Raw genomic sequence first — 72,089 nt, forward strand, 5'->3', positions numbered from 1 at the left:
TCTATGGAATTTAAAGCCTATACCTATGCCTAGAGCTTTGTTTCCAAAATTAATAGAATTATTAAAGAAAAAAATGAAGATAGGTATTTTGGAACCTCTAATTTTTCTCTATTCCAATAAATGGTTCACAATACCTAAGAAATTAGGAACATTAAGGTTTATTCAAGATATGCAACCTACAAACAAAGTAATTATGAGATCAGGTCCTGTAGTAGATGAAGTGGTTGAATAATTTGTAAGTCATGCCATCTATTCTATTAGAAACTTATATTTTGGATATGACTAATTTCAATTGGCTAAAGAGAATAGAGGTTTAACTACTATGAAGACTCTTTTAGGTTTAATGAAGATGTGTATCTTACCTCAAGGTGCAACTAACTCAATGGCTCATATGCAAAATCCTATGAACCAAATATTGAAAGAATTTGTACTTGAAAAAACCATTCCATTTTTGGATAATATACCTATAAATAAAAATAAAAAAGAAGACAAAGATAAGACTATAGAAGTTGAAGGTTGTAGAAAGTTTGTCAAGAGGCATATTGAAGATGTGGCTTGGATATTGAAGAGATTGGAGTCAGTTAATGTCATGTTATCTTTAGAAAAATCAAGCTTTGGAGTTAATGAGATTCTAGTGGTAGAATACATGTATGGCAGGTATGATAGAAATCAAACCTTGATAAAATTGATGCTATATCTAGAATAAAGGCTTGTAAAAATCTTACAAAAGCCAAAAGGTTTTTAGGAGCATGTATATTCTATTATATTTAGGTGCCTCACTTTGCCTATATCTCAAAACTATTATATAAGTTATTGAAAAAAGATAAAAGATTTATTTGAAAAGAAGAACAAGTGGTAATTATGGAAAATCTAAAAAAGATGTTAAGTTCACCACTTGTACTTAAAAAAGTAGATTATCAATGTGGAAGATCAATGGTTGTAACAATGGATACAAGCCCTATAGCAATTGGATGGACTATTGGATAAGATGATGTAGAAAGAAGAAGATTTGCTATAAGGTTTGGGACTAAGGTTCTTACAAAGAGGCAAAAGACTTATCCACAAGTTAAAAAGGAGCTTTGAAGAGCACTCATCACTCTAAAGGCTGAAATGAATTATTTGATTGAAGCAAGTATGGTTTTGAAAACAAATTATTTGCCATTACTTAGAATGATAATTAATTGTACTACTCTAGATATTGCCATATTAAGATGGATAGCTTATATAAAAACATTGAACCATATTTTAATACATATTATTGGTAAAGAAAATTTGGTAGTAGGTATATTATTTAGAGCTAGATATACCTTTGAAGAGGAGATGATGGCACATGAAAGTAGTGAAGATCAAGAAGAGAAGAATTATGGAAATTCATTTGCTACTGATAGAATGGATTTTGGTAATAAGATTCAAAATTTTCTATGAAGGTTTGTATGAAGGAAAATTAAAGAATATTAGAATTTATTTAAACACGAAGAAGAAATAAAAAAGGTGGATAGATAAAACCTTTAAAGATATTAGATATCAATTCTATGGTTATCTTTTTAGGAATAGATTTCTATGAAAGAGGCCAAAAAGAGGTGACAAAATCCTATTGAAGATAGTAGGAGATTTTGAAACTAAATTTAAGATTTTAAGAAAATATCATGATACACTTTGGACATGACACATAGGAATTTGGACTACATATATCAAGATCAAAGAAAGGTATTGGTGGAAGGGCTTATACAAAGATGTAAAAGACTTTGTGAACTCATGCATAGAGTACCAACTACAATCTAAAGTTAAATAGAGAGATGGATTATATCCTACTTATCTACCTTCAATACATTTTCAATGGATAATTGATTTGGTAGCTATGCCATTAGGACTTTGGAGTATAAAATATTTGGTTTTGGCAAGAAAAGAGCTATCAAATTATATTGAAGGGAGGGCTTTGAGAACGAAGACCACAAAAGTAGTATACAAATTTATATTGGAAGACATCTTTAGTAGATATGGTAGCATTTAGAAGATGAGAGCTGATAGAAGAGAATTAGATGTTGTTGAAGCAAGAGAATTTTTTAATAAGTATGAAATTTAGTTGAAGTTAACTACTTCTTATAATCTTAAAGCCAATGGAAAGAGTAAGAGGGGTCATCTTCCTATCATTTATGCATTGATTAAGGCATGTAAAGGTAAGTCAATTCAATGGCCTAAATTACTTCTATTTGCTTTATAGGCTAATAGAACACGATATTGTCATTGATTATATGCTCATTTAGTTAATATTAGGACAAAATCCTATGATTCTAGCTGAAAAAACCTATCCTATATGGATGTTTTTATCTTGAAAAGATGACATTAATAGAAAAAGGTTATTGGAGCTTTAAATCTAATAGTTGGGAAGGTTACTTGAAGACCTACAAATTATAGCTGATAAGTTAAAAGAAGCAAGATTGAAAAATAAAGAAAGATTTGATAAGATTCATAAGTTGAGGCCTAAGCCTATAGAGATTGGGTTTTAGTTTATAATAGCAGCCTTGAACATTAGCATAATACTTTAAAAAAATTTACAAAAAAATAGTTTTGACCATATGTGGTGGTTACATTTCATGATAATGCCACATATATCTTATATAAGTTAGATGGAGCTATCATTAGAATTACAATAGTAGAGAAGAGGGTGAAGGCTTTCAAAAGAAGGGATGGGTGGTTTCAAATAAAAGACCTTGAAGAATTCTTACCTCAATATTTAGACTTGAAACATAAAGAAGAAGAATCTATGAGTAATTTAAAGAAATTCTAAGAAGATGAGGAGGAATAACAAGTGGTACATACCAAAGGATGTATAAATTTGAAAGAGGTGGATGTTATACCATAGTTGCTTATAGTATGTAAAAATTAATTAAAACATATATTATATTTGTAAGTCTTGATGTGGATTAAAGTAATTAGTGAGTAAATTTAAAGAAAATTGATATAAGAAAATTTATTTAGAAATTTATCTATTTTGATTATAATATTTATATTATATAAGATTTAGATATTTAGTATAAAACTTAAAAGAAAGTTGGAGTCTAAAGATGAAAGTTTAAGCTATTAGGAGGCTTATTGGAAAGGATGAAAGCAAAGTTTGGTTGGATGAAGGCAAGGGGTGAAGATTTTCATCCCTATTGATCAAATATCATGTCCAATGGACTTCAAGGAGGTTGCCTAACACCTTATTAGAGATTAGGATTTCTCTTTCAAAATCATTTGAGCTTTTTGAGCCTAAATTTAGGAATTTTTTATTTTTTGGATTTCATTTGGATCAAATTTTATGTGATTTGGACTTTTTATGAATTACTTATAGGCTTCCATAGTTAAGGTGTTAATTTTGTACCTTTTTTTTTCACTATTTGGAGCATAACATACGCTTGTAGAGAGCAGCAACTGATTGGTGACTTTGCTTGGAGAGAGCACTTTCTTTGTTACTTTTTTTATAAAGTACTTGATGATTTTTAAGTCTAAATGAAGGAGTTATAAGGTATTGATGACAATACATGTAATTTAAAGACATTTAGTGAGTTTTTTTGTTGATAGTAATGGTTGGAGCCATATCTTAAGTTTTCGAATGACTTATAAACTCTATAATTTTCATAAGAGTATATTTTTAGATTAAGAAGCTTTGGATCAAATTTTCATGGTACTTGAGTACTTAGTTTTTAAGTTATGAAGAAAATTGTACACAAGTGTATGTAAACAAGGATTTGAAGCTACTTTAGGATTTTAGTGATATCTAAGGTCTGAAAGAATTTACAGTTGAAATATTTTTTAGTAGTTTTTGAAAGTATATTTGTACTTCATGTGAAAGTTTAATTTGTTTGAACAGTCCAATTGTGAGATATGAATTATTGAAATTTAAGAAAAAAAATTCATAAAGATATTGTAGAATAGGTAAATAAACTTTGTGCTAAGTTACTAATTGATTATTGACAACCTTGAGAATTAGACTTATGATTAGGCAGTTTAATTGGTAATAATAGATTATTAGTGGAATAAATGGTTAAGAATTCAAAAGGTCATAACCTTTAGAATCCACTAGCAGACTGATCATCTTTTTGGTAGGATAAATAGATTGAGGAAAGAAAGATCGAAGCCAAAGTGTGAGAGTTGTAAGCTGAGAGCCAAACTATGAGAGTCGTAAGCCGAGAGTCAAATTATGACTGTCGTAAGTTGAGGGCCAGACTGTGAGAGTTGTAAGCTGAGGTAAGTTTGATGCTACCTCTTTGTTTTCTTTGCTTTTATTATTTGTTTATGAAGAATTATGATTGAGACAAGTATTATTGAATTGATAATCGTAGAATGGATTATGGGTTGAATTAAGATGAAAGTAGTAAGCCTTGGTGTTTTGTAGTTTGATACTTGATTTCAGATAGCTAGAATATAGTCTATTGTGACACTAACAAATCCAATTTATATAACCAATCTTTCCCCATGTTCGATCCCACCTCTATTAGTTCAATTGCTTTGGTCTACTGAAGCTTGAACACAATGAGAACAATATTTTGGCACCGCTGCTAGAGAAATGATAACAATATGAAATGTTAGAAATTGATTGTATAAAAAGAATCAAAGATTATGAGTGATAATTATGAAGGAGAGGATTATCAAAGAATTAATGGACAAGCAAAAAAAAGACAGGAGCGATTACGCATAAAAAATCTCCTACGGGAACAACAAAAAGAAATTGTAGGTCCAAGAAAAATCAAAGGAAGAAAAATTTAGATTCAAATAGTAAGGAGACCAATAATAACACCAATAGCCGTAGGAGTGCCAGAAGTATCAATTGCAGTATAAATGGAAGCAGTAGGAGACCAAACTACAAGTGTGGCACCATTATCTACTTTTAGTGGTTGGCCGTGCTCTGATCCCAATCACCATATATCTCAATTCTTGATAGCCTGCGTGGCTAGTAATCAAAGAACTGAAGACATTTGGTTGAGATGGTTGCCAACAACTTTAAAAGATACAACTTTTGAATGGTATATTTGGCAACCAATAGATAGATTTTCCAATTAGGAGGCCTTGAGGAATGCCTTCCTAACCCATTTTAGATCAATTAGATTTGAAGATCGACTTCAAGAAAGTTTTATGAATAGCAGGATGTTTGCGGGGGAATCCGTAGAGTCCAATTATAGCTGGATCATGGATATACTTTATAAATGGTCAAATAATCAAATGCCAGATGCGTTTATATTGTCGATATTAATTAATGGTTTGCATCCAACAAAATTGAAAATGTTTGTAAAAGAGGCTCGACTAGCTATGGTAGAGGCATCGTTGGCATGAACAAAGGTCTGGAAAGAATGTCATTAGGACCAATTGTTAACAGTGGAGGCCACAATGATTCCAAGTTCAGAAAGCCAACAAATACAACCGGAAAATGTGTCGATGGATAATTATCCACAAATGGTTGCCTCCAATGTGAAGAATATTAGGTTACAACAACCAATTAATACTACACCACTCTAAGCAATAGCGCTAATAAAGATGACACCTTATTTTACATCGCCAATCTATCAACAACTGGAGTTGTTCACAAATGCAACTGTTAAAGATCCAAATGAAGCCTTGTTATTAAATCTAACAAAGAAGATGGAAGAATTGGCCATGAATTTGGCTAAAGATAAGGAGAAACAACATAAGCCTTCTAATACGAGACCTAATGTATGGTGTAATAATTATAAGGGAGAAGGTCATTTTGATATAGAATGTCCATCACCTAGACAAATGAGTGTTCAATGTATATTTTACAGAGGAAAGTATCCTACCCAAAACTGCACACATTTACAAAGGCAACAACAATTCAATAATCAGACCATGATCCCATCGATTCAATGGAAAGTCAATCAAGTTCAAATGGAAAATATGTATGGATGGAATGGAAATCGATCTAATCGACAAAATCAAACATTCAATAACTTTCGAAGTTCTAATTTTAATCAGGGATCTGCATCAAACCTCCTAAACTATGGGAAGGAGCAGTAGAGGTATCAGCAATATGTCCCACCGGCGTCATCGAACCAAGTATCCTCTGTATCAGCGAGACAACCAGGATCATTTTCTAATCCTACATGAAACAAGCGTAGTAGGTATATACCAATGGAGACACCCAACATGCCAGATGGAAGTGCAAGAAGACCACTTCATTGTTTCCATTGCAAAAAAATTAGTCATTATACTAGTGAATGTCCCAATCCCAGAGCTAGTAATGATTATGCGTCAGTATGTGTGAATTGCAAGCAGTCGAGACATACTTATTAGGAATGTAATGCTCCGTTCAATTTCAATAATCGAAATCAATATATCTAAAACTAAGGATTAATGGAAGAGATAAATCAAGGTCCTCAAGATTCACCAATTCATCGAATAGAAGTAGTCCAAGCTGTCTTTACAAAAACTTAGCAAAAAGAGAAAGGACCAATTCAACATTTTGGTGATCTTGAAGCGAAGGGCCAATTGGACCCAATCACGCGGCCATCCAATCCAGGTCCTAACATGGGCTCCCTGCTCAATATAAGACCTGAATCAGTTGTGCACCCTAATGAGGTAGTGATTACGAAGGCTTTGGTTTCGTGTCAAGGTGCTCCATTCTCTACACAGTTTTAAAAAACGTCCTTTTTCTTGAAAGATCCTCTCAGAGGCGTGAATTCTAAGGAACCAATATCAGTTCAATTGGGAGAACAATCTTACCCGTTGAAAGAACCAATTTTACAAGCTCCGTCAAATTCAGTTCCAGTAGCTTTACCAATTTCTAATATAGAGAAAACCAATTTACCTGCATCGGTGTTTAGGACTGGGAAGAAGAAACAGACATTAGAAATTATCACTAACATAGAACCATATGATATTCTAAAAGATTTAGACACCATACAGTCCACAAACTATATGAAGCAACTATTGGCAGTAGTACCTGACTGCCGAACTATCTTGAATTTCTCATTAATTTGTTGCAGATCTCGAAATAAAGAAATCCAAGAAGTAAGTTTGAATTACGATCCGGATGCACCAACAATTGATGTCTCAATTGATGGAGTATTATTATCGGAAGTGCAAGTAGACAAAGGATCTAGTATAAATCTTATGAATGCCATTACAATGGAGGAGTTGGGTTTGGAACACTTATTGCCTACTACAGTAATTTTAAGAATGGTTGATTCCAATCTAGTTAAACCTATGGATATTTTATGAAGTATTGATAAAGTAATTGCGAGAACTACCTACAAAATTGATTATATTATTTTTCGATTACAAAGCTCTATATTGTTATATCTAATTTTATTGGGACGACCATGGTTGTATCAAGCTAAAGCTCGAAATGATTGAGGCCGTGGTACATTAATAATTAGAAAAGGTAATGATAAAATTGTGCTTTAAATGTACCATGTCTAATATCATTGAAAAACTCAAGTTGCCAGTTTAGAATTCATATTGGATTGTGAAGATGAGTCCACAAAAGAAGAAATTGGTACACGCGACCCAATTTATGCTGATACAAGGCAAGTTGTCGAGCACACTAGAATAAACTACCTGTGCATGGGACTGGGAGAGTACTTAGTTCCTCCAGATGTTATTGACAATTCTAATCATATGGTTGCATATTGGATGAATAGACAAGATGTTAATCACGTTAGTGCTAAAGAATTGGAGTTGGAAAGTTCTAATTTATCGAATTTTATGAAAGATTTTAGAATTGAACAAAACATTATTCTAGAGACTCCTAAAATTCCACGATGTCAACTAATTAATTTAGGTATAGGGGAGGCTCTTCAAATCATTCAAATTTACAATGGTATAAAAAGCAAGGAAAAAGAAATTTAGGTTGATTATTTTTTAACGCATAAAATTGCTCTCGTATAGTCATATGCGGATTTGAAAGAAATTCCACCTAAAGTTTATTAGTATTGAATTATATTGGAGAAGCATGCTACACCAGTACGCCAAAGATAGCATCGACTTAATCCAAAATACTCACTTATGGTAAAAGAAAAGCTAGATAAACTCTTGGAGGTTGGATTTATCTATCCACTTCTTTTAAGTGAATAGGTTTCACCAATTGTTATAGTATCGAAAAAGAATAGAAAAGTTTACATCTATCAAGATTTTTACAAATTAAATGTGGCTACCGAGAAGGATTATTTTTCTTTATCATTCACGGATAGTATATTGGATGTTGTCGCTGGACATGAATGTTATTCATTTTTTGATGGATTCTTCGATTATAATCAAGTTAAAATTGTAAAAGAAGACCAATTAAAAACTACTTTTACTACAGATTGAGAGACCTTTACCTATAATGTTATGCCATTTGAGCTTTGTAATGCACCAGCTACATTTCAAAGAGTAATGACTCAAGCATTTCAGGATTATCTACGAATTTCAATGGAAATATTTCTAGATGATTTCTGTACATTTAGTATGAGAGCTAGGCATTTAGAATATGTAGGTCAATGTTTGAATCAATGTGCCAAATATGGAATTTCTTTAAATTAGAAAAAATATCAATTTGGTGTGCCTTCTGGTAAACTGTTGGGTCATATAGTTTTGATGGCAAGCATTGCTACAGATCTAGACAAAATAAAGGTTATAGTAGAATTAAAGTAACCAGACACTGTTATGGGTGTTCGAGCATTTGTCAGCCATGTCAGTTATTATCGGCAATTTATCTATCTATTAACAGTTATATACCTTTCTTTGATAAATCACTTGAAGAAACCACCAATTGATTGGACCAGTCCATTTTGGACAAACAAATGTATAATTGCATTCAAAACATTGAAACAAAAATTGAGTTCAGCACCAATATTGGTGGCACCTTGTTGGACAAAACCATTCCAAGTTTATGTGGATGCATCTAATGTCGCGAAAGATGACCGGGGTTTTGATCACCCTATTTATTATACAAGTTGGCAATTGGTAGCAACTGAAAGAAATTATACAACAACCAAAAGAGAAGCATTGGGGATGATTTATTCCATACAAAAGTTTTGACATTATCTTCTTGGTTATAAATTTTTTTTTCCATGTCGACCATAATGCTTTAAAATATATGATTAATAAGCCTCAATTGAGTGGTCGTATTGCACAATGTATTTTACTCTTGTAAAAATTTGACTTTACTATTCACGTAAGACCAAGGAAATCATATTCCAATGTGGACCATTTATCTCGGTTATCCAATATATTGGGTAATGAATCCATTAACGATGCACTACCCAATGCGAAACTGTTTGTGGTAGATGTAATTACTCTAAAGTATAGTGAAATAATTCAATACTTGACATTTCAAACCTTCCCACCTAATTTTAATGATAAGCTTAAATGACGCTTAATGTTAAAATGTGCACTTTATACGATGATTGGTGAAGCTTTATATAAACAAGGTAAAGATGGAGTTTTGTAATGCTGTATTTATCAGATTGAAGTGAGTACTATATTGGAAGGTTGCTACTTGGACAGTTGTGGTGGACATTTTACGAAGGACAGTACGACTTGTAAAGCTTTACAAGCTAATTATTGGTGGCCAACACTGTTTACAGATGCCCACCAATTCGTCCATCATTGTGATCCATGTCAGAGAACGAGTCGACCTAGTGGAACTTCAGCAATATTATTGGTACCAATTCTAGCTCATACGCCTTTTGAAAAATAGAGAATTGATTTTATGGAACCAATTGTACAAGCTTCAAGAAATGGACAAAAATGGTATATACTGGTAGCAATGGATTATGTAACAAAATGGACTGAAGCAGTAGCTACAAAAATCGATAGGACAAGTACAGTAGCAACCTTTTTATATAAAAATATTATTATATGGTTCGGTTGTCCACGAAAATTGATTAGTGATCGAGGAATTTATTTTATAAATAGTACAATCGAAGCTTTCATGACTAAATACGAGATAAAATATCAGAAGTCTACACCATATCATCCCAGAGCCAATAGACAAATGGAATTTTATATAAAATCTTAACAAAAATAATTTTTGGAGCAGGAATAGATTGGGACACTAAGTTGTTCGCACCTTTATGGGCATACCGTACTGCATATAAAGTTACTATCAATGCTACTCCTTGCCAATTAGTTTATGGCTAGGAAGCAATATTACCTATTGAATTAGAAGTCCAAAGTTTATGAATTGCTATAGATACTAGATTAGAAGATCCAAATTCATTACAACACTATTTAGATGAATTGGAAAAATTAGATGAAATTAGAGCCAATACATTAATGATATTGGAAACTACATAAAAATGAAGGAAGACTTATTATGATAGTAAGCTTAGACCAAAGGCTTTTATGCCAAATGATTTGGTACTTCTTTATGATAGTTGATTTAAAAAAATTTCAAAAAAATTTCAAGTTTGATGGCATGGGCCATATCGAGTTATTGACGGATTTCCAAATGGTTCAGTACAATTGAAAGATTTTATGGATAATAAATTTATGACATGGATAATGGCAATCGGCTTAAACTTTACTATACATAAATCCAGGACGGATTTTTTGATAGAAAAGGGAGAGTCGACCCAATTGATTGGACCATAGTAAGAAGTAAGAGGGGGCTCTTGACAAGCATTGTATTTTCTTTTGTGATTAAAGACAAGATGGCGAACATGGTGTCTGAGAAAGTAAGGATGGAGACCGATTGGAAGGAATAGCAAGAACGACTGCAGGTAGAGGTTGCGATGTTGCAGACTAAACTAGCCGCATTAGAGAAGGAGGCCAATAATTTAGTGTAGACCAATATGCCAGTTTCAACGATAATACCTTTGGAAATACTTTTGAAACTGATAGAAGAATGGCAGAAGATGTTGGAAGAGTGTAACAACCAGATTGCTCGACTTGAGTCTCAGGTACGAGAATTAGATTTGTTGAATAAAGATTTGATGGCACATTTGGATGGAGAACCTTCGAATATCGAGGCAGACGACAAAGATGTAGCAGAGGAGAAGGTCAAGAATTCAAAGGGTGGTAAGCCAATGCCATTGACTGAACAAGCCAACGCTATTACATGTTTAAAAGTTGAGGCTAAATAATATTTGCGAGGATGCTGCACAATTAGAAGAGGGGCTATGTAGAATAGGTAAATAAAATTTGTGGTAAGTTAGTGGTTAGTTATTGACAACTTTGATAATTAGACTTATAATTAGGTAGTTTAATTGGTAACAGTAGGTTGTTAGTGGAATAAATGGTTAAGAATTCAAAGAGTCATAACTTTTCAAATCCGCTGGCCAATCGATCATCTTTTTGGTAGAATAAATACGTTGAGGAAAGAGAGATCAAAGCCAAACTGTGAGAGTCATAAGCTGAGGGCCAGATTGTGAGAGTCGTAAGCCGAGAGTCAAACTATGAGAGTCGTAAGCCGAGGGCCAGACTGTGAGAGTCGTAAGCCTGGATAAGCATGGTGCTATCTCTTTGTTTTCTTTGCTTTTATTATTTGCTTATGAAGAATTGTGATTGAGAGAAGTATTGTTGAATTGATAATCATAGAATAGATTATGGATTTAATTAAGACAAAAGTAGTAAGCTTTGGTATTTTGTAGTTTGATACTTGATTTCAGATAGCCAGAATATAGTCAATTGTGACACTAATAGATCCTATTCATATAACCAGTCTTTCTCCGTATTCGAATCCACCTCTATTTATTCAATTACTTTGGTCTATTGATGCTTGAACACAACAAGAGCAACAAATATGTAAGGTTTTATGATACTTTATCATATATTTGGATATCTTTTTTTATACTTAGGCTTATGTATTGGTGTAATTACCCTAAAAAGAATAATATTATATATATAAACTTGGAATTTTAATATCTTAGACTTAATTGAGCATTTAGTGGCAATCTAAAGTCCAATGCTTTCTTGAAGCAAACTCCTTCTACTCTGACAACATATTTCTTTTTGAACCATATAAAATAGTGAATATCTTAGAAAGAAGACCAATGCCACTTCTTTCTGTAGAAATAGATAATTATCAAGAATTTAAAATTGGAGAAATTTTAGATTTGGAGTTGTGCCAAAATAGGTTGAAATATTTTATTAATTGGTATGAATATGTTATTAGTGAATGTACATAAGATCTAGCAAAGAACCTTGCTAATATAGCAAAAAAAGTTGAGGCTTTTCATTGACTACATCTATCAAATCTAAGATAAAAAATAACAAATCTTTATTATATAAAAAAATAAGATCCAAAGAAGATAGCATTCTACCTTCTATTCTTTTTTGTAGCTTCTGTGTATTTGTGACATTAAAGAAATGAAGAACCAACAACCAATAGATTCAACTCGAAAACTTTTATTTGCTGACTTATTAGACAAGATATTAGAATTTTTAAAACCCTCAAGATAATGTAATCAAGATGAGAATCATCAAAAAGGACATGTCTTTCCTTGAATAGATGGCAAAATATAACATATTTGATATCACAATTTTAGAAGAGACTCTCAATGTTTGGTGATTTTATTAGAGGTAGAAACAATTCTTCATGATATTCTAGATGTTTTATTTGAAAGAAGTTATGAAGGCCTCAATAATGACCAAATAATAAGATAGTCTTTCTATCTTAGTATAAAATATTATCAAAGATTGAGAGGACCTATCAACTATCTTCAAATAGAACAAAGATCACAATATGTGGCAAACACAATTTTCCACCTCTTAGATTTTTTTAATACATGAAGAGTGATCCTCATGGAACTCTTTTTTAGAAAAGAAAGTAATATCATAGATATACATATTTATTCTAATATTTACTTATATGATTAAATAGAAATAAGTAAAATAAATTTATTTCATAATATTTTCTACAGAAGCTTTTTAGAAGCTTAAGACATTATTTTGACTTTATATGTATTTGTAGTTGATTGATAGATTAGAAACTTGGTCAACAAATTAACCACATGTTATTAGCTTATGAAAAAAGCCAATTATGTGATTTTTTTATATATTTTAAGACTTTCTAGTTTTCTTATCTTTATCAATAGCCATTCTACTTTAATACTATATCATCTTTGAGTGACTTTCTAGTTCTTTTGAAATGACATAAGAATGTATTAAGGATTTCTTTTCTTGAGATTCGTGTCCTTGACAACTAATCTTTTTTATGTTAATTTTTAATATTTTTAGATAAATTTTATTAGATTCTACTTTGAACTTCTTTTTAAATATGTCTATATTATTTTTTTTAATTTTCATCTATTTTTTTATTTATTTATAATCTTGCAAAATAAATAGAATTTTTTTCTATAAAATATAATATTAATATTGAAATATTTATTATCTTCTTATATTTTATTCATAACTTTTTAGACTATAATTTAATTTTTTTATTTCATCATATAATTTTGTTATAATATATCAAAGTATGCTCATTGCTTTGATTTATTTGTTATTTGCAATCTTCAACATGTTATGGATATATACATTTATCCCAATAGTTACTTATATGATTAGGTAGAAATAGATAAATATAGATTAATTTTTTAAAGTCTTCTAGAAAAGCTTTCTAGAAGCTTCATAGATGCAGTTTTGACTTTAGATATATTTATAGGATAGAAACTTGGTCAATAAGTTAACCACATATTGGTAGCTTGTAGAACAAGTTAATTCCGTATAATAGCTTGTGGAATAAGCTAACTATGTGGCACATACATAGATAACTTGTCTTGCAAGTTAAGATATGTAGCTAATAAAATCAACATATATTTGAGGTCTCATAGAATATTGCCATATAGCTCTTGACTAGAGAATATATATGGAGGCAAGAATGAAGCCTTCTTTACTTTTGTCAAATTTTTTCTACTCTTTAGTCTTATTTCAAGACTTTCTAGTTTTTTTGTTTTTGGCAATAGCCATTTCAGTTTAAAATTATATCATCTTTTGACTGACTTTCTAGTTCTCTTCAATAATACAAGAATGTATTGAGAATATTTTCATATCTTTGAAAATTTGACAAGAGTACTAACATACTATTTTTATCTTATTTTAGAAGTGAATAGATTACTTCACTTCTATTTTTGTATTTTAAAGGTTGCAGACTACTTAACTTTAAATAAAAAAAAATCTTATTTTGTAACATTGATCTTTTTCTTAAAGAAAGAAGATTATCTCTCTTTGTAGAAAATTTTATTTGAGGTTGCAGATTACCCTCTTCTAATTTAATTTTTTAGATTTTTTTGAGTTGTCTATAGAAGGAAAGATTATGGATGCTACTCCTAATAGAAGTGAAAATAGATTTGTAACTATTGCAGATCTTCAGAAGCTTATCAATACTCTTAAGGCAAAAATTTCATACATAACTAATGTCAACCATAAGAGTACTATTTCTATACCTATAAAAGAAGTCTAGAATCTACATCAAGAAGTTGTAAAATTGAAGAAAATAAGTCGATTAGCCTCACAACCAAATTCAAGAGATCTAACTTTTATAAGCTCAACAGAGGAAAGAATTAGTATGCTAAAGCAGTTTGATGGAATAAGATCAAAATTTTGAAGATTATTACAACAAATTAAGCTCTACTTAAGCTTAAACCCTTTCCAATACATAGATGGATTTACTCAAGTCGGCGTCATAGGCACACTTCTATCTGAAAGTACTCTTTTTTAATTTGCACCTTTGATGGAAAATGATTCATGAATTCTTTATGATTTAAATTTATTCTTAGAAGTATTTAGGGCCACATTTGGAGAAAGTGATTGAAAATGAGTAGTAGAGACCAAACTCTTATCTTTACAATAAAGATCACAATCAGCCATTATATATGTTGCTGAATTCTAAAATCTTGCTTGTGACATGGACTAGAATAATAAGGCACTTATTAATCAATTTTGATATGGATTAAAGGATAGCGTCAAAGATTTATTATTAATAATGCCAAAAGTAAAATCTTTAGAATAATTTATTGCTCAAGCCATTACATGCAAAAATTAATTATTTGAAAGGCATCAAGAACAAAGACTTGGCTAGAGAGGAATAAGTCAAGTAATGGCAGCAACTCTTAAGTTTTTTGAAACATATTCATCAAGGCTGAAACCAATGTAAATTGATACAATATGTTTTAAATGCCTCACAAAGCAAAAAAAGATTTGACATCGCCAAAACAATTTGTATTTATATTGTGGAGAAGCTAAGCACATTATTCAACATTATCTAAGTAAGCAATAGAATTACAAAATAAAGAGCAAAATTACCAAAGAAGATAATGTGTTGGAAAGCGAGTTTCTTTAGTTACAACAAGAATCTTGTTGCTGGAATCATGTACAATATCTAATAAAGGTCCTATTCTCTTTTTAGATCCTTCATCTTATTTTACAATAGATGTGTATTTAGGACCTAAAAATTACAAAATCTTTGTCTTATTAGATTCAAGAGCCTCACCCTATTTTATAGACAAAGATTTTATCAAAAATCAAAAAAATATCTTTAGTTAAGAAAACTAAATCCATATATATAGAAGTCTTAGATGGTCGTTTGTTGTCTTCTAAAAATATTATTTATAAGACTATTTATTTAGATATAGTAATTAAAGATTTTAACAATGTAATAATATTTAATATAATAAGATCCTCTTTTAATCTGATTATTTTAGGATTATTGTGGCTAAAAAAATATAATCTTCAAATAAATTGGATTTTTTGTAACCTTAATTTTTTTGATAGTATAATTCAAGATTGGGTTAGTGAAATAAAAGTACATAAGTCTAATACATCCAAACCTTTACTAATAGATGCGAGAGCTTTCATACATGCTGCAAAAGAAGAATCATCTTTTGTTATATATATTATGTTCATTTCTAATGGTGAAAAAATGTCATGTAGTATTCTGAGCCAATATCAAGGATTCCAAGATATTTTTAAAAAATAAAATATACATATTCTTGTAGAACATCTACCTTATGATTGTTTAATTGATCTACAAGAAAGAACTCAATTATCATTCAGATCAATCTATAGCTTATCGTAAAATGAGTTGGCTACATTAAAAAAGTACATTGATGAAAAATTAGCAAAAAATTTCATACGCCATTCTAAATATCCAGTCAAAGCTCTTATCTTAGTTGTAAAGAAGAAAGATGGATCTCTATAAATGTGTGTGATTATCGAGGATTCAATAAGATCACCATAAAAAATAAGTATCTTTTGTCTTTGATTTCAAGATTTCTTGACAAACTCAATTAAGCAAAGATCTATATCAAAATAGATCTACAAAGAGCATACAACTTAGTTCGTATCAAAAAAAGAGATGAATAGAAGACTGCTTCTTAAACTAGGTATAGACATTTTGAATATAATATCATGCTTTGTGGACTCATGAATGTATCGGCCGCTTTCCAACATCTTATGAATGATGTTTTTTGTGAATTTTGGAATGATTTTGTTATTTTTTATTAAGACGACATTCTAATCTACTATAAGAATATAAAAGAATATAAACCTTATGTTTGATATATATTATAAAAACTTAAAGATGTATGAATATATACTAAATTAAAAAAGTGTGAATTCCACACTACTCAAGTTGACTTTTTAGAGTACATCATTTCCAAAGAAAGCCTTATGATGGATACCACAAAGATTCAAACTATCATAGATTGGAAGATTCTAAAAACAGCAAAAGATGTGTAATAATTCTTGAGCTTTGCTAATTACTACCAAATCTTCATCAAGAACTTTTTTCAAGTTCCAGATTTACTTATACATTTGACTTATAAAGACAAATTTGAGTGGAATAAAGAAATACGAGCATCATTTGATGCTTTAAAAAAAGAGTTTATTTTTCCACCAATCTTATATAATATAAACTATTCTAAGATATTTTTTAAAGAAAATAAATGTATCAAACTTTGATATGGGAGTTATATTATAACAAATAGGACTAAATCACAAATCATATCTAAAAACCTAATTTACTGATCTAAGCCTCAAAAAGCTCAAATGACCTTGAAAGAGAAATCCTAATCTCTAATAAGGTGTTAGGCAACCTCCTTGAAGTCCATTGGACATGATATTTGATCAATAGGGATGAAAATCTTCACCCCTTACCTTCATCCAACCAAACTTTGCTTTCATCCTTTCCAATAAGCCTCCTAATAGCTTAAACTTTCATCTTTAGACTCCAACTTTCTTTTAAGTTTTATACTAAATATCTAAATCTTATATAATATAAATATTATAATCAAAATAGATAAATTTCTAAATAAATTTTCTTATATCAATTTTCTTTAAATTTACTCACTAATTACTTTAATCCACATCAAGACTTACAAATATAATATATGTTTTAATTAATTTTTACATACTATAAGCAACTATGGTATAACATCCACCTCTTTCAAATTTATACATCCTTTGGTATGTACCACTTGTTATTCCTCCTCATCTTCTTAGAATTTCTTTAAATTACTCATAGATTCTTCTTCTTTATGTTTCAAGTCTAAATATTGAGGTAAGAATTCTTCAAGGTCTTTTATTTGAAACCACCCATCCCTTCTTTTGAAAGCCTTCACCCTCTTCTCTACTATTGTAATTCTAATGATAGCTCCATCTAACTTATATAAGATATATGTGGCATTATCATGAAATGTAACCACCACATATGGTCAAAACTATTTTTTTGTAAATTTTTTTAAAGTATTATGCTAATGTTCAAGGCTGCTATTATAAACTAAAACCCAATCTCTATAGGCTTAGGCCTCAACTTATGAATCTTATCAAATCTTTCTTTATTTTTCAATCTTGCTTCTTTTAACTTATCAGCTATAATTTGTAGGTCTTCAAGTAACCTTCCCAACTATTAGATTTAAAGCTCCAATAACCTTTTTCTATTAATGTCATCTTTTCAAGATAAAAACATCCATATAGGATAGGTTTTTTCAGCTAGAATCATAGGATTTTGTCCTAATATTAACTAAATGAGCATATAATCAATGACAATATCGTGTTCTATTAGCCTATAAAGCAAATAGAAGTAATTTAGGCCATTGAATTGACTTACCTTTACATGCCTTAATCAATGCATAAATGATAGGAAGATGACCCCTCTTACTCTTTCCATTGGCTTTAAGATTATAAGAAGTAGTTAACTTCAACTAAATTTCATACTTATTAAAAAATTCTCTTGCTTCAACAACATCTAATTCTCTTCTATCAGCTCTCATCTTCTAAATGCTACCATATCTACAAAAGATGTCTTCCAATATAAATTTGTATACTACTTTTGTGGTCTTCGTTCTCAAAGCCCTCCCTTCAATATAATTTGATAGCTCTTTTCTTGCCAAAACCAAATATTTTATACTCCAAAGTCCTAATGGCATAGCTACCAAATCAATTATCCATTGAAAATGTATTGAAGGTAGATAAGTAGGATATAATCCATCTCTCTATTTAACTTTAGATTGTAGTTGGTACTCTATGCATGAGTTCACAAAGTCTTTTACATCTTTGTATAAGCCCTTCCACCAATACCTTTCTTTGATCTTGATATATGTAGTCCAAATTCCTATGTGTCATGTCCAAAGTGTATCATGATATTTTCTTAAAATCTTAAATTTAGTTTCAAAATCTCCTACTATCTTCAATAGGATTTTGTCACCTCTTTTTGGCCTCTTTCATAGAAATCTATTCCTAAAAAGATAACCATAGAATTGATATCTAATATCTTTAAAGGTTTTATCTATCCACCTTTTTTATTTCTTCTTCGTGTTTAAATAAATTCTAATATTCTTTAATTTTCCTTCATACAAACCTTCATAGAAAATTTTGAATCTTATTACCAAAATCCATTCTATCAGTAGCAAATGAATTTCCATAATTCTTCTCTTCTTGATCTTCACTACTTTCATGTGCCATCATCTCCTCTTCAAAGGTATATCTAGCTCTAAATAATATACCTACTACCAAATTTTCTTTACCAATAATATGTATTAAAATATGGTTCAATGTTTTTATATAAGCTATCCATCTTAATATGGCAATATCTAGAGTAGTACAATTAATTATCATTCTAAGTAATGGCAAATAATTTGTTTTCAAAACCATACTTGCTTCAATCAAATAATTCATTTCAGCCTTTAGAGTGATGAGTGCTCTTCAAAGCTCCTTTTTAACTTGTGGATAAGTCTTTTGCCTCTTTGTAAGAACCTTAGTCCCAAACCTTATAGCAAATCTTCTTCTTTCTACATCATCTTATCCAATAGTCCATCCAATTGCTATAGGGCTTGTATCCATTGTTACAACCATTGATCTTCCACATTGATAATCTACTTTTTTAAGTACAAGTGATGAACTTAACATCTTTTTTAGATTTTCCATAATTACCACTTGTTCTTCTTTTCAAATAAATCTTTTATCTTTTTTCAATAACTTATATAATAGTTTTGAGATATAGGCAAAGTGAGGCACCTAAATATAATAGAATATACATGCTCCTAAAAACCTTTTGGCTTTTGTAAGATTTTTACAAGCCTTTATTCTAGATATAGCATCAATTTTATCAAGGTTTGATTTCTATCATACCTGCCATACATGTATTCTACCACTAGAATCTCATTAACTCCAAAGCTTGATTTTTCTAAAGATAACATGACATTAACTGACTCCAATCTCTTCAATATCCAAGCCACATCTTCAATATGCCTCTTGACAAACTTTCTACAACCTTCAACTTCTATAGTCTTATCTTTGTCTTCTTTTTTATTTTTATTTATAGGTATATTATCCAAAAATGGAATGGTTTTTTCAAGTACAAATTCTTTCAATATTTGGTTCATAGGATTTTGCATATGAGCCATTGAGTTAGTTGCACCTTGAGGTAAGATACACATCTTCATTAAACCTAAAAGAGTCTTCATAGTAGTTAAACCTCTATTCTCTTTAGCCAATTGAAATTAGTCATATCCAAAATATAAGTTTCTAATAGAATAGATGGCATGACTTACAAATTATTCAACCACTTCATCTACTACAGGACCTGATCTCATAATTACTTTGTTTGTAGGTTGCATATCTTGAATAAACCTTAATGTTCCTAATTTCTTAGGTATTGTGAACCATTTATTGGAATAGAGAAAAATTAGAGGTTCCAAAATACCTATCTTCATTTTTTTCTTTAATAATTCTATTAATTTTGGAAACAAAGCTCTAGGCATAGGTATAGGCTTTAAATTCCATAGAACATGTGGTACTATAAAGATTACCATAGGTACTTTAATACTAAGATTCACACATCTAATTTCATTAGAAGTTAAGGCAAATGCCTTACCATACCTAATAAGCATTTCTTAAAATATATTTTTCTCCATTGATGTCAAGAAATTACTCCCTCCAATCTTCAACTTAACTAATGATTCTTAAGTAAATTGATGTCTAATTCTATACCTCTTTCTTAGACTTGGCTCTTTAACTGCTTACTTAATATGTTCTATAGTATCAATTAATAATTGGATAGCTATAGGCTTTACCTTTCTTGCCACAATTTTATATTTAGTTTATACTCTAGCTTCATGCTTCAATTTATAGCTTGTAGTAAGTCCACCATTTGCTACTATCTTTTCTAACTCTTCATAAGTCTTTCTTGAATATATTTCTATTATAGTATTTCTATCCATGCTTATAGCTAAATTTTCTAAAACCTTTATCAAATCACCTTCTAAACTTGTTTCTTCTATTATTCCAACTATGGCTTCAACACTCAAAACTAAACCCATTTTTTTTAGGTTTTTTTCTTGTTTCTTCATCCTTCTTTTATTTATAGAATTTAAATCTTCAATCTTTTGAATACCTACAAATCCATTATTAGTCAAGTTTAAAAATCCAAAACTCATATTATTTATACTAGGATTTATAAATGATTTATTTGCATCCATGTGTCCTCATTCTATAGGGATGCTTTCTATAAATCCACAAAGTTGTTTCTTAGCTCCAAAGGGATCCTTCTTAATTGTTCTTTGTATTTCTCATGGATAGGTTTCATAGTAATAAATTGCATAGCTTTTCTTTCATCTCAACTATAAATCTTGGCATAATGCGAACCATCATTTAAGGCTCTAGTTTTCATTCTAGTAACTGTAATATAGGGCTGACCAAGTATTATTAGATATATAGCAAAGTTTTATAAAAAGAAATTTTGCTCCACTTCCATATCTCCAATCTTAGTCTTTATTGCTAAACAAGCTCCATATAAATCACCTTATTGGTTGTTTGTAGCTCTAATTATCCAATCATGATTGATATCAACTGGCTACTTATTTTTTTCATATATCTGCCTTAACATAATGTTGATTTCAGATCCATGATCAACTAAGGCTAAAATTAGATATTTAGAGTCCTCTAACCTCACATATGTCTTCATAGTAGTTCTAATCTAATAAGAAATTGAATAGCTACTACTTTCCATTCCATCATTATCACATTTAGAACAAGTATTTACACATGTTTTTTATGCATTTTTTTTATTTCCATAAATCTCAAAGATGTGCATTCTATTTGATGCTCTTTTGTAGCTCTAATATGTTTAAATGAAGCTTCATTCTTCATATTATCTTTATTTCTAATATCTGGCATTACAAATTGTGTAAATACCTATCCTATCTCTTTTTCTTTATTCATAATTACATGTGTATCCAATACCTCTACCATAATAGCTTTAATGGTCATCTATCTCTTTTTCTTTATCACATTAATAATCAACTCATGGAAATCTTTCTTGGCTATACCAAGAGCTTTTCTTGAAATGAATTCAATTTTTGCATCCAAGATCTTCTCTTCTAAAATATTCTTCATATCTGTAGATGATTCAATGTTAGATTGAAGCTTGTAAACAAGATTCTTACCTTTAGGTTTATTTGTATCATCTTTTTTTTTTTCTTTGTTCTTTTTCCACCATTCTTTTCATAATGGTGCACCACTAAGATGAATAAAAGAAGGCATCTTCTCTGATTTTTGTTTCTTAAAAGCTTCTTTGTTTTTTAGAGATCTCCTCTTGTTTTCAAGCTCAATAACATCTTCTTTATGAATAGCTCTATCTCTTTTTTTTCTCAACCATAGCATCAGGTAGATCATCATCATGTTTGTTCTTATATAAATATGTTTTAATATTAATAACATCAATTGAATCATTCCATCCAATCATTTTTTTGATAGCTTTAGCTCCTCTGATCATGATTTCTATAGTTGATAAGGAATTAGCTTTAACTACTTTTTGTTTAATTGTAATAGAATAAGACTAAATTTTTTCTCCTTATATGACATTATTCTTTGATGTTTGCTCATCCACCAATTTTTTCATGCCATCTTTTTTAAAATTAGTCTTTAAAGGCTCATCTGACCTTATAAGTCTTATCTTGTCCTCTTTGAAATATACAACATCATCCTTGATTGCAACCTTATAGTTGTCACATTCACCACGCTTGTGGTTTGGATTGTCATAGTACATACATCTTTTTACAAATTCCTTTGAGCCATCAATTGTCTTTGATGAATTTGTCATCTGGGATTTCTTCAATTCAATCATTTCTACCTTCAAATCATATATGCCTTTGATTAATTCTTCAAGAGTACCATCTTTGACAATCTTGATCACTTTTTGAAGTAGCACTTGATTTTGAGATGTAAGTGCTCATTCCAACCTTGATATTAAACCACAAGTCTTAATCTTCTATTGCTTAGTCAAAAGCTCTATTGACAACTATCATAAGTAAAATAATAAAAATCTTATATGGCAATGAAGCAATCATAAAGATCTCAATATTCATGTTTATTTGTCATTATTATTTGGCCTTTCATATATTAGTCCAATAATAAGACTTTTTATTTAAAATTTAATACAAGATAGATAAAATAATGTTAAAGATTCAATATTTAGATTGACTTAGAAAATACTAAATATGATTTTTTTTTTTTTTTTTGGTGTTAATGTATTGGCTCTTAAGTTTTAATCACCAAAGATTTTGTAGCTAGATGGTAAGTCGTTGAAAGATAAGGAGTCTATGTCAACTTTAAAAGTAGCTTAAGTAACTATACAGCTTTCAGCAAAGAAAAATTTAGCTACATTGTAAGCAAATCTTATAGCTAAAACCATTTTTATATTTAATAAAGGTCATTTAACAAAATCAAATATAATTCCTTTATTTGAATTGCTATTGGCTATAAGAATAGAATATTTGTAAGAAGTTGTGGCTAAACCTACTCAAGATTATTGAAACTTGTACAAAAGAATTATGTAGCTAATTAATGATAATAACATTGGTGGCAATATTATTTGTATTATATTTTTATAAGTTATGATGGATTTTAGTGCCTAATTAGTTATGATTAGCAAGTATCTTACCAAAGAATTAAATCTTAGTATTATAAATTTAGAGCCTTCATTATTCTTTTATCATTATTACTTTAGTAGGGAACTTAGAGTGATCTATTAATTATAATAAGTAACGATTATAATTGATTTTTTATACTAGACCTAGACTACTTTATTCACACTAGTCTCTAAAGTATATAGCTATTAATACCACTAAGTATAATATTTTAATTAATAAATTATTATTTTATTATTTTAGTTTTAGATAAAAATTTTGAACTAAAAAAGCATAGATTAGACCAATGTGATCTATTCGTAATAAAAAGGAGTTTTTTTTTTACATTTACAATAATTGGCATAATAATATTAACAAAAAATCTATTTAGTTGTAATGTATTAGTATTAAATTTATATTGTGGACCAATTCTATTGGAAGTGACATTAGTATTTATATCTAATTTTATATAATTATTTAATCTACCATTATTAAAAGTTCATGTTAAGCATTGCAAAGATCTATTTTTTCCTTAAAAAAATATTTATAGAATTATTTTACCAATCTTAAGAAATTATATATTTTTTTGGATATTTTGGAAATATTAGACCATTTATTATTACTTTTCTTTGTTCACCCTATTCATTGGCATATTCTAAATGAAGATATTACCTTTATTGAACTATTTGTAAGCATTGATATTGGTTTGGCTATAGCATTGGAAACTAGGCTTAATATTAGGCAATACATTCATGTGTATATGAGAGTTATATCAAATCAAGTAGCCCAATATTACATTTAAAGATTGTTAGTTTTGTATCTTAAGTAATTACAACCTTTTACCATTTTAGATTGTTTTAGCCAACTTTCTTAAAATGTCATGCTTATTTGCAATGAAAATTTGAAGATATTAAGCTATATTGATTTATTAATTTCCGGATGGTCTTTCCAATATCATTTATGTATTGGAATAGATCAAGGTTTTGATGACCTTCAATCTAGTTAATTTACAGATTTGAAGTAACTTATATAATTGTAGTTTATGCATTAAATTATACTACTTAGGTATATTTTTGAGAATGAACTTTTATTAAGTAACACTCAAATAAAGGTTTTAAAGTCTAGTCATTATATTTACCAAATCTTTAGTCTTCTAACCTTTGTAGATGATGTGACTTTGGGCTCTTATGTTCATTAAGCTTGTTAGATTTAGACCAACTTAGCGATATCTAATGTACTTAGAATAATACTTTCTAGAAACAAAAGACCTCTTAGATGCAAGATTGATGATATCTTAGATGATAATTTGATTTTTTAAGTTATAAATAAGATTTATGAGCCTCTTCTTGCTTGATTTAATAAAGTAGGGACACCTTATAATATATTTTTTATATTTGTAACATATCTAAGATCATTTTTATTTGAAGTATAAAGGTCATATATGGTCTTGGATGTTAATTTTTAATTTCATTAAAAAACATATATATATATATATATATATATATATATATATGTCATAAGCTTCTTGAGTGACACCACATCTGCTTATGATATTATTAAGAATCAATATTATTTTTTTTAGGCTAGGCTAAGGACCTCAATACTTTGGTGTAGATTTTTGGAATATACTTTATTATTTAGAAACATCATGATGACCATTTGCTTCTTCTAAAGTGAGAGAGCATTAGTTAGGAAATAGTAGAGCCTAAACTCACCAAAATTGAAGAATTTGAGTTACTTTTTTACTTAAAATGACATGCAATTGAAAAACTACGAATTTAGTATATCTTTGTTGTTTTAATCAAAGACTTAAAAAAAAATTCAAAAGATTTTGTGATGAGATATGTTTTTGAAAGATATTCCATATCTTATCAATATTACCAATTCACATATAAATTGTGGTGATGAAGCCGTTTATTTGGTTGTAAGTAAAGATGTTCGAAATATGTAAGTTGTCTCTTCTACAAATTAGCAATTAAAGGCCTTGCCAACATACAAAAATATTTCATTAGTAAAGAAAGAAACTACAAAGTTTGATAATTGACCATAGAAGTTAGGACCACATCTTATTAGTACCAAAGCACAAAAGATACAAACATTTATTTGCTCCTATTGTAATTTTTTTGCCTTTAGCCTTGAAGACCTTGAAGGCTTTAGAAACAAATTTATTCACACCTAATTAGAAGATGATCACCTAATCTTTTAACAACCTTACAAACTTAGTATCTCATAGAAAGTTGGCATTTAGACTCATTGTCAAGATTTATTGGCTGTAGGCTTAATTGAACTTTCAAAAAATTCCACAATCATATGAAAAAATAACTTTCCTATATCAAGTACAAAAAATAACTTTCCAATGGCAAGTAGACTTTCAAAAATATTCATCCACTCAATTTGGCAAGATTAATTGGAATAAACACAAAAAGCACAGCAAAGAGCTCAGACATAGCCTGTCTTGCAAATGATTGAAAACGCTACATGCGGGTTTGAGGTTTAAAGTTTCACTCATTTGCTCATATAAATTGGTATTCAGGCCTGTGGTGCTCATGAAAGTATTCCTTGTGGCTAAATCCAGCGACACGATGAGCTGATGAGCTGAAGGAGTTGTTCAACAACGTGGAGATTATTTGCAATTCCACGAGATTTCACTGGATCTCAGCGAGCGCCATAACCCAAATTCGACTGGCCAGGTGGGTTTGGTTGTCATTTTAAGTACTCATCTTGAATGACATCTTTTTACTTGTATAGCGGATGGGTAAACACTAGGGAGGCCAGCTCGTGATCCAACAGTTGCTGAACTAGTCATGAACTGCCACAGTCTCGCTGCTGAGACATTGGGTTCCATTAAAAATGATCAAATATAAATGTTGTTTTTTGGTTCATTGTTATTGGCTGCTAAAAACACCCATGTGTTGGTTCGGTACTCCTTCGGCCACCAAATGAGAACATTGAAGACACTGATGGTGACGATGGTTCGATGGAGGAGGTAGACCAAAACACTGTTTTAGAATAACCTTCATTGTCCCAGGGCAGCAAAACTCCTCAAAAGAAAGAAAGGATTTTGACATCGAAATATGAAGAGATGGCCGACGGTTGAGAGCAAGCTCCTACCAGAAGTAGGAGTCGTGAATAGTCACACGAGTGTGTCTTATGTTATCATGGAGCTGTACTTAAAGTATTCAATTGTAAAAAGTGCACTTCGTAGTCGTGCCGAGAGTGAACTTCCTTCAATCATGGAATTAGGTGATGCATCTAGGTTGCCAAGGGTTTTGAAAATTATAATGTTATTAAATGACACTTTATGTCCCTCAATATTTAGCTTGTGTTCCTCTTCTGGATCCAGGTGTTCTGAAACACGAGCCGTGTGTGTGTAAACTACTCTGCTAATGGAATAAGTATCTCTGAGGAAGCGACATCAGGGGCGTTGGAGCGTTTTTCAGTTTGCCCTCGAAAGAAACTGCATGTCAAGCGCTTCATTCCTATAGCATACTTTATGTCTGCTCGCCCAGTTGTTGGGTTTATGCTGCAAATAGTCTCTCTGGTTTAAGTCTTCATTTTTTGCTGACAGCACACCTGAAATGTGCACATCTAAAACCGACCGTGAATGCCTCGTAATTGTAGCACACCTTGTCACAGAAAGAATGTTGCAGTTTCCTTTGGAGGCTCCAAATGAGAATTTTGAATTTCATGAAGCTTGCTTGTTATATGAAACTATAGTTAGAAAATTATCAGATTGGCTCGCTGATCTTTTCGCTGACTGGTAACTATGTGAAAGAAAAGGGTTTCTTTATGAACCTGAACCATGTGTTACAGCGAAATTCGACTTCATCCGTAGTGTTGAAGCAATTATTGGGATCACTAAGTGCTACATCATTGGTTTTTCCAATTTTAATATGTGTAATTAAAGAGTTGCTTCCAAGTTGAAAGTAGAGATATCACCATGAGCATCCATTTAATTGCATTCATTTCAAAGCAAATTTTGTGGTCACTCAAGGCTGAATGCACCTCAGAACAGAGTTCATTACTTGTCTCTGCTCATGAAGCAGTTGCTAATGAACATTTGCATTTAAGATGGCGTTGTTATTTATATTGCATGCATTTGGACGAGCATTCTTACTAAATTTTTGCAACAGGTTTGGAGCCCTAATCTCACGATTTACTGTAGTTGTTTGCACGTGGAAAATATCATCGAGATTGTTTACTTCTAGAGACATATTAGGCGGTAGGTATGGTGCACTGAGTGAGCATTCTGAAGACAATCAACAGTCAAGCTGTTATCCCCGTTGGAGACGGGCAGACTGAAGCCAACAAGCCCTTGTGAAGTCAAGGCAGGCAACAAAGACTTAAGAGTACATAGCTACTTCTTATACAAGGTTGAGATAAGAGGATTTTGTATTATCAACTGTTAACAGACTTGAAAGGTACTGAGGAAGCTGGAGTGCGCTGTCAAGAGCATAAATTTATTGAACCAAAAGTTGTTTAAACCTAACTTTTTGATTGCAGAAGCAATGTGCATAAGAAATACAAACAAGAGCTGCATGTGCAAACAAATAGTATTTAGATGCATACTATTTACAATCTAACGAATGAGGAATCATTGAAGGCATGATAAATTGGTGAATTTTATTAAGCATTTTGCACATTTTCCTTGACTGTGTGAAGATATTTAGTATACATTTCACAAAAATGCATAAAAAAAGTGCAATGATTGGAATCAAATGTGTTGGAAATAAAGTAAATTACATAAGCATTTTTTTGAATTAGAAACAATTCGTTTTTACGATGGGTTTATTCCTTGCAATATATGAGGCATGACTAACTACATATAACTACATATAAAAGAAATGAACGAATATAGTGTGTGTGAGATTAAATTTATCACATGAAGATCTTAGAAGTGTTATTAGAATGTAAACCAGAAGAGATTATACCCAAAACAACACTCTGCTTATGATGCTAATTCTAAGATCACATTATCGTCCTGCTCCATAACCCTGTTTTTCAACAAGTGACCTCTTTCTTTCATCATCCTCTTCCTCTGCTTCTCCTTTAGTTATTTTGCTTTTTATCTTTTTCCTTCTTCTTATTTTTGGCAGGACAAAAAGGAAGCCAGCCCTTGATGTGAACCTCAAAACGTTACCTGCTAGTACTATGCGTGCTCAAGCCACCTCATGCCAAACTAAAAATGCTCAGTACTTCAGAAGATCATTTTAGCGTGCAAAATTTTAGGGACCCGAATCACATAAGGCTCGCAACAAGGATAATTCTACCGTGAAGGTCATTCTCAACCCGCCTCGGTACACAAAAGGATTCTCTGAACCCATTTCATGGTCCAGAACTGCAGCTGGGAACAGGCCCAGTTCTTATGACAGACTATACAACTCCCAACAACGCAGTATTTTATTCCAAACCCAAGTACAGCTACACAAGCAGCCCCCTTCATGAGATTCGATCCACTCATCAAACGACTCGCACCAGCGAGATGCAGCCCACCTTCAGCTGGCGATATACATGGGGCTCACATTGAAGCTCGGACAAAGCCTGGAACGCGCACAGGATTCATGACAACATAGAGCACACTTGTTGTCGAACCCAGAATCTGGAGCACAGGCCCCAGTATTCTCGACCTCCAGAGCTGATCATCCTCATCAACAGCAACAACTACAACAGCAGCAACAACATCAGCACCAGCTCCATCCGCGGTAGTATCAGGTGCTGCAGTATGTGCAGTTCGTAGACCAAGCTTCCACACTTCGGGTGGTCTTTCTGCATCATTTTGACGTGGTTTTGCGTTCATTGCACTTTCATGTGTTTCCTTGCAGATCGATACTGGCTAGTATCACTCCGATCTTCGCTTAGCCAACCGGGTAGATACTGCGGGAGTATCGTTGATGACGGTGTCGGTGTCGGTGAGAGTTTTATTGTGGATGCTTCGACCAGGTTGTGTGCTTTTGCTGCCTCTTTGAATAAAGATGAACACAGATGAGTTGCATTCATACTAATTTATTTTAAAATTTCCATCATTGTGCATAAATATTGTGACAAAATTTCAGAAAACCAAATTTTGAAGACAAAAGTATTTTAAAAGCTTTCTAACTTAAATTTGAGAGTTTGATAATAATGATTTGATGATAATTCTTTTGCGGTTAATACTGATTTATGTGCAAAAAATTGAGAATAATAATTATGCAAATAAGAAAAATAATATGAGGATGGAAATTGAATAAAATATCTAATGATTAGTTACAATTGAATAAAATATCTAATGACTCACATTTTATTGTCACTTATATAATTTTAGAACACATAAAATAATAATAATGATAATGATATTGAATAAAACAACAACAACGACATATTTCAGTTCAATATATTAATAAATGTACTTAATGATTAATTTGATAATATGACAAGCCTTTTTTTTTTGAATTTTTTTTTATCAACAATAAGATTGAGGCATAGTATAATATAACATAATTTTGAAATACATTCAATATTACAAATAATCAATGTTGTGAATCCTTCTTTTATAATGATAATAATTATCATTGTTATAATAATAATAAAATCTATTACACATAGTGTTTGAATGAATTGTATAATATTGCAAATAATACAATTTACTTAGTTGGAATGTTTTATTTCTTATTCAATACAATTGCTAGATTAAATTTCTATTCAATTCTACTTCGTGAGGCAATAAACATGCATTGTATATTAGAATTGTAGAAAAAATTATATATAATATTATTTTTTAATAAATCCTAATATTTTACAAAAATCTTCAAACATCCCATTTATGTGAGATTACTCAATTTGTCAAAGCTATGTATCAATTAATATATATATATATATATATATATATAGCTTATATTTTATTTATATATATAAACACATGCATGCCAATTTGCCAAAGCTATGCATTAAAAAAGTATATATATATATATATATATATATATATACATACATACACATACATACATATATCATTTATATTTTTTACAAACTACTCAGAAATATATCCCTTAAATCTACTTTATACAATAGTTGTGAGATTGAAAAAAAATTAGACTCTAGGAATCTTGATGTCTACTTATTGTTTTTTAATAAAGACTTTAATTTTTATTTATTTACTCGTTAATATCTACAGTTTAATCAATTTATAACTAACCAAACTGTACCATTTGTGTTACTTGTGATAGACTGATATCAACAATAACAAAGTAACGAAATTGATAAGCTTTGAACTACATAACTGTTAAATCAAAAAATAAAAATAAAAATAAATGTTATGGCTCAAACTCTATGTAATAGATACATTACTACTTACATGAAAAATAAGTTCTATAAATTTAAAATAAATAAATAAAAATAAAGAGTGTTGTTTTTTTTTGTCACTCTATTTTATTTACTATATGCTGGAATGAAAAATATATCATATTTCCATAGTACATACGTTTGTATGAGTGTGTTTGTACATATATATATATATATATATATTCATGTACTTGTACAGAATGATGTACAGCAAATGGAACTAAGTTTTGATCCACATAAAAACCCACTTGCAAGTCCTTTGTTGGTTGTAGTTGTGAATAGAACCCACATTCATTTGGTACAATACATGTGCCACTTGCTCTTCCAGATTCATAAGATCATGAACTATTTTTTTAATAACAAAATAGGGCATCAACCAAAATATCTACCACTACATTCCCTCCAGTTCATGTAGCAACAGAAGAAGGGAAAAAAAAGTAGCAGCCTAAGAGCATAAAGGATCTCACACCGTGTTCCTTTTCCCATGGTATCAGATATTTGTTACGAAAATAAAAAGAAAAAGAACCCACAATTTTTTTTTAAGTTTTTAAAGAAAAACAATGAATGTTGAGTATATATCAAATAAATATATCAAAGCCTTTGTCAGACAATGCACGTGGATGAAACTGCAACCCATTTCTAGGGCATGCCATGAGTGAATACCTTTTTGTGTATACTCATGATAAGGCGTGTAATCTTTTTACTTCTAAACTACTTTTTGGGGGGTCATTTGTGGATCTGCCAGGGAAAGGAATAAATAAATAAATAAATAAACAAATAATGCCTGTCATTGTGAATTAGACCATGTCCTATTGCAAGAAGTTAGACTGGAAAGGAAAAGTATATACTGGTGCGCTTTTTGACTTCTTAATGGCCTTCTGAGACACCTTTTTCTCCTTTCCACAAACATGATTGCCAGCTCAGCATGCCAGCTCAGCCCCCATCCCCTATGCGCTTGATTGCTTTACTACCTTTTTTTCCATCACTGCGAATATAATTCTAAAAAATGTTGCTTTTTGTGGTCAAGAGATCAAGTTTTGCACACAAACATCTTCTATGGTGTCACGTGATTTTCTTTACTTTTTGGTACTTCCCATTCTATTCTAATGTCAGTTTTCAATGGAATTTTAATGAAAATTGACACTATGGAAAATAAATATAATATGTTATTATTATTAAAAAGTCAAATGTATTGTGAAGAATCATGCTTCATGAGCAGTGTAATGCCATGACCCAAACCTTGGATGTTTGTACAATGGAAGAATGTATTGGTAGATGAACAATGCATGTGTTGAAATTGTACAAAACATGTCTTTAGAATTCAATAATATTAAAATCCAAGTATATCTTTAAAATAATATTATATCATGGCTCATTTCTTCAAAATCATGTAAAAAAATCCATCTCAATTTGGCATGAGTGGGTCTACGACTTGTATCATTAAGAGAGAGGGAGGGAGGGAAGCCAGAACAATACAAACAAACAATAATTAAATAAATAAAATTCAAATAATGGAAAATAGACTTCAAATATTTAAGCCTCTTTTAAATTGTTTTAGACATTCCTCCACATTAATCTTCAAATGATGTGAAGACCTATTTATATACACAGACAGAAACACACGAGCACACATGCCCATGTGTCTGCAAGAGATCACCCAAGTTGTAAGCGTCTCATTGGGATAGAAACACAGGCAACACATCACTACATGAGCAAAAACCAAACCAATAAAAAAGAAACATAACAGCAACAGGACAAAAAAGAAATTCCATCAAAGTAAAAAATAGATAACAGTAACACAAAAAACATTAAAAAACGGAAAGGGAAAAAAAAGAAAAGTCAAACCAATTGCAGCACTGATACCCAAACACACAAGAAAAAAACAATACTAATAATAACATTACTAATAATAATACAAATCAGTTTGCATGGAATGCTTCAAAGCCATCAACAATCTGTGAGACTGGAAGCAGTGGTGATTGTTGTAGATCAACTGCAAACTGAAGTTGCCATTTGGTCTACAATAAATATATATATATATATATATATATATATACATGTATATCCATACATTGTTTTTTTAAAAATATTTTTTTCCAAAAGATACCTCCAGATTCCCCTGTGTTGTAGACTCCATGCAGGCAAGAGGATGGACTTAATATTTTTTCCAGCATATTCTCCAGAAAAGAGAGACACAGAGAAAGAGAAGTCACAATGACAGCTATGGATGGGTGCGTGGGACATTAAGGACGGAACTGTTCTCACAATGGATTGACATCACACACTTTCCAAAGTAAGTAAAAGCTGAGGCAAAGCAAAATTGGTTTTTGTCACAACTTCGATTGCACGCATTGTGTTCATTTTTCTCCATACAATCTCATTCCAAGCTAAAGGGTGCCATGCGTGCCGGCGATCTCGAGGAGTGCGTGGCTGGGGCATGGGCCGGGTTGCAGCCCAGTATGGTGCACCGCCGCAAACCCATTCTCACGTTACCGTAGTGTTTGTTCGTATTATCCACGCGCCGTTCCGAAGCACCGTCCCCCCCCCACCCCCCCCCCGCCCCAACACACAACTACTCCTTCACGTTACTTCCAGTTTGCCTCTTCCCCACCCGCCACGTCAAGTGGCTTCTCACCTTGTTCCTCCAAGTGCCCATGGAATCGGTCGACAGATTGAGCTCGAATGGGCGTGCACTTTGCTGTATACATAAAACCTAGAGGGACAGAACCGTGGGGAATCCCGCGATGCTGCTAACGAGATGATTTTCTCCTTTGAAATGTCGTGGGCGTAACTGATTTTGGCTATATTAAGGCGGGGTTGGTTCGGAGGCAGGAAGCTGAGTTTCAGCCCTAACCCTAGAAATTGAAGCTATTATTGCAGCGTGGGGAGACAAGTGGACGCGTACTGCGAATTTTCCCATACAAATTGAGCATTCCGTGATGCGTAGCTATCGTTTTAGCATATGAACAGCCTTGTGCAAAAGACTTTTTTTTAATTACGAAAAGAAAATAAGATTGACCATTCCAAGGTCATATTCTGGGAATCAATGCCGACCACTGATCTCATTCTAACCAACACTGACCGGTGTCGATCAATGCCTTCCGCCCTTGACAGCGATGTCAGGCTGTTGGGAACCCTCCCTCACTCTAGACTCTCTGCTTCAAGCTGCGTGACAATAGATTCAAAACAGTCAGGGTGATTTTCCACGGATTGTTTTGAATCTCCTCACATTTTTCAAAATATCTATATATATGTCTGTGCATTCATGTTGTAATTTGAGGAGAGGACTACGTAATATATCGCCTTATTCTTTATATATATATATATATATATATATATATATTTATAATAAAGTTCAGCCATTTAAATGTGCATGTGCGTTATGACACACTCCAATAGGAAGTGTCAAAACGTAATGTAGGGATGACTGAAGCGAAAGATGTGATTTTAGGGAATTTATCCTTCAGGACAGATTACATGAAGATCCACCACCAAAATATTTTCCCCTCATTATCAGAGGCCCTTTTCCATACCCATCCTTCAGGTTCCCCTTCAAAATGCCCTACAGTGAAGCTAATGTTTCACCTGAACTACCACTCTCAAGATGATAACAAAAACCCACGATCCATGCGGCGAAAACGAGAAACGGGAAAGGATAGATAATATTGGCATTAACTCCGAGTTCACTTGGTTATAATCAGTTACGTTTTTCACTTTCGTAGATAAGATCAATATTATCCAAGCAAGCATGCAACTAGGATTCCACTTCCATCCTATCCCCCATGCAAATTGACTGACGAATGTCGTTGTTGGATGAACAGATAACCGGATGATATTTAAGAGCATCAACTGTCTTAACGAATGACGGATGGATATCGGCAGATTTCCCAAACTGCCCGTCCGAATTAGGTGGCAAGCGGATCATCAGGCCCCGTGCTCTGCGTTCCCCTCCTGCTGGCAAGACATTGGACGCGGGCAGACCGGATCGGATGATTCTCCACGATTCTATAAAAAGTGGAAACTCGATTGGATGGATAGAGGATGTTGTTGGATGGATGAATATATTTCCTGTCTTGGTGCAAGGGGCTTTGAGATGAGTAGGCCGCTGCTCATGAGTTTTATAGCAAAGAGTGTGTGTGTGGGCGTGCATGTATGTGTGTGTGTGCTTCTGTGCTTGGAAGTGAAGCGTGCTGGAAGCATTCCAACCTTCACGAGATTGAGAGCCGGAAGGAAGGGATTGGAACCGATTGATGGCAATGTGAGTGGCGCCTGGCCATGGCGGATGCGTTCAAGGCGAGGTACAGCAGCGGAGCTCAGATTCGGACAGGGAAAATTCGGAGCGGTGAGGGGGAGGAAAATTATTTGTAGAGGGAGAGGAGTGATTTCGGAGGAAGGAGGTCATTGATTGATTGATTGATTGATTGATTGCGAGACTTTTTAGAAGAGGTGAGGAGGCGAAGAAAGTGAGCTTTTATTTTTATTTGTGTGTGTGTGAGAGAGAGGGAGGGGTAGAGACAGAGGAGAGGAAAAATGACACAATCGAAGGTAATGACGGGCGTGTACATCGCCTGCGCAGCTGCGGCGTGCGCTGCTGCGGCTGTGATTGTATCACGGCGCTTGAAGGTTCGATCACAGAAATGCACTGCGCGGAAAATTCTGCTGGAGTTTCAGGAGGCCTGTTACACGCCTTTGGCGCGCCTGCGCCAGGTGGTGGATGCTATGGCGGTCGAGATGCACGCTGGTCTTGTTTCGGAAGGTGGAAGCAAACTTAAGATGCTTCCCACCTACATTGATCGCTTGCCTGACGGGTAAATTTTCGATAATTGCTTCAAAGAGCCCACCTCATCTATTTTACTTTTTTGTGTCTTTTTCTTTGAACTCCTCTGTTTGACTTGTACACCAATGCAGTAACTGATGCTACTTTTGGTTCTCTCTGTTTCTAAGAATTCTTCGCATCTTGCGCGAGATTCAAGTTTTTATGCGTTGTTATTGTGAGATCTATTCGTCTTCTGTTGTAGAATGATTTGAAATTTAATCTTTTAGGTCCGACTTATCGCGGACCCGCTTAGTAATGAGTTGCACTTGAGATCAAGTAGTGCCTGGCGATTCTGTGCTCGTTGGCAATCGAGCAATGTTGTAGTGGTATCAACGAACTGAATCGCTGTGTTGTCGTCGTGTATTTTATCTGAGGTTTTGCGCAAGTTGTTGTGTTTCGCTTCTTTTGTTTTTGTTTTAGTAATTTGCTTCAATTGTATTTGATTATCTTTATATTTATTATATTTATAATTTATTTATTCTTGTCTTCTTCACTCATTTGCACTAGTGGTCAATTGTTTCACTGCTTTAACTTAGCGTGACCGATTGTTCGGAGCACTTATACTGAGTGAATATATCCCGATCGTATGGTTTGGGATTATTGATTGATTGATTGATTGATTGATTGATTTTGCAGTTAATAGCTTCCTATTTAAGTCCGATTTTTATCTGTTCGTTGCCAATTAATTTTTGGCCGTTTATTATTATTACTATTATTTTCTTCATCATCTGGGTAACTGGTATACTGTGAACGGCTGCTGTTTCGAGTTTCTTTAAATTATGTAACGCATTGAAGTGCTACACTTGAGATTTTTTGTACGAGTCCTAATTCTTCTTTGAGTTAGTATAAATTGTATTTAGTACTGCTGGATTGTTGAGATCTAGAGCGATTTTAGTTTTTTTCTCAGTTTTTTTTTGAAAATGAGAATGTTGAACAAAAAAAAGGCGTCTCATCTTGAAATTGCCTATTAGTCAACTTTTGACCTAATTGTGAACGAAGTTGTAGCGAATCTCATGGAGCATAATTTTCATGCCAATCCTCAAAAAATTAAGTAAAAATTATTAATTATTTTACAGCTGAGACACTGAGCTTTCGTTCGACGTGCATTTTTTGGAGGCCCATAATCTCGGATAGAGTGCAGCTGTGGCTTTAATTTTTTGTGGGAATTTAACAACTGCAATTTAGCGTTGCTTACCAGATACTCGAATTTTATTTTCTTCTATTTATTTAAAAATCACTCTAACTATTGCGTATCCCGGCAGCTTTCTAGTAAGCTTACGTTTAGTGGGCTCTGAACAGGCATGAGAGGGGTCTATACTATGCTGTGGATTTGGGTGGTACCAACTTCCGAGTACTCCGCGTTCAATTGGGTGGACTGGAGGGTAGGGTGATCAAACAAGAGTATGAGGAAGTGGCTATTCCTCCTGAGCTCATGCTTGGAACAAGTGAACAGTTGTTTGATTTCATTGCCAAGGAGTTGGTGAGTTTTGTAGCAAGGGAAGGTCAGGACTTCAGATTGCATGCTGGTCAAAATCGAGAAATAGGATTTACTTTTTCATTCCCCGTGAAGCAAACTGCAGTGAACTCTGGCACTCTTCTGCAGTGGACTAAAGGGTTCAAAGTGAACGATGCTGTACGGTTTCTCACCAATCATTTTATCGAGTTTTTCTTATTCTTTTTCGTTTTCTTTCTTCCCTTCTTCTTCTAAATATTTCACATTTCTTTGCCGTGGATATATAAGCAAAGTCTTCATTCAGGTTAGCTTTATCAGAGTTTGAAGGATATGGGTTAGGTATTTTAAAAGGACATGTAGGTCTCGTATATGTAGTTTTAGGGTGTAAAATTTGAATTGATGTGAAATGTGTTTTGGTTTGCTCGAATTAACAGGTTGGCGAGGATGTAGTTGCAGCGCTTCAGAGGGGTATTGAGCGAAGAGGGTACAAGATGAGGATTGCTGCTTTGGTAACGTCATTCTTTTTGTTCTGCTGAATTCCAATTCATGTGTGAAGCTCGTGTACATGTTGACAGTGTACAATTAAACGAACATCGGGCGTTTAACGATTGTGAGCACAATTTGCGATCAATCAAATATTATGCTTTATCCTGAATGCATTTGGTACCTTCAATGGTAAAGATTGTTTCGATTTGCTTGATTTAAGCTCAAATTGACTATAAAATGTAGAGACTTGATTTGTCGTTGTATCGATGGATTTTAAATATAAGTGGAATTAAGAAAAGTTACTACATTGTTTTTGAAGAACTTTGACTGTTCGAGTAGCTCACGTGCGGAGCATATTGTGCAGGTCAACGATACCGTAGGAACCCTAGCTGGCGGACGGTATTGGAACAATGACGTAATGATAGGTGTTATCTTGGGTACTGGGACCAACGCCTGCTATGTGGAGAGAGCTGAAGCTGTATCGAAGTGGGCTGGCGACATTCCAAAGTCCGGGGAGATGGTTAGTAAGAATATATTTTTTTAAATCAGCTGTTGCATGTAAAGTGTTGTATACATAAAAATTGGATTTAGTAAACGTTTCTTTCGTTCTCAAGTTAAATATAAAAAAATTATTTTAATATTTTGTAGTAATTATAATTAGGGGAGTTGTAAGTTAATCTAGAAGCCGCAATTTCTATTCTTCTTTCTATTTATCTACTTTTAATTTTAATTTTAACTTTTAAAAGAAATCAAAATTTTGATCACGATTTTGATTTGATATTGGGTGATGAATATAATTAGTGGCTTTGTTGTAATATAGCATCTAATTTGTAGCATATGACTATTGACAGGTTATAAACATGGAGTGGGGGAATTTCTGGTCATCTCACTTGCCTCGGACCTATGTGGATGAGTCATTGGACAACGAGAGTTTGAATCCAGGAGAATATGTAAATTACTTCTGCCCTGCCTACTTGAGTTGTTGCTATGTGACCTCTTCGTTTGAACAAAGTTTAACATAGTTGCTTTTGATTGCAGGGTTTCGAGAAAATGATCTCTGGAATGTATTTGGGTGATTGTGTGAGGCGCGTGCTTGTTAGAATGGCACAAGAAGCCTGCATTTTTGGCACCCCTGTCCCACACAAGCTTTTGGAAGCATTTTCTCTTATGTATGTTATTTTCTTCAAAACTCATGTTTTTCCCTTTTATCCATTTAAGACTTGGATTTCTCTGTGTAGCAGTCTGCGGGTTGGAATAAGCCTACGTCAGATCTTAATGGAGGTGTGGTTTTTTTCGCAGGACTCCAGACATGTCGAAAATGCATCATGATGATAGTTCTGATTTAAAGGTGGTTGCTGAAGTTCTGAAAAGAGTTTACGGGGTACGAGAATCTTTCTTGTCACCTTGTCTTAGAACTGCGTTTACTTGTGGACTCGTCATTTGAAATTGGGTGATGGAATCATGACGATAGATTCTACGCCTCTCTTGCTGCAGATCCAGAACACTACAGTAGGAATCCGCAAAATCGTTGTTGCAGTTTGTGATACGGTGTGCCAGCGAGGGGCAAGACTAGCTGCTGCTGGCATTGTGGGAATATTGAAGAAAATTGGAAGAGATGGAAGTGCGGCAAATGGTGTTATTAAGCGGAATACCTTCGAACAGAGTGATATGAATGGTTTTCATGACGAAGTTCCTGTGCATTACACATCGGGCGGCAGAACTGTTGTGGCTATGGACGGTGGTTTGTATGAACACTACACCAAGTTTCGAAACTACATGCAAGAAGCTGTGGTCGAGCTCCTAGGAGAAGGATCTAAGAACGTCGTCATTGAGCTTTCTAAAGACGGATCAGGCATTGGAGCAGCTCTTCTTGCTGCATCACATGCAGAGTACGTCATTTCCTGATAATGATGAGAAAAACTACATTGTCTTATGAAACCTGAGGCTTTGTTGATTAGAAATTCTTAGTTCTGATCGTGAGGGCTGTGTACTTGACTAATGCATCAAGGATGTACGAGTTTGCTTCTTTTGAAGCACATGGTTTGTTGGCTCGTCATTTCTCCTGTATAAAGTCTCTTCAGTCTTCATCATTAGTTATCCTCATAGTTTCGAGAGTCACTCAGGACGTTACATTTCTTGGTAACAAATTAGGTTTTATTTGAGTACTTTGGAGCAAGTACTCAAGCGATTTTCTTCTGTACATCGTCTTGAAACAAAGGTCACTTCTTAAGTCTGGTCCAGCATAGAGCGGAATAGTTCTGTACTAATCAACCTCTGGTACCCAAGGGTTGGAGGCAATGCTTTTCAGCATAAAATGTTTGCAGTCTTCTACTGCGACTGTTCAATTCTAAACTTCTGTTTTGGAAGGTCCATCAGTGCTTGGGAGTATAATGGTTTTCCATTTTTGATAGCAAAACCTTCTAAAGATTGATTTCGTTGCTGACTTGGGGTACAATCAGAATTGTTTTTGGTGCGTGTTTTGGACTTCCTTGGCAGAGAATGTGATAAACTCTGCTATTTAGGTCAGTGCAAATACTCTGATGCTACAATAGATTTATGTTAGTCATTTATGTGTCAATAGTTTTTGGAGCGTATCACGTATCGGTCGAAAGCAAGCACACCAGTTAGTCTGGAGCACGAATGTTTCAATTTCTGTGTTACTTTGAACGTTAACGTAATTCTTGCATCATTAGTACTTCATAATTTGTAAGGAATATCTGAGTTTTCATAGTTGTGACTGTCCGTGCAACTCGTAGTCTCGCTCAATCTACTCTTAGTAAAGAGTGTAAAGGAGCTACAATTGAACCGCATTTTTACTTCATTGGATTATTTTGTAAAGCATTGGAGAACCTGTTGATCTTGAATTAACAAAGTTTGATTTGATATTATGAGCAGAGGAAGCAAAAGAAAACTTACTTATAAGGGGACTGTAATTGGTATCCAACAGTGCCACCACAAACGTCCCACCATTACTCACCAATTAGGTGCAGCTTTTAAACTAGGCTGCTATGATGATTAAGTTAAACCTTTTATTTGTTTATTTAATTATTTTAAACACATGCTTTCCAATTCATATTTTTAACGTATACAAAGAAGAGACAACATGCTATGGTCTATTTACAGAAGTGGTATTTATGTTCTACCAGAGCTTTGAATTTAGAAATTCATTCAATAAATTTGTCTTTAATTGTATCATTTGCAAAATAACTACGATATATTGTGTTAGTGTTAGAATTTCAAATGCAACGTTAGTGTTGTATCATAAGAGGTTAGAATTGCAGAATTCATTTGACAAAAATACCTTCAATTGCACCACTTGTAAAGCATCAATGTCAAACTGTGCCTTATCTTTAAAGTAATACTTTTATTCTATTCTTAGAAATTAGAATTGAACAATTCATTCTACAAGTATGCCTTTATTTTTGTTATGAGGGAAGTACCAATGATATCGTATAGACCATTTTTTTAATCATAAAGCTTGTTGTTTTGGTTGTTATTGTGTTTCATTAGTTGTTATTGTAATAATAATGGTTGATTGTTACATAAGGTTGTAGTTGGCAATTAAAATTTCTGTACTGATATTTTATAATTAAAAAAATAATTTCTTTTATTTTTTGCATAACTAACTTCAATAAGAGTTCTATACCAATTTTTTTTCAACTCAAATAATTTGTAGATGTACTATCATCCATTTAACATTTATTACTTTGTTTTAATATATTAAAAAAATATCACTTGTTGTAATTGAAAATTTAGAGAAATATTTTAATAAAATATATTTTTATGGTGTATTTATAAAGTAATACATATAAACTTCTTTATATGTATTTTTTATGAGTACAATTGATATAGACATGTGAGGATGTACGTAGGCATTCTACTTATCAATAAAAAGAAAATTCACATTTGTATGTAATACTTTCTTACTATATTAAACTTATAAAGTATTATTTAAAAATATAGTTATAGTGTGTAGAGCTTTTACAATATAGGTAATTTTGTAGTTTTTGTAATTCTACTGTAATATTTCAACATATATTAAAGATTCCTATCTTAATTGGTTCAATATGGCTTTTATTTTCATATACATATATATATATATATATATATATATATATATAAATTATTTGTGCCTAATATTGTAGTAGTTTTAATTTTGGTTTTATAATTTTTTTGATATATATATATATATATATATGTATGATTTTTTTCATTTAAAAATATTTTTTATTTTATTTATTTTTTGTTTGTTTTTGTTGACTTTGTAGATAAAGTATGGCTACCACCTATGTAGGCTAGTTTTTTAATCTTTTAATCTTTTAATTTTTAATTTTTTTTATTGTACTTTTAAGTCATGTATAAATTTGCTAAAAATATAAAAATAATATATTAGTTTAACTTATATTAATAATATTAAAAAAATACAATTACATTTGGAATTTTTGTAAAAATATGCATTTAAAATATGTTAGAGATTATTTTTTATTTTTTAAAATTTTTAATTAAATATTTTATAATATTTATTTATATAAATTATGGTAGAATGTTTGGTAGTAAATATAAAAATCACATTATTACGCCTCATATGCAAGGATACACTTTTGTATTTCATTGTTGCAATTGTATTATAACAACATATATATTTTTTAAATGAGTTTAATGTCAATAATTTACTTATTGTAAATGAAAACATTAATACTGTGGATTCTTTATCAATCATAAGTAATAACAATATACATAGCAATAAAAATATATGTTTCAATTAATTAAATTTAATTCTTAAAATATACATACATTGCAAATAATCAAAATTAGGTGGTACACATGAACTACATATAATTATTTATGATGTAGACAACATATGTTGCAAACAAACTTAATATTAAAAAACTTAGTTTTTAATAATATTTAATATTTTGATATCTTATTTTTAAATTATATCTTGGAAATAATTATACTTTTCTTCAAGAAGTTATTTTTAGACTTTAAAATAATTTTAGAAACTATTTCATTTTTACAAATTTGTGTGAATATGTTAAAAAAATGCCAATTAAATTTCAATTAGTGCTTCTTAACAATTAATTGCAAAAGTATTTGGTATTGGAAAAATCATAATAATCTTGTTTAGGAATCAAGTAATTATTAAAAATTTATCTATAAAAAACGAACTAATGATATGAAAAAGTGCAACATAAATATGTATTCTAGCAAGTCATATTAAAATTATAAGCATCTTTTGATGGGTTATTGGCATTATAGATGTTACTTATATTATGTTGGTGTGTGAATTTATTCAACTTGATAATAACTATTATTGCAAAAAATAGTTCTATGCTGTAACTTCTACTATTATATGTGATTAAGTTAAAAAACTATTGTGTATATATATTAGATTTCTAAGATCCACTTATAATAGCATAGTATTAGTAAATACATATATACATGAAAAGTACATCAAGTAGATGATAAGTAGAAGGTCTATTTGATATGACCATCTATAATCAATGATATTAGAAATATATTGAAATAATCTTGTCCTTAATTTCTTAAATATCTACTTTATTGCTGATAGAATTTACTCTAGTTTTTATAAATCCTAAACTATCTAATATTTTTTTAATATATTTTAAATTTAATATATTTTAAAAATATTTTAAAAATGTGGTAAGTACATATGTAGTTAAAAAGTTTTCAAAGCACCTACAATATATATATATATATATATATATATATTTATGCTATAATGCATAAGAAATTATAAAATATAATTACATAATTAATAATTATTGCAGTATATATGAATTACAGAGAAAATAAAATATCTAAGATTTTATTTTCTTAGAAACAAAAATAATCTACTGTTGCATTTTTTTTTTTAATTTTTAATTTTTAATTTTTATTATCTATCTTTTAATATTTAGAGTTATACATTTATTTACAACCAATTCAAAAAAAATTGTGATTGACCATCTCATTTCTTATATTACATGCATGCTTTGTTAAATATTATGGACTTGTAATTATGAAAGAATGTCCATTAGAACTTGAAATTTTCTTAAAAAATAGAAGGCATATAATTTCTAAACAGAGATAAAATTAGAAATGCAAAAATTTACATATGAATATTGTTTTAAAATCTATCTACATCAAATACAAGGATATAATGGAAAAAAATCTTATATATATATATATATATATATATATATATATATATCTATATATTTTAAAATATCTATTTTTTATTATTTTAAAGTCATTTTTTATGAAAAATAAAAAACCTTGACGATTCTTTTGAAATAGATACTAAAACATCCAAGTTGACAATGATTTTTAGAAGCAGCTTGTAAAAAGAAATTTGAAGTAAAAATAGATAACAAGTATATCAAAAGAAAAAATGATATTATATTAAAAAAATTAAAAGGATATTTTTTAAAAATTATAATTATGATATAAAGAATAAATAATAAATAATTAAGATATTATTATATTATGATATTAAAAAATTAAAAAAAAAAACTCTAAAATAGATGCTCTTTCTTTTTTTCAAATCTTGATCTACAATCCATCTTGAAGTGGGTTGCAACAATCCTCTCTATTATGTAAATAGAAATTGTTATTCACAACAAATTAAGTGTCATAAATTAATCATGAAGTATGCATTTTGAATCAAATACAAATGTACAATCAAGACACTCTCAAATAAAGATAGAAATTCTAAATACTACTAAGTCTAGCTATCTTTTATACCACAAAGGAAAAATCAAAGAATGCAATTTTGTATAGAATAAATTTTGAAAATTTTATTAAAAAGACTAATCATCATAACTAAATGAAATCTTACAATAAAAATTTACTCTCTTTTAAAATCACATGCAAGATTTGACTTGATAAGAATGTTTAATAAAATGAATTTTTCTACTTAAGTCTCCAAATCTTACCTAATACCAATAAATTCAACAAATAGAAAAAATTAAGTAGATGAAAAACCACTAAATTAAATTAAATCACATATACATTCAATGAGATTTGGCATTTGATGCCACATTACATGAAAATTATTGTGTAGATAAATATTATTATTTACAACATATTGAGTACCATAAATCAATTATAAAACATACAATTTAAATCAAATATAAATGTATAATCAATACGTTCTGAAATTCTTCCTTTCTTAACTAAATAAGAGTACGTGTACTCATCTAAGATGTGAAAGTAAATTTCTCCCTCAATCCAAATTATAAGATGGCCTCAATTAGGAATTACTTGTAATTAGTGATGTAAAGTGGAAGATGCAACAAACAAGAACAAAAGAAAGAATAACACAAAATAAATGAAATAAGTCCAAACAAACAATTACATAGAACAAAAGTAGTCTATGGTCTATTTACCAAGTTTTATCTAATATATATATATATATATATATATATATATATATATATATTTTAAAAAATATTATTAGATAGATAATTTTATTATATTTTTAATGACATAAGAAACATATAAATCAAAATTATTATGAATAATTTATGAAAAGTTAAATATAGGAAGTAAATAACTAAAAATATAAATAAAAATATGTTACATCAAAGATATCTTGTTTATAGATTATGAGTTCGAGCCTCACGAAGGCTCACATGTAGTGTATATGGGTTACTTGAAGAAGCTTCAAGGCTTTAATATCATCTTTCTACCTAAATCTAAAGTGTTATAACTTATATGGGACTTGTGTACCTGTCTTCTTACAACAACTATATTAGATGTTGATCTTCTTATTTTCTACTAGTAGAAGTCATATATATATATATATATATATATATATATATATATTTTGATTTTTGACTTCACTATGGTATTTAAAAACATCCAAATATCTTAAGAAGCTTATATGGCCTTCAAATCTTGTCCCATTTTTTTTTTATAATGGCTCCCAAGGTGGTAAAACTCAATTTTATCAAAGTCTTGAAATATTTTGTAAAAATTCCTAAAGCATTCTAAATAAATTATAAATAAAATTTTAAATATCTTATAATATTTTTATAATAATAATATATATTTATGAATATATTTTTATACCTTAATAATAGTAAAATTAATTTAAATCTACTAAAAATCCTATTATTTATGTAATTAAATAAAAATATATGAAGTTCTTTTTCATGTTTCTTCTAACTATTAACTAATCATTCATAGGATTTTAATAAGTAATACATGTAGATAAGAGGCCAATAAAGACATAATTACTGAGTAGCATAGTAGAAGTTTCTTTCGTCCACTACATACAAATCAACAAAGACCATCTATCACAACTACCAATTGATGATGTATGAAATCATAAATAGGAAGTTGACAAGGAACAAAATTCTTTGAATTCTACCAACACATTTTTCCATCTTTATTATCAAGCAAAAAGATACCACTAAGCAATACATCTTTGACATAAAAAATTGTGCATCTTATCTTAATATTAAATATTATAAGGACTTCATGTTATAAGTATATATACATATATATCTATATATATAATCTTTCTTGAACAATTTCTATCACTAATATTAATAAATTCTATTAAAAATATAAGCATAAAATAAACTATAATAATATTAAACAATAGATAAGTTTTCATAGCCATATGCATGGCCCTCTTAAAAATCCTTGCTTAATCATATAGACATTGAATTTAAATATTGAGGTCATTTAAATCCATAATTAAAATTAGCCTCTCATGTATTGAGATTTATAAGGTTGGCTTTCTTTCATACAACAATTGATAAAGACTATAAGATACTAAAGATGCCTACCTATTAAAAAAATAATCTATTGCAATCTATGGCAATAGCTACTCTCAATTATAATAGTTTCCATGAAATATTCTACACTTTTATAAATCATAATTAATAATTTGAATAATTTTTTTAGATAAGTTATTTGTCTTAAGATGATTTCTAAAGGTTGTAAAATAATCTATTAAAGCTTTAATATATTGTTGTGTAAACAAAAATTATTATACATAATACATTAAATGCCATAAATAAATTACAAAGTATGCAATTAAAATTAAATACAAATGCATAACAAACACACTTTCAAAGAAAGATATTGAATCTACACACAACTAAGTTAAGCTACTTCTTACAACACAAAGAAAGAATCCAAGAGTAGAAGTGTAAATAGAAAAGAATCCAAAGCTTTATTAAAATAGATAAATCACCATAGACTAACAAATCCTTACAACACAAGTATTTTCTATTTCAAAATCACTTATAAGACTTAATTTAATAAGAATTTAAAGTGAAGGAGATTTTTCTACCTAAGTCTTCAAACTTTAGTTGATACTAATAGAATCAATTAACGAAAAAAACTAAGTTGATAAAAAAATAACTAAATTAAATTAAACTAAATTATATATATATATATATATATATATATATATATATATATATATAATAGAATTTAGTACCTAATGCCATATCATGTGACAAGACAAAGCTTCAAAAGCTCCAAAGAATTCCTTTCCTTCATCCATTAATACATCAAGAAGTACTCTTAAACATGCCAATATACAATTAAAAAAAAGCTATAGCTCCCAACTTTAAAATTTTTTGTAGCAAAGTCACATTTTTGATCCACTAGCCAAAATTCTCTACTATTATCCATACATATTTAGCTCTATAGATGTGACAAAAAATAGCCTAAAAAAATCTAAAAACCAATGGTAGTTTAAATCCATGATATGTAAAGACTTCAAATAAGGTAACAAAGTATTAAAACTTGTCTTGATTCAATTGCACAATTAATATTGAAAAAAATATATAGCTCTTTGATTTGGCTTTTGAACTATGTGTCTAGTTTTATTAAGCTACATACAAAATAAAAAATTATTCTTCTAAAAAATCTTTTTTATTAGGTAAAAAATCTTATTTCTTTTCATATCAAAAATATATAAAAAAATATATTTCTTATTAAGGCTAATATAAGATTGAAAGGTCTTTCCACACATTACTAATGACTTGAGTTGTATTAGATTTCTCATCTAAGCTATGATCAAAAAATGTAATTATAGAATCTAATATTAAAATCGAATATGTGACTGTATGCTATTTAAAAATTACTTGTCTATGACAATTTTTGTACTATCAAGCTGTAGTTAAGTCCTCTTCTAAAAGACTTGAATTATAAGAAAGTCCATCTACATTCAAATTGGTAGCACATATTCAATACATAACCTAAAGGTCATTTTCTTAAAGTAACAAAGTGCATCTATTAAGCTTACTAGTAAGCTTGTTTGATTCCATAAGCTACTTTAAAGGTTAATGGTCAATTACTAATATAAAATATTACATGTATAAATAAGATTAGAAATAAACAATGGCCCAAATTAGTACTAGAGGTTCTCTTTTCTAAAATGAATAATTGAAATCTATATTGTTATTGCATCTAAAAGCAAATACAATGTCATATTTCCATCTTACATCATCTTTTTGTATTAAGACTAATTCCAATCCTACTACACTCTAATCTATGTATAATTGAAAAGATCTAGTTATTACTAATTTAATCAATATATTTAAATTTTATTTAGGTAATACATAGAATTTTATAGAAGTTAAAGAAGATTACATTGTTTTTGAAACGTGACCAATCTATCTTCAAATTGTAAGACTCTTCTAATCCATAGCAACATAAAATCTTATTATAAAGTAGGACAAAATGGATCAAAATAAAACTGGACAGAATTAAACAAAATAAGATACAAACGATAAAACTATGTAAATGGAATTAAAAAAAAATAGAATTGAATAAGAAGATGCAAAACCAAACTTCATTAAGAGAGGAGATCTAAAGCCATACTTGATCAGATGTCTAAAAGGCCCCAACCAATCCTACTTATACTTTGTTTTACAACCTTGGACTTTCTAGAAAGTTCCTAAATAATCGATTCTACTTAAATAACCGTCCTAAATTCCTTTTAGAAGATTCTATAGTAGATCCTACCTAGATAACTTTCCTAAGCCTTTTCTAAAAGCTTCATGGTGAGCCTTACTTAAATAATTGTCTTAAGCACTTTTTAGAATGTTCTATGGTGGATCCTATATGATTCACTAACCTAGCACCAATTCTAGAAACTTTTATAGCTTTTCAAAAATGGTTTGAACTATCTATCTTTATGTGCCAATAATACAAATATCTTATATATACCTTATTATAAATAATTTTCTTGACTAATGTGGAACATCATCATTTTACTGCCAATAGTATCTCCAATTTTTTTCTTGGCAATAGATGAGGTTCTATGTAGGTTTACACATTGCATTGTGAATAGAATAACCTTTCCAAAGTACCTTGTACTGAAGTTGTGGATGTCCATTGCTACAATAAAGATAGCCATACTCTAAAATACTGACCACTTCATATTCTTGTTGATCATCAACTATAGCTGGTAATAGTGGTGGTTACTGTTGGTCCAAAAAGGGCTTTGGCTTAGTATGAAATTCCTTTAGTTGTAAAACATAGAAGATTAAATAGACCCAAATATATGATAGAAGCTCAAGGTGATATGTAATATCAAAAATCATTATAGAAATGCGGAAAGGTCTAAGCCATCGAGGTGTTAGTTTATGGATTTGGATTGATGTAGCAAGTAGTAAGTTGGCATTGGAAAATAATATCTAATCACCCTCTTAGAAGGTCTTGTGTTATTGGTAATTATCTACATACTACTTTTGTCAATTTTGTATAATAAAAAAGTGATGATGTGCCTCTTATAAGGTCATTGTAAGCCATTGTATAAATTCTTCTATTATCAAGTTATTGATATCAATGGAACGATGAAAAATTACTAGGATAATTGAATACTGATTGTTGTTAAGGAAAAATGGTAAATGAGTGGTACTTACTTGAATACTATTATTATAAGCAAACTCCAAGGACGTCAAATATTCATCTTAGTCATTATGATAAACTACCACAAATGCCTACAACATATTTTCTAAAGTCTAATTTTCACACTCTATTTATCCATCTATTTGGAGATGAAAGGCTGTAGATATAATAAGTCATATGTCTAATAGCTTAAACACGGCTTGTCAAAAATATCTTATGAATCATGGATCCTAATCTAAAATAATGATATAAAATAATCCATGGTGACAAAAGACAATATTGAAGAAGATCCATGCAAGTACTAAGTCATCAATATTCGAGTGTATTATGACCAAATAAAGTTATTTCAAGAGTTGATCCATAAAAACAGCAATTGTAATATATTTGTGAGGCATTTTCAACAAATATGTAATGAGATTCATAGTCACCTACTTCCAATGTACCATAGATAGTGGAATTGGCTACAATAGTTTAAAAAATGTTGCATTGTGTGCTTTATTATGTTGACATGATTTGTAGGAGTGTACAAAAGTTTAAACATCATGATCCAAATCTGTCCAAAATCATATCTTTGAGATCCATTTTAGAGTTTTTTCTCCTTTTAAATGTTTAGATATTGAAATGTCATATCTTTCTTAAACTATGTGTATTCAAAATATATCATTATTATGTACATAAATTTATTTCTTAAAATAGAATAAGCTATCAATAAGACTACAATCTTGATATTATATATTACCTATCTTTAGCTAATTACCAATCATCTTAAAATAAGCATCCTAATACATAGCTTTCTTTTATTTTGCTTCTTTGATTAGGTTTGAAATGATACAACTAATAAAAATAACTTTTGCCTTATCTCCCAATTCAATCTTCAAGTGTGGTCTCCATAATAAGTTGTTTAGCACAATATGTTATTGCCTTTGCTTATATTCAAGTTAGATATTAAAAGTTACAACTATTTTTTTCAATGATGATGTCGTGTTTTCATATTTTTTAAATACAAATTATATAGAAAAGATCAATGATGAGTCCAAAGAACCACTAGCTTCTCTAATAGATAGTATCGCCACACCTTTGTGGCATGTATAATTAATAATTGCTTTCAATCATGTACAAAGTAATCATGCTCTACTCTTTTGATTTTGTATGATTCATACGCCACAAGTTGAAGGTCTGCTTGAATAATAAAGTTGAAGCATCAATATCAAGTGTACATAGAAGATTGACATCATACGATTGTAATATTGAAGCAATAATGAGTGCTTCCTTCAACCCATCAAAGGTGCTTTGCTGTTCTAGTTTTTATTTAAATGGGACACCCTTCTCTAATATATTTGTCAATGAAGTAGAAATGTATATAATTTGTCAAATAAAATGGCAATAATATCCAAAAAGGCCTAAAAATGAGCAAACTTTCAAAGCATCCTTAGAAGTTAGCCAACCCTCTACTGCTTTCATCTTATTCTACTCCATGCGCATGCTTTTGGAAGACACCACATGCCTCCAAAATATGACTTTTGACTTTCAAAATTTATATTTTGATTGCTAATAATAGAAGTAATTATCTTATAGTCAATGTAATATTTCTTATAGGTATTACTCATGCTTTTTAAGAATTGTACTATAAATAAGGATATCATTAATGAAGACAACTACATGCTTGTCCAAAAGGTCTCAAAATAATCTATTCATGTGACCTATGTATAAGTGTAAAAGTCACTTCTTAATCTAATTACAATATAGCTTCAATTAAAAGTTTCTTATAATGGGTGGTGTGAAGTGAAAGTAATAAGAATAAGAAAAAAAAAAAAAAAAAAAACAAAACAAAACAAAAAAAATACAAAAAATACAAAAAAACACAAAACAATTGGAACAAGTGCAATCAAGCAATTATATATTATAAAACTAATCATAGTCTATTTACTGAGTTTTTATCTAATAAAAAATAAAAAATAAAATTAAAAAATATATTTTTAGAAATTTAATTTTTTTATCTTTCCAATGGTATAAGAAACATGTAAATCCGAATTATTAAGAATAAGTTATGAAGATTTGAAAAATAACAAATAAATAAATAAAAAATTAAGTAAATAATTTTTACCTCAAGGATAACTTGCTTAAGAGATCAAGAATTCGAGCCTCACCAAGGCTCACAAGTAGTGTATATGGGGTGCCAAGAGAGGCCACGAGGCCTTAGTCTTATCTTCTTAACTACCTTCAAGGTGCTACAATCCATATGGGACTTGTGTACGTCTTTTCTTACAAGGACTATACTAGCTGCTGGTCTTCCTATTTTCTATTAATAAACTCCATAATTTGGAATTTGTGACTTCACCATGGTCTTTAAAAACACCCAATTAGTCTAAGAGCCTATTCTATTTGTTTATAATGGCTTTTGAAGTAATAAAATTTATTTTTATCAAAGTCTTAAAAATTTCTCTAAAAATTCCTTTAAAATTCTAAATAAATTTTAAATAAAAATAAAAAATTCCTATAATTTTTCTATAATACTAATATCAATTTAAGGCTATAATTTCATATCTCGATGATTTTTATGGTAATAAAATTTATTTAAATCTATTATAAATCCTACTTTCTATATAACTAACTATAAAGACATGACGTTCTTTCTCATGCTTCTTCTAACTACTAACTAATATTTATAGTTTTTTATAAGTAATACATATAGATAAAAGGTCAATATAGATATTAATCTTAATAACTAATACTCACTACTCAACAATAAGTAAAAATCCTAAATCAATTAAAATAATTGCCTTCAAGATTTACTAAGATTCCATTTCTTCTCCACTAATACTATTCTCTTTCATTTAACATACTCTAAGCACATTTTTACCTAAAAATTATAATTTTGGCACTCTAAATATATTTTTTTGTCTTAAAACAATTACTGAGTTAATTTGATGATTCATACATGGCAACCATCTATGATGACTTGCAAAAGAGAAGAACCTAGAATCAACCTCTTAAAATGCTATTTAATAAAAAGAGACTTTATTTACGGAAGGTTTTAATAAATATCTTATACAAAAATGAGTGAGTTTCTACTACTCTAAGAGAATTAAAATAAATTATGTTTTACAAATTCAAACAAAGAAGATAGGAAAAATTCAAATCTAACCTTTAAAAAACTAAAGATTTTAGAAAAAAAGGAATCACGGCTAAGGATTAAAAAGGTGGTATCTTGGAACTCTTTCTCAACATGAAAAGATTTTAATATCAAGCTTTTAATGCCTACATATCCATTGGATGTGTAATGTTGGTCTTTCCTACACTAATACTATTTCATTGAGATAGCCCATTTTTCCAATCGAATTTGAATTTGGGATAGTCACTTGACAACCTCTCATATGATCAATACTTCTATGCCCTTTGGATGTTTATTAAGACACACACTCATAAACCATAATATATATATATATATATATATATATATATATATATTTTAATAAAAGAACTAAATTTAAAGAAAGAGAAGACAAATGAACACAATTATGGCTTGTCTTTAATTCCAATATTTTAGCTTTCTAAATTCTATCTTATCTTATATGTGAGGCTTTAAGGTTCTAATCTTGTATTGTTTGTCAAAAGTAAGTGTCTTCTTCTTTGAATTGTCTTTGTATGTTGAATATTTTGTCTTCTAGCTTCATCTAGATCTTCAAATCATTCTAATCTATTAATTAAAGATTATTTAATTAACAATATTTTTGTTAAGGAAATACATAGGGAAGGAATTTCAAACTAGATTGGTAAAATTACTTCTATGCCATAAACTAAGGAAAATGAGATTACTTAGGTTGTCACTTTAAATATTGTTCTATAAGCCCATAAGACTATAGAAAGCTTTGTATCTCAATCTCATTTGGACATTGTCACTATTTTCATGCGAATATTAATCTTGGTTTCATTAGCCCTTTTAGTATGTCCATTGGTTTGAGGGTGATAAGGAATAGCTTTTCTATGGTAAATTTTAAATCAATTGATAAAGACTTCTATCACTTTGTTTAGAAAATGCTTCTTCCTATTACTAATTAAAAGTTTTGGGCATCCAAATCTAGTGATGATTTGTTCATAGAGAAATTTTGTAGCTTACTTGGCATTGTTTGCTTTTATTGCCTTTGCCTCAGACCACTTAATCAAGTATTTGGTTGATACCACTATATATTTCATACCACTAGTAGAATTGGGATAAACCTCTCTAATACAATCAATTCCTCATTTTTCAAAGGGAACTAAAACTAGGGATACATGGAAAGGAAGACTCATTTTTAAGTTATTCCTAGTATATCATTAATATGTGTCATAGGTCTTAGTATATTTATAAGTATCTTTAAATAATGTAGGCCAATAATAGCTAATTTAAAGGATTTTTTGGCCAATTAAGGTTCTTGAAAAATGCCCCTCCTTCCTCCCCTCCTATACACTATCATGACATGCCAATAGAATGGTAGGAATTTCTTTACCCATCACACACCTCCTTTATATCCTTCGACTCCACGTCTATATAATTTGCCTTCAATTATGACAAAGTATCTACTATTAATTTTTACCTTGCTATATTTTAATTTAGAAAGATAAAAAGGTAAGGCTTGGTTTGTCAGAAACTTAGAATTTAATTCATACCAAGTGGAAGTCGTTGAAATAATAAACAAGATTTCATCTATTAAGATATCATCAATTGAAGCTTCACCAATTTTTTTTGTCAACCTAGATAAATGGTCTTCTTGCTTATGCATCTTTTTAAGCTTGTATTCTACTATATAATCAAATTCTTCGAGTAGAAGCATCTATCTTGCAAGTCTGCTATTCAAATCAACCTTGTTAATCAAGTATTTGATTGCCATATGGTTTACAAAAAATACTACTGGATTTAAAAAAAGATAGTGTCTAAACTTCTTGACAAAATAAAAACCTTAGCCAAGCATTCACATTTTATAGTAGAATAATTATTTTCCATAGGATTCAACTACTTATTTGCAAAAGCTATGAGATAGTCTTTGCCTTTTTCTCCACTTGCTTAATATAAGGTACTTCTTAGCGCCATAGATGAAGCATTACAAAGCACATTGAAGGACAATGACTAATTTTATGGTGTCAAGGTAAGAAAGGTACTAAATTTTTCTTTAAGGATATCAAATGCCTCTTTGCACTTTTTATCCCATTCAAACTTCACCTCTTTTGTATTAGTCAAGTTATGGATATAGAAACTATAGCATAGTCTTATATGACTTTTTAATACTACCGTATGTGTCCCAGAGTCCTTTGTATGTCTTTTACTCTAAAAAGATATTTTAATCCTATAATAACTTTGACCTTTTTTGGATGTGGTTCTCTATTCTTTTTCGATACCACATATCTTAGTAGAACTTCCTTTTGAACTGATAGAAATTTTTTATCAAAATTTAATGCAATCCTAGCTCTTCTATACCTTTGAAGACTAGCTCTTATATAATCCTGATATATTGTCAATGACAAGAACTCGATGAAAAAAGCAATTCAGACAAGTGAGCCTTAATTCAAAAAAAGGTAACAAAATATAAATAACCAAGTATGTATATTGAAAGAGAAATTGGAATGGCTATTGCCAAAAGACAAGAAAATTAGAGACCCTTGAAACTAGACTAGAAGCAAGAAAGGAGTTGATAAGAGTGAAGAAGGCTTCACTCTTGTATCTATATATACTATCTAACTAGGGGCTACGTGGCAATGTTCTATAGGACCTCCAATATGTGTTGACTTTGTAGGACACATGCTTTGACTTACAAGGCAAGTTTTTCTACGTGTAGGCCACATAGTTAACTTGATCTTCAAGCTAACAACATGTGTGGCATATGGCCAACTTATTGACCACGTTTCTAATCCAAAAAGTCAATTAAAGACACCTATGAAGTCAAAGCAACGTCTATGAAGCTTCTAGGAAGCTTCCATATTAAATACTATAGAATTAACTTACTTATACCTACTTTTACTTACTTCCACCTATTTGTATATGTAATTACTAGCTTACATGAGTATGTCTGTGACATGTATTTTTTTAGTAGACTAGGTGCTAAAATCATCAATGAATATTGTCATTGATTTATATAATTAATTTGAGAAGACATACAACATTGCTCTTTGAAATATTGCAAGAGCATTAAAATGTCCAAAAAACATGACCACATAAATGAAGGTGTTATAAGGTGTAGTAAAGGTTGTTTTATGGTGATCCTCTAGGGCTATAGAAACTTGATTGTATGCTAAATATCTATCCATAAATTTATACAATTCATATCTAGCTATCTCTTCTAGGATGGTATTTATAAATGATAGGAAGAATTGATCTTTTTGGATGCACTCGTTTAGCTTCCTATAATCTATATATACTCATAGTTTCCTATTTTTTTTTAACTAATACCACTAGTGAGATTCAATGTATAATTTTCATAATTGAATAAATCTAATTTAGAGGAGTTTTTTTAGTTCGACTTTGACAAATACTTGTCGATTGAGATTCTTCTTTCTTTCTTTCTTTCTTTCTTTCTATTTAGCGAGAATTGAATTAAGAAGAAGAGGAATACAATGTTGAGCTACCTTGGGAGGTATGTCCTTAAAGTCTTTATAAGACCAAGCAAATATATCTCTATACTCCATGATTAATGATTTGTAACTTCTCAACTCATCCTCTTTGAATTGAATTCTCTCTTTGATGAATTTTGGATCTTTTTTCTCCAAAAATATATCTATTAATTTATAGTCAAGGTTGTACACATGATATTTTTTTGTGAGACCTCTATATCAATCATTTGATATTAGTGGATAGATGACTATATCATTTCTAACTATAAGACTACTAGAAGTTTTTTTTAAATTATAGAAGAAGAGTAAGGTCAAATTCTTTAATTATATCTTCTAATTCATCACCTTGAGTGTTATCAAAGTTCATTCCAAAGATATCTTTAATTTTTATGTCATCTACTAAGGTTACTAAATTGACTTCTCATTCATATTTTTGTTAAGTACCAAAATAATCTATGAAGTTGACATTCATTACTTTATCTGTACTTGAAGTAGGGTGTTTTGCTAATCATTGGATAAATTCTCTATCATCTTTCCAATTGTATAATCCAAGGCCCATGCAATTGAGTGAAGTAGGTTTGACTATCTTCTATTGAATCCACTCATTTTCTATGAAATAAGCAAATCTTATTTTTTTTCTTCAATTCTCCTTTAGGTTGATGAATGTGGATTTCATCTTCATCAAAATTAGTAGGAACTCTTTGTAATGGTAATCCTTGGAGTTGAATGAAGATTTTTATAAGATTTTCTAGAGGGCCGTAAATGATATGGGATTTTTTTCCATTCAAATCAATTTTTACTTTAGCCGTTCTTAGCCAAGGTCTACCTAGTAGTAATAGATTAGAATTCTTATTCAAATGCATATGAATAATATAGAAAGGAAAAAAATACTCATCACTACCCATTATTATCCTACATCCACTAATTTGGACCAAGGGAGTGTTTTGACTTTGATTAGCCATATTAATTACATAGGAAGAAGAGCAAGTTATATTAAGATCCAAATTCTCCATTGTTTGTAAAGATATTATGTTTAATCAACTACCTCCATAGACAATCATATAGAGAATGATCTTATCAACTATTAATACCTTCAATTTAATTGTCTTGACTTCATGTGCTCATTGAATTGTTCTTACATGGACTTAGAATTTTGCCTTAGACCTTTGACATCTTTTAATAAGTAAACTTATTTTAAACACTCTTCTCATTATTAGAAAAATCTCCAATAATTGAACAATAGTTATGTCAGCCTTGATTTTTTTCAAGTCTTTTTATAAGTCATAAGATTCTCTTTGATCATCTTTTTTTTTTTTTTTAGAGAAATGAAATACCACCTTCTGATTTAGGGATCCTAGAACCTTTTTCTTCTTCTATAGAGGAAAATTCCTCCAAAAGGATTTTTTCTTTTTCTATCTTAGTTTTTAAAGTGGTGGTGGATTTTAAATTATGGAGATTTTTTTTTTAATTTCTTGACGTTATCTATTGCCTCTCTTATAGCTTTGTTTAAATAAAAAAGTAAAAAGAGTCTTTTGAACTATTCTCACTATTTATTGAAGTAGGAGAGGGAGGACTAGTATATCTAGACTTAGTTATAAGTGCCAATGTTGGCATATTAGAAAGTCCATTGACCTTATTAGGAACTTCCTCATGAAAGATGTAATATATTTGAAAAAATGAAGGCTAGTCTTTAATGGATTGAGTATCTTGTTCTTCGGTTGATATTTCTAAATACCTTACATTTTAAGAATTTTGTCTTTTGTTTTATTGGCCATATTGAGGTTGGCTACCATTTGATGGAATAAATCCTTATTGAATATTTAAAATTGATGAAAGATGTTGGATTTAATGATTATTATTATAATTATAGAATAAATTAGGAGGTCTTTAACTATTATTTGAATTTGAGGTTCTTGCCCTCTTTAACTGGACTTAGATGTGTTGATGGTTTTTTTGTAGAAATTTTAAAGAAACTACCTTCTCATATTATCTACACACGTCCATAGGATGGTTTTTCCTACAATTTCTACATACTACTCCATTTTCTATTCAATAATTTCCTAGTGGGTGGCTTTTCCCACAAATGTGGTGTATTTCTTGTTGTTATCATTCTTGGTTTCTAAAGTCTTGGATGTTATTTTTTTGAGGTTGGAATTCAAAATTGGAATCTATCATATCTTGGTTACTATAAAGTGGGACATACAATTGATGCCTTCCTTGATTGTAATGGTAAATTTGTTGGTTTAAGCAAAATTAGCTTATATACTCAAATTGGGTACACCAAGAACACCAAAGTCCAAAAGGATGCTTACCAAATTTTATAGGAAATAGGGCTTGATTTGAATTTTGACTCTTAATTAAAAAAGTCATTTTCTCTTGCATAGCCTTCATTTGTTGAGCAAGTTTATTTTGAAATCCTTGTTGACTTTTAAAAAATTTCTTCTTAAAGTCCTCCTTCTATCTATTCCTATCTATACAATATATCAATTCAGGAAGGGTAGAAGATGGTTTAACCTCTAAAAAAGATAGATAGTGGTTTATGGAATGAATTTGATTTTTTTAGCTCCATAAAAATGTCTTTGAGAATTTTCTATATTTTCAATATGTATGGAGATAAAACTAAATATTCTATGGTCTTCCTTCTTTTATAATCACACTTGCTGCTTGTCGATGTCTTCAACTATTTGAGCTATTTTTTTGGCACCTTCTAAATTATCTAGCCTTCTTTTAAGGATTTCCAAATATTTCTCTTTATTATTAAATCCTTGAATAAAAAAGTGGATGAAGGTATCATCCGTGAGAAGAATTTCTATAAATCGGATTACTACAAGCTCAAATCATTAAATGTGTTTGGTGATTTCTTTTCCTTTTCCTTGTCTCAAAGAAGAAAGGATTGTGAAGGCATTATTTTGCCCCACTTTTGTTCTAAATTTTTCTAAAAATATTTTTATGATCATATCCTAATTCTTAAAGGCTTGAGAGGAAGAGGTAGTTTTAATACCATTCATAAGCTTCATCCTTTAAGATACTTCAAAACCATATAAGATAATAACATGGATTAGTTATTAAACATGTCACGAGAAGTTCTATGAATCTCTTCACGTATACCAATGGATCATCATTTCTAATTTTTTTAAATATAGAAAAACTATAGACCATAGGAATTACTTGTAAATCCTTAGGAATTACTTGTAAATCCTTAGGAATTACTATTAATAATCTCCTTGATTGAATCAAGAGGTTGATGGATATATTAGTGGATATAAATTTTCTTTCACATTTTGTCAGAGGAGAAGGACGTGTTGATCTTTTTTTCTCTTGATTTACTTCTACAATCAAGTTATGAGAGTTAAGATCCAATTCTTTCTCTTCTACTTCTTTGTCTTTAATTAATTCAATTAGATTTAAAATAAAAACTTCTTCTAATGTTAGAGGTGAAGATAACTTGTCCAATGGTTGAATCTCTATTGATTTGAGCTTTGGTTTGTTTTTCTTGCCAATAGATTCAGGATTTTTTATCGGTGAAGATAGGTTGAATTTCTTAGATCTAGTGGAATGTTGCATCTACATGACTATAGACATACTATTCAACTTAGTGTACTTTTTATTCTATCCAATTCTCTGATAATTTAAATGTTTGGCTCTTCCACCTACAATCCACTTAAGTACCTTTCAACAAGAAAGGTAAACAAAACAAAAAAAATTAAAAGAAGAATGTTTGCTTAAGTATCACCCCAAGTATGATAATTCTTGACATCAATTGTTATATGGAACTTCTATTGTGTAGAAGTGATTGTAAGAAATCTTAGTTGTGAAAAAGAATTCTATACCGAGATAGCAAGGAGTCTAAGCTCTCTTTTTTTCTTGCTTTTTTACAATAAGACAATTATAAAATTACCTACTATAATAGTTAATAACAAATGTTATATTACAAAAATGATTCTTTGCAAACAATTCATACCACATTGACAACGAACTCACCTAGTTGTATCTCTAGCTAATTTGACACTTGTCAACAAACTTCCAAAATATGTAACTTCTTTCTAATCGATCTCAAATTAAACGTTCTAAGTGGAGATTTAAGCTTTAAAGATATTAGATAAATAATTCTTTCTACATCCTTCCATTCACATCTAGAAGAGAGATTGGAGACTTACTTCTCTCACATCTTCCTCTTAGATTCTATCTTCTAATTCCTTGCTCATACTCCTTGTATTTAAGTAGTTTGCTAAAATTTCAAAAAAGAAAATAATTGAAAAAAGTTCAGGGACTTACTTCTTTACAAGCTATTAGTGCTACTTTTTTTTTCTTCTTCTTATTCTCTTTCTCCTCAAACTACAATCCTTGTTAGCAAAATAAAGTAGAACTCAATGAATTTTGTCAAAAAAATACTCACTTTAGATTATGATTTGAACTTGTTGGTCTTCTCTCATTTTTTTTCTTAAATTCCTTCTACCTAGCTTTTCTACCTATTTCTTCTTCTTAAATTTCTTTCTTCTTCTCTTCTTGATGAAGAATTTTTTTAAGATTCTTGTTAAGCTCCTTCTACACTACTTCTGTGAATAGAAAGGATACAAGGGGTGGAAGGGGTGATTAAATCCCTCTACCACTAGAGAAAGATCCTCAACTAGAAATTTACAAAGATGAAAAGAAATGGTATGAGAGGTGAAGAGGTGATTAAATCCTCCTATCACTAGACAAATACCCTCAATATGAAAAAATACAAGAAAAGAGAGTGATGAAACCTTGAAGACGAGCTCCACTTCTTATACTTTTGGAATTAATAACCAAATTAAGAAAACCACCAAGTAATCCTAACACTAACAATAAATTAATCAAATATTACTTAAGGTTAGGAATAATAATATTACATTAAAAAAATCAAATAGTAAAAAAATTAAAAAAGTATATTGAATTAATCTAAATACATAAAATTTATCATGTATGAAAAAGAAAAAATGATATTAGTGAATAGAAGTAAGAGTGAAAATTAAATTAAAAAAAAATCAATTAAAAAAAAGTAAAAAAAAGTAAATTAAAACTATTAATAAAGTTTAGTTTTTAAAAAATTACTTTGATAATTATTTTAAAATATTATTATTATTATTATTATTATTATTATTTCTATTTTATTTTTAATTTAATATTTATTCTCTTTTATTTTTATTTTATTTCTTTTTTGATTTTCATATATATATATATATATATGTATATATTTCTTTTCTTTTCTTTTTCTTTTTCTTTTTTAATTATAATTTGATATAGTTAAGAAAAAGTTTTTTAATACAAATTTTTTAAATATAACATAAAATCCAAAATATAAATGATAGAAGAGATAGAAATCACTAACCTCAATTGTATTCCGATTATGGCAGCAACATCTCTCTACCCCAAAAATCGCCACAAATTTGATTTTAATTCAATAGCATTGATTTTTTCACCACTAAAAATTTAACTTCAAGATGCTTGTCTTCAAAAATTTCCACAGTAAAATTTTCCCTTTTTGAGCAATTACACCAAATACACAAGCCTCAATCAACCAACAACACCCAAAATATGATAAAATCTTCTAAAACCTTGTATATTCTTATGTGGAGATTTTCCCGAACTTCAACACCTTATATCTCCTAATCCGACCGTCCAAAAAAACTCAAATTTTACATGAGGTATTGATGTATTCTTATTAACTTCTACAATGATTTTCAACCGCAAATTCATTGCGGATCTTGAGATATCTTGAAAACTCTAACAGTCACTTCAAACCCTTGTCTTTATATACCCGCGTGCAATTTTCTTCATATCTCACAAAATATAAGCTCAAATGCCACGAAATTTGTATGTATAGATTTTTAACACAAAAATTTATATTATTTAAAAAGTTTGAGCCAAAAATTCATCCAAATACTCAAGTTATGGCTCCAACCATTACTACAAACAAAACAGCTTACTTACTGCCTTTGATTTAAAAGTGCCACCTTCAATTCCTTATAACTCCTTCATATGAACTCTAAAAGCAATAATTCTTTAGTAAAAGATGTAGGCCTTGAAATCGCCGTTCCAGTCGCACCATCCGATCTTCAAAAGTTGCTGTAAAACTCCTCGTATCTTCAAAAGAGTAACAGTATGTCTTAAATTAACACCTTAACTTCAAACGGCTATAACTTCTTCACCCTAACTCCAAATCCTCTAATTTTTGCACAAAAATTGTACCCCAAACCCTAAAATTTACAATTCTAGCTTGTAATCTCCAAATTCTCTCAAATGAGGAATCCTAATCCCTAATAAGGCCTCGGGCAGCCTCCTAGAAGCCCATTGGGCATGGCCTTCGATCAATAGGAATGAAGTTTTCCATTCCTTGCCTTCATCCAACCATGCCTTACTTTCATCCCTCCCAATAAGCCTCCTATTAGTTAAGATTTTCTTCTTTAGGCCCCAACCTTCTCTTAAGCTTTATACTAAATATTTAGGTCCTATATATATAAATATATATATATTTTTTTAATGTCAAAATCAAAAAAAATAAAGAAACAAGGTAAAGTTTCTTATACCAACTCTTTTTAATTTTATCTACTAGCCACTCTAACACACATCTAGATTTATTAACATATAATATGTTCTAACTAATTTTTACATATTGTAAGCATATATAGTACGACAACGTAAGGAAGAGATGTAGAATACTTATGAATGATGAAAAGTTCATTGAATTTCTGGTTTGGCCTCAAGCAATAGTTCTATTTGAAAAAGAGAACCTAGACTAAGAAGCATGCTACTAGGTAGGTTAGTTGGAAAAACATCCAAATATTCTTGTATGAGTTGCTTTGCATATTCTACTCCTTGAGTTGTCTTTTCCACCATTGATGCAAGGTTTGGAACCACCATATATATTAGTTGCTTATGCTATATTTGCTTCTTCATAAAAGTCATTTCTATGAGTAAATCTTTAGTTATAGATTATCTTTCTTCTTCACTTGATGTGAAAGTACAAAGAGTCATTTTGCATCTACCATCTTTGAAGGAGATTATCCTTGCTATCCAATCAACTTACTTATTTTTGACCTCTAATCATGGCATATCAAGGATAATATCATATCTTAGCTTTGTTATTTTGAACTTCTCTCTTAGGATGTAGGTGTTAGTCAACCTCAAGCTTTCTTTTTCACATGTCTCACTTAATATATTTTCTTAGTCAATTATAAGGCATATACTCCCTCCTTTGAGTACCTTAATTTTAATCCCAAGTTGATCTGTAGTTTTTGTCAAGATGCAATTTTCTATAGAACTACAATCTACAGGTACTCAACATGGTTGTCGTTTTAGTAGTCCCAATAGATATATTAGTCGATTTTTTTTATAGTTTTTTGAGGCCATGCTATTTATCTCTAAGAGACAATAATTATCCCTAGTACTTGCCCTTAGTGCCTTTACTAGAGAGCCTTGTTTCTTTGCTTTATCTTATTATTAACTTGGTGAGTCTTCAGACTATGAACTTGCCTTGTGTTACTCGTGATTAAATTTTGACGTTTTAGATAACCTTAGATCTGATGGCTTGGCTCCTAATAATAGAAATATAATTCTTTTTGTACCAATATTTGTCATCATTATGGTGTCAATGATTCTTTTAAAGCATCAATCTCCATTGGCATTGATTGTTATGCCATAGTATTAGATAGCAATATAGGACTTTGTACTATAGGTCATATTCCACAATTTCTAAAATCTGTAGCATCGACTCTCTCTGTAATCTTAATTGCCTCTTCAAATATTTGTGGATCTCTTAGTTCCACTTCTTGTTGGACCTCATATTTCAAATCTCATAGAAATCGATCTATCATCTCTGCCTCTGAAACATTACCAATTTGGAGACATAAGGACTTAAATCGGGAGACATAATCTTATACCAACCTAAATTGGGTAAGATTTGTGAACTGATCACTATCTTCACCATATTGATGGACTAAAATTGATTCCTAAACTTAGTTTTAAACTCCTTCCAATCACAAAATCCACCTTGAGCTCCATAGCTTTGAACTCGATGTCACTACCAAATGTCTGCCACATCTCTCAAATAGCTAGCTACATACATAATTCCTTTAGTGGTATTTACCTCATATAATTTGAGGTATTGTTGCTTGTTGAAGAATCATTGACATACATCTTCTTGTCTTGAAGTTCTATAGTATGTATTAGACTTATTCAATTTCAACGTAGGAGATGTTGACTCCATTATCTTAAAGGCTCCTATTTGCTCTTTCAAAGTAGCTATTTGACTTAAGAGGTGATGTATTTGAGCCTCCATTTGGGATTGCTCTGCCATATTTCCTATACTATGATTTCTTTGCTGGACTCTACTATTATAATGCCTTCTCACCTTTTAGTTGACTTTTTAAGAATAGCTCGTGGTAGCCTCAACATAGTATTTAGTAAGACCACAATAATTGACCTTGAACTAAATGATGGCTATTGACACACTATCAAAGAACAATCTAATACTCGCTTTGATGCCAATAAAATAGGACTAGTCTATCTTAAGAGTCTAAGACTCTTCTAATCCACATCAATATAAAACTTCATCACAAAGTAGGACAAAATGGACCAAAAAAAAACTGAACATAACTAAACAGAATAAGACACAAAAGACAAAACTATACAAATAGAAATAGAACAAAACAAAACTAAACAAGAAGATGCAAAATCAAATTTTATTAACAGAGAAGGTCCAAAGCCATACTTGACCAGATACCCAAAAGGCCCTAATCAATCTTACTTATACTTTGTTCTACCACCCTGGATTTTCTAGAATGTTCTTGGATGATAGATCCTACTTAGATAACTACCCTAAATTCCTTCTAAAAGGTTCCATGGTAGGTCCTACTTAAATAATCGCCTTAAGCTTTTACTAATTAGATCCATGGTGGATCCCTTTTAAATAACCACCTTAAGCTCTTTCTAGAATGTTCTATAATAGATCTTATATAGTCCACTAATTTAGCTCAAATTCTAGAAACATCCATACTTCTCAAACATGGTTCCAATTATCTATCTCTATATATCAACAATACAAATATCTTATTTATACCTTATTATAGTTTTTCTAAATCCATATAATCCAATAGCAAGTTCTTAGTATTGGAGATCAAATCTTTTTTAAAAAATCTGATTGTTTTGATAGATTCTTATTGAACATGGTTAACTTAAAGTTATAATTGGTAAAAATAATAATTTTTATTTTCTTGATAAAGAGATTTTATTTTTTACTCATAACTTATCATGTTTTTATTTTATAATAACCAAATAAATATTTATTCTTCTATACACATAGATATATTTATTTTTTTTATAAAAAAAAAAAAATTAAAATTGTAAGAAGTAAAAAGAATATCTTATTCCTTTAATATATCTAAAACATAGATTTGTATGATTTTTCTTCTTAGCTTATAGAATATTATGTAAAAATGACAATATCATTCTACAAGAACAAATTAAAGTTAAAAGAGAAGTCACATGGCAACTAATAGAAGAGCCAAATTAGTATTGGTTTTATTCATCTAATATTTAGTAGTTTGAAGGCACAAATATATAAAAAATATTTCACAACAAAAAGAGAAACAAAAAAAAGAAGAAGACATATTGCAATTTTTTTAAGTAAGATTGATGTAAAAAATAAGTTATGTATATCCTCTTACATTAATTGTGAATAGAGACCAATCTTCAAGAAAATTAATAAAATAAAATAATAAAAGTAGTAATTTAAAATTCTTTTTAATTTAATTTAATTTTATTTTAAAATTTAATTTTTAATATAAATATATATATATATATATGCAAATGTACAATAAAGATATCCAATCAATTGTCGAAGTGTCATAAGACATTATTATGATAAAGATGATACAATCAATTAACTAGATAATATAAAAAAATTAATATTATTTTTTTTTATAAAATTAAGTTAAAATTATATTTTACATTTTTTTTTTTATGTTGATATTCTTTTGTTGTGTTTTCATTAGATGTATATAGAAAAGAAAATAAAGATGATATCAAAAGATAGCAAATCTTTATTTATTTAATCTTTTGAATTTTTTGACCCATATGTAAATATGGTAATGCCACCAAGAAGACTACAATATAATCAATACTTTAGTAAATTCTTAGATATTTCAAAATAAATAATAAAAATAAGTTGAGACATCATTAACTTCATAATTATAAGAAATTATTATCCATGTCTTACTACAGATTTTATGAAGATTTTATGAAGATGTTTGTGTGGTATTAATAATAAAAGTATTGATGGTCTAATTTGAAAGTATTGATGGTCCAAAATTCAAGAAAATGAAACCTATTTACAAGTTTTAAATTTTCCAATAAAGTTTTGTTATTACTTTTAACATTACATGTACATGACATGACAAACTTTGAGCATGGAACATAAATATGAATAACATCATATGTTAAGTAAATCAAACTCATTAAAAAAAATTAGGTCTTTCCATCAACTGGTTAAAGTTTACAAGACTTTGGTATTAAGTCCAAGCCTTCTTGAGTTTAAAAATACATAAAAACCAACATCCTGTAACAAAATTTCATAAGATAGAGCAAAGAGTTGCATGCACAAAGCCAATGTGGCCATCACAGAAAACAAAAGTCAGCAATTGCAGGCCTAGAGACAACCCATGTTTTCATTAGTAATAAGATGAATGTATTTAGACAACCCATGATCAGAGCCATATTTCATATAGATATTCTTACATCAGAGCACTGCTCTGGTACAATCTTAGTCAAATTCAACCGCAGACAAAAAGACCTAATTCTGAGCTCAAAATATTACGAAGGAATTACTATGGCAGGTCACACATGTGGAAAGACTTGCAAGTATAAGATAAAGAGCAATCACAACTTGAAACTCTGTAGGAAAAAAAAAATGCAATCTTTACTTTTTAGGGTTTCATTAGACGTAATCAACCCTTCTGTACACAATCAGCAAAGAAAACGGGCAGTGCCATAATCAACAAGTGCAACCCACTGCGACTATTGACCGCACATTTGGCTTTTGCAATAGAAATCTTCTGGCTTTCTCCAGAGGCCGCAAAAGCAGCAAACAAGGTTCAAAATTGATCTCCACGAGGTAAATTCCATGCTACAACCTCGGGTTGCAAAATTCACACAGAAAATGACGAAGAACCTGGAGAACTTGTGCGAGGGATTCGGTACCGAAAAGCCCCAGAACAGCCTCTGAGACTGTGCCACAAGCAATGCCGGAAGCCATGGGGTGCTGAGCGAGGTTGCGTGGGTGGCAACGGCTTCTTGGACTTGTTCTTCTCGATTTGTCCGGACTTGCTCCTCCAGATTTGTTCGCACTCCGCTGCGCACTCCAGCAACTCTTTCGCATGAGCATCCCAGATCGCTTGATCGTGGTCAACAATTGGAACCTGGCCCTTCTTCGGACTGTCCATGGTACCCCTTGCACCGAATCAGCTGTCTTTACTGCTGCAAAACCAAGTCTAGAATTCTAAATTGACGAGTTCGGGAGAATGAAAACAATTCCGGAAGGCCTGAAAAACACAATTATCTGCAGCGGACATCTAATCTCAGTGAAATTCCTGGATGCAAGTGTACACAACGACAAAAGCAGGAAAAATGGTCTGAGAGACGATGATGCGATGCCCTCGAGATGGACTAACCGGCTCTGCCAGCTTCTCGCTGGAAATTAATAAACCCAGTTCCATAGGGAGAGCATATGGAGGAACTGGGTTCTACCGAAACTAGGTTTGCCGACACAGTTGGCCAAGACCGAGTACAGACTGGCCCGATGCGCGTACGACGTGGTTCGATGGCTTCCAAGTCCACAGTGCTTGTTTTACCCCGTCGCTGGTCTGCAAGCACAGATTGGGACGCAATCAGACATGGTTTGAACGCTGTTGTCTGAAGGAATGCACGACATGAGACTAATCGCCTTGACTGTGGTAGGAATTCTCGCAGTGCAGACCTGGATATTTGTGGTCACGGACCCCACAAAACGACTGCAAAAAAACCTCATCTATGACCCACCACTGGGCTTGATCCTCATCGCTTCACATCGATTCGTGACTCAGCGTCAATGTCGTCTCTCCCGTCGAGACGTTCATGTAGGTATACACACTTTTATAAAAATAAAAATGGTATGCTCTGGAAGTTGCTTACCATCTGCAAAATACCGAGTTACAATTGCATTTGTCTGCTTCTCATTTTATTTTTGCTTTCAGTGCTCGTGTTTCGACCCCGCATGGTACACAAGTTAAGAGGAGAATCTAATGTCAATTTTCATTTGCAGACTTGAAACTTGAGTTGTAGTCTCTGAACTGGAGACTCTTAATCTGAACTGCCCGCAGACTTGACATTCGACGTACTACGACTCTTTTGACTCTTTCGTATTTTGTTTACTGAATCCTTTGAGTGTCATGCACTGACGTTGTAATTTTAATTTTAGGTTTCCAATAACTTAATTAACTTTTCGAATTCTAATTTCTTAAAAAAAAAAGTTTAAAGTATTCATTATAATAAAATATACCTAAAAATATAATTCCATGTGTTTTCTTATTTTATTTTATTTCTATTTTATGGAGTCAAGTTATATGAATGAGATCTAATAAAGGTGTACAATTTTATTTTTTCAATGTAGTTACATTTTTATGATTTTATTAATACCTGGATATAAGTTTTTTTTTCTTTTTTCTTTTTTCTTTTTTCAAAATTTTCCCATGCTAAGTCCAGTATATCAAAGATTTTGGTCAGTAGAACAGAAGGGCTTCACCTCAAACTTCAGCAAATGATGTATTCTTTTTCAAAATTATGTTAGTTTACAAATCCTGTGTTGGAACATGAATAAGGATAAAATAAACAAATAAAAAAATAAAACTACACTGAAAAAATAGTTAAATGAGTACTTTTCAAAATATTTATTATTTTTTTGTACATTTTTTTGTTCATTATAGTCAAACATTTTATAGTTTTTAAATACAATGCATGAAGAATAAATGTGAAAATGACTAATGGCTCAATGAATTTAAGATACAATTGCATGGCTATGAACAATTAAGGGCATTTGTTTTAATTTACAAAGCAACAACCTTTTATATATATATTTAATAATTTTTGTAAAATTTCTTCATTTTTCAACAAAAACTAATTCTATTCATAGAATTATTGATAAGATTTGATGCTGTAAAATACACCAAAGTTCTTTAAATTATTTCCATTATATAAGACAACTCTAGAAATGTGGAACTATCTGGGATGCTGCAGTTTGGAAGAGATGGCTTTTTATTGGCTGTGAAGAAGAGTATATGATCTGAGCACAAGACAGGAGATAAGAGTTAAAATAAAGACATGACATGACATGACAAGATAATGGAGGTGTTTTTGCAAGGATAGACATGGCTAGGATTTTGAGGACTAAGTGCCATATGGTTTTTAAATAGGCAAAAAATAGAATAAAAGCAAAACAAAAAATATAAATAATATATATATATATATATATAAGTATGTGTTACCTGTCCAAAGTAACCACATCCAATTGCAATGGAGTTACTCATTTAAAGAGCATGTACCTGTCTATGGACGCAGATGATACCTACTGAAGTATCTTGATGACACAACATTAGAAGAGTGATAAGCAAGGATATGAGACACCATTATGAAATCATCAAAATTAATGGATAAACAGTAAGGTAGGAGGGTATTTAAAGGTCAAGAAAAGCATTGAGTAAGTAGTCAAGAAGTATCATAGTACTTAGTAGATTCCATGTAGTAGCATCATGAATTCAGATAGTGTTGGGCTGAAGGCTATTTAATTTCAATTAAGCAATAAATTGGTCTTTGCCATTTTATTTTATTTTATTTTATATTTTTCAATCATTATATATATTGAGGATGGTCTTACAAAGATGTATCATGTACTTATTACTAACCTTGAAAATCCAAATAACAACATATAATTTTATTATTTAATGAATATATTAAAATTTATTAAAAAAATATTATTTTAAAATAGATATGTTTATATATATATATATAAATATATATATCAAGGTTGCATGTACATTTTAAGTTGTTACATAAACATTTCAAATACTAAGGATATAAATCTTAAAAAAAAATCTCAATAGACTCTTGTATTACTTGAAAAGACTAAGAAATCACTCAAAAATGGTAATATATTGAACTTAAATGGCTATTGCCAAAGTCAAAATGATTAGAAAGTTGTGAAATAAGCCTAAAGACTAGATAAACATTGATAAGAGTGAAAAAAGCTTTATTCTTGCTTCTATATATACTATCTAATTAAGAGCTATGTGGTAGTGTTCTATAGGACCTCTAAGACGTGCTGAGTTTGTAAGACATATATCTTAACTTGTAAGGCAAGTTTTTTATATGTGCACCATATAGTTAGCTTGATTTGTAAGCTATCAATACATGTGGCATGTAGTTAACTTATTGACTAAGTTTCCAACCTATCAATCAAATACAAACATATGTAAAATCAAAGCAACATCTATGAAGCTTCTAGAAAGCTTTTTTAGAAGATATTATGAAATAAATCTACTTTTATCTATTTCTATTTAATTATATAGTTAAATATTAAAATAAATATCCATGTCTATGAAATTACTTCTCTTTTAAGAATGAGTTCCATGATGAGTGATCATTGTATGTTAGTGTAACAATTGACTGTACTCTCGCTATCTGAAATCAATTATCAAATTATAAAATACCAAGGTTTACTACTTCCATCTTAATTCAACCCATAATCCATTCTACGACTATCAATTCAACAATACTTCTATATTCTTATCCGTTCATCTCTCACTTACTCTCTTTGTGGTTTATATATATTCAATTACTGATCTCCGGCTTACATATTGTATTCAGTTTTTCAATTCATCACACCAAATTCAATATCTCAGCTTACAACTCTCATAGTTTGGCACTCCAGACTAACTTCTTAGTATTCAAAAACTATCCATTACTCATCAATAACAAAGAAATAAAAAGAAGTAGCATCAAGCTTGCTTCGGCTTACGACTATCATAGTCTGGCTCCGATCTCTCTTTCCTCAACCTCTTTATCCTACCAAAAGATGGATCGTCAGCCAACAGATTCTAAAGGTTATGACCATTTGAATTCTTAACGATTTATTCCACTAACAACCTACTTTTACGAACTAAACTGCCTAACCATCACTCTAATTCTCAAGGTTATCAATAACCAACTAGTAACTTACGACAAAGTTTATTTACCTATTCTACATAGCTCCACTCTTATCTGTGTAGTGTCTTCGCAAATATTATTTAGACTCAACTTATAAAGACGTAGCAGCGTTGGTTTCATTAGTCAATCGTATTAGCTTACCACCCTTTGAATTCTTGACCTTCTCTTCTTTACATCTTCGTCATCTGCCTCAATATTCGAGGGTTCTCCATCCAAGCGCACTGCCAGATCTTCATTCAACAAATCCAATTCCCATACATGAGACTCAAGACGACAATTTGGTTGTCGCACTCCTCCAACATCTTCTGCCATTTTTTTGTCGGTTTCAAAGGTATATCTGAAGAGGTTGTCATTGAAATTGGCGTATTGGTCTGCACTAAATTATTGGCCTCCTTCTCTAATACGACTAATTTAGTCTGCAACATCGCAACCTCTACCTGCAGGCGTTCTTGTCGTTCCTTTCAATTGGTCTCCATCCTTGCTTTCTCAGACACCATGTTTGCCATCTTCTCCTTAACTACAAAAGAAAACACGATGCTTGTCAAGAGCCCCCCTCCTACTCCTTATTATGGTCCAATCAATTGGACTGACTCTCCTTTTAATAACAAAAAATCCATCCCAGGTTTATATATAGTAAAGTTTAAGCCGATTGCCATTGATTCGTGTCGTAAATTTAGTACATATAAAATCTTCCAATTACACGGAACCATTTGAAAATCCATCAATAACTCGATATAGCCCATGCCATTGGACTTGAAATTTTCTTGAAATTTTTTTAAATCGACTATCATAAAGAATTACCAAATTATTTGGCATAAAAGCCTTTGGTCTAAGCTTACTATCATAATAAGTCTCCCTTTATTTTTATGTAGTTTCCATGATTATTAATGCATTGGCTCTAGTTTCATCCAATTTTTCCAATTCTTCTAAATGGTGCCATAATGAATCCTGATCTCCCAATCTAGTATCTATAGCAATT

The 72,089-nt window shown here is 30.6% G+C and overlaps 2 protein-coding genes across 5 annotated transcripts; one reads left to right on the top strand and one right to left on the bottom strand.

Annotated features, from left to right (window-relative positions):
* Window positions 1–34,744: 34,744 nt before the first annotated feature.
* On the top strand, window positions 34,745–39,763 carry LOC112274677 (hexokinase-1). Of its 3 annotated transcripts, none has more exons than XM_073530278.2 (9): window positions 34,745–34,936; window positions 35,215–35,446; window positions 36,754–37,087; window positions 37,342–37,416; window positions 37,758–37,913; window positions 38,245–38,343; window positions 38,432–38,562; window positions 38,693–38,774; window positions 38,888–39,763. In XM_073530278.2, the coding sequence occupies exons 1-9, from the start codon at window positions 34,750–34,752 to the stop codon at window positions 39,296–39,298; spliced, it is 1,707 nt and encodes a 568-aa protein (XP_073386379.2). In that variant the 5' UTR covers window positions 34,745–34,749; the 3' UTR covers window positions 39,299–39,763. The 3 variants fall into 3 exon arrangements, with proteins under 3 accessions (XP_073386379.2, XP_073386380.1, XP_024360110.1); XM_073530279.1 differs by having other exon boundaries at window positions 34,754–35,084; XM_024504342.2 differs by having other exon boundaries at window positions 34,767–34,980.
* A 27,011-nt stretch (window positions 39,764–66,774) lies between these two features.
* On the bottom strand, window positions 66,775–67,946 carry LOC141044732 (uncharacterized). Of its 2 annotated transcripts, none has more exons than XM_073530049.1 (3): window positions 67,913–67,946; window positions 67,546–67,737; window positions 66,775–67,348 (listed from the first exon to the last, which is right to left on the bottom strand). In XM_073530049.1, the coding sequence occupies exons 1-3, from the start codon at window positions 67,929–67,931 to the stop codon at window positions 67,002–67,004; spliced, it is 558 nt and encodes a 185-aa protein (XP_073386150.1). In that variant the 5' UTR covers window positions 67,932–67,946; the 3' UTR covers window positions 66,775–67,001. The 2 variants fall into 2 exon arrangements, with proteins under 2 accessions (XP_073386150.1, XP_073386149.1); XM_073530048.1 differs by having other exon boundaries at window positions 66,775–67,351.
* Window positions 67,947–72,089: the final 4,143 nt, after the last annotated feature.

This window comes from Physcomitrium patens, chromosome 22 (genome assembly GCF_059467195.1).
Source record: "Physcomitrium patens ecotype Gransden chromosome 22, ASM5946719v1, whole genome shotgun sequence".
Lineage (NCBI taxonomy): Eukaryota > Viridiplantae > Streptophyta > Bryopsida > Funariales > Funariaceae > Physcomitrium > Physcomitrium patens.

Excerpts from the sequence above, each read along its gene's own strand:
- LOC112274677 (XM_073530278.2), top strand. The coding sequence starts at position 34,750 with ATGAGTTTTATAGCAAAGAGTGTGTGTGTGGGCGTGCATGTATGTGTG. Across the intron at positions 35,447-36,753 it reads ATTGATCGCTTGCCTGACGG|GCATGAGAGGGGTCTATACT; the intron begins GTAAATTTTCGA and ends GGCTCTGAACAG. Across the intron at positions 38,563-38,692 it reads TTGGAAGCATTTTCTCTTAT|GACTCCAGACATGTCGAAAA; the intron begins GTATGTTATTTT and ends TTTTTTTCGCAG.
- LOC141044732 (XM_073530048.1), bottom strand. Across the intron at positions 67,352-67,545 it reads GCGAGAAGCTGGCAGAGCCG|CAGTAAAGACAGCTGATTCG; the intron begins GTTAGTCCATCT and ends TTGGTTTTGCAG.